The sequence below is a fragment of the Cynocephalus volans genome, chromosome 18 (genome assembly GCF_027409185.1).
Source record: "Cynocephalus volans isolate mCynVol1 chromosome 18, mCynVol1.pri, whole genome shotgun sequence".
Classification (NCBI taxonomy): domain Eukaryota; kingdom Metazoa; phylum Chordata; class Mammalia; order Dermoptera; family Cynocephalidae; genus Cynocephalus; species Cynocephalus volans.
Window position 1 is genome coordinate 16,838,039 of NC_084477.1, and position 72,089 is coordinate 16,910,127.

At 48.9% G+C, this 72,089-nt stretch overlaps 1 protein-coding gene across 1 annotated transcript; it reads right to left on the reverse strand.

Moving 5' to 3' along the window:
• Positions 1 to 5,946: 5,946 nt before the first annotated feature.
• DISC1 (DISC1 scaffold protein) lies at positions 5,947 to 29,762 on the reverse strand. The gene is given in 10 exon segments (XM_063082914.1): positions 5,947 to 5,993; positions 7,185 to 7,196; positions 7,199 to 7,309; positions 20,431 to 20,500; positions 28,599 to 28,687; positions 28,690 to 28,770; positions 28,773 to 28,853; positions 28,856 to 29,293; positions 29,296 to 29,487; positions 29,576 to 29,762. Coding segments are annotated over 10 exon segments (1,308 nt in total).
• Positions 29,763 to 72,089: the final 42,327 nt, after the last annotated feature.

The window sequence follows — 72,089 nt, forward strand, 5'->3', positions numbered from 1 at the left end:
CAGAAGGAACGCGTAACACGTGCTGGAATGTTGGTTCCTTGGAGCAAAGTAGAGTGAAGGTGTTTTCTTTTGGCTGAAGCACTGCAATACAAATTCAACAGTGACCTTCCATTCAGAGGCGATGCTAATAAAGGGAAACCACAAAACAGCAGAAGGTGATCAATAAAGAGCAGTGAATGCATCTGGCACCCGTGAGCCTGCACTTGCCCTGGCTTCAAGCAACATCTCTGCAAAGAGTAAACAGAGGCTCTGCCGGGCCGGCTTTAGAAGCACCTCCCCAGACTCCTCAGACATGCAGATTTTAGAAATAAAACTGAGTTCATGGGAAAGTTTTCCAGAGCAGAAAACGCAATAGCGACAGAACGCAGGAGCCAGGAACACCTCAGGTCCTCTGCAGAATCAAACAAATGCCCCATGTGGTTCCATATGACAAGAAGTCACAGTCCCTGGCCTTTAGGCCCTTTAGTGGTTACTCTAAAACCCCTGAGCTACAAAAATAAGAGTAATTGGCAGCTCAATGACTCTTTCTTTTGTTGAAGTCTGGCTCCCGGACCCAGATGGGAGCTCCCGGCAGGTGCCACTGTGCTCCTGAAGGTGGAGGGTGATTTTGCCTGTGGACACTGTCTCCAGGACCTGCCATACTGCGTGCCATAAAAGACACTTCATATCTGTGGAGTGAACGAGGAATGCTGTAGACACTCTCAAAAAATAAATCCTAGCTTTCTCGTGCTTAAAACTAGCATCTTAAGATAGACATCATTGATTATATGTTACCCTAAAGACAAGCATCTAAGGATGTATAAAATGAAGTGATCAAGTAAACACTGTCCCTGTAAAATCCTCTAACAATTTTTAAATGATTAATCTACTTAAGGGTCAGGAGACCCAGATCTTAGTCCTGGATTCATACCCACCGACTTTGTAATCTTAGGGTTATTTAACCTCTCTCAGACCCTGTTGACTCATCCCACACATGAGAATAATTGCACTAGACACTTGTGCCACCGAACGCTGTGAGTGGAGAAAAAAGATGCCTGCAAAGTGTCTGGAAAAATGCAGGTGGAAGGGTCATTGCACAAGTAAAAGTGATCAAAGAGGTGGCTGGGGTGGCCCCAGCTTATCCTCTCGGATTTAGTTCTACCCAAATGGCATCTCTCTGGAACTGAGCTCACATTCAGCGTGGCCCAACACCTGGGGGACTGTCACCCAGAGAGGAGCAGGAGGCCAGTTTCACTCAGGACTTACTGTTCCTGACATAAAAGGGGCAACTGCTCCTGTCCCTTCTCCTGCCCACGCAGCCCTCCGTTCCCACATGCAGGCAGCACAGGCCATCACGAGCGCCCAGGCACAGGGGTCAGAACCACCTGGAAGTCATGAAGCCCTTCGAGGAACGCCGTAATGCCATGACACGATGAGGTACTAACTTCCATCCCACGCACTAGTGGCAACATTAGCAGCAGAAACTAGGAGTTCATTACAGCCTTGCAGTAGAAAATTAAACGAGAAACACAGGTGTCCTGGAAGAAATGAGGGGGAATACACAGGGTAAGACTAGGCATGATCGGGAGCCTCTGCTTTCCCACTGATAAGCATTTGCTATGTGTTCATCTGTTTTATCATCTTGCAGACACCTGCAGACACCTGCAGACAAGGAGTCGCAGGCAGGGGCGTCCTGGTATTTTCAGAAAAAATGGTAACATTGTTGGTCACCAAGCACCCAGTGCATTATTATGCCAGCCGTTCTCCCAGTTGGATCCTATTCAGCACGGATGCCCTCTCTCAATTAACCATCCCGAATGGTCACACCAGATCCTTGCAGGGGAGGGCGAAAGCCCAGGGCTGCTCCTCGACCATCACAGGCTAGGAGAGAACATGCATGGGATGTTTCCAGAAAGATTACGCACGCCCAGCCATCTCTCTTCTGGTACTCTTAAAACACCTCCCGAATCAGTGTCACAACACAGGACCACATCATGTGGCCACACTGTGTGGCCCCCTGCAGAGCTGTTTCTGCCTAGATGTGCTCGAGAGTGACACTGCGGTCCCGTAAGAACTGGCCCCTGCTGTGTCGACTGCTTTTGTGCCGTTTGCGCTGTGCAGGGAGGAGACTCTTCTTCCCTCCTCCTCAGTGACCCGTGAGGAGGGACTTTTCCTGGGTTCCCACCTCCCACACCCGCCCGGGAGAGGGAGTGAGTTTCCCAGCTGGTGACTTGGGGAGCAGGACTGCGTGGGCAGAGCTCAGCGCTTCCTCCATGCTCCTTGCTGGGGGCCAGGTGACCAGGGCAGTGTTCATCCTGCTGAGCTCCAGGAACTCACATTGACGGGGGAGCCTCCCCCCAAAGAAAGGGGCACCACAGCACATCACTGCTGTGGCTGGGCAGGTCATTCTGACTCTGGGCCAGGCATCACAGGAGGCCCGTTGTCACACAGCTAAGCCACACTCTACAGCGCTAGCTGTATCAGCAGTAAAGCTGATTTCCAGCTCCCTGTCTGCGTGAGCCTGCACGCTGCCTCTCAATTGATCACAACGTGGAAAAGCAGCAGGTTATTCTGGGATGTGCTGCATTCAGCTAACGCCTCTCACCTCTGAACCTGGCCTTCTGTCTTCTGCTTGTCATGCTGGGGCTAGACCGCTGCAGACCAACCACACTTCTGACTTTGCCACCAGCCCCAGAGGGACTGCAAGGCTGTGGGGGGAAAGGAGACGTGTGCCCACCTGTCTGCCCCCTGCTTCCAGCCGGCCACGCCCTGGCAAGGCTGGGCTGCAGCACATCATTCAAGCAGCTGCAGTGGTCTCCCATGTGCAGTGTCCCCAGCACGTATTGAACAAGCCTCATCCCCTCAAAGACTCCACCCCTGATCGGCCAGTGCCATCCTCTCCAGGCTATGGATCCCGGCCCTGCAGGGCCCACAGCGGGCTCAGACGGTGCCTACTAAACTTATCCCAGCAGGCTGGGAGGACACCACTATTACTCTAGGGTGTGTCCTATGGGTGCAGAATATGAGAATTGCTGCAGTTGAGAGCCAGGAAGGTCTCCTGGGTTCCCCAGGAGGGACTGTGGTTGAGACAGAGGGGATGACTCGCCCCTCCACTTCTGCACCATGGTTGCACAGTAAGCATCAGTGTGGCAGGGCACCTGGAGCCAAACCAGGCCATCAGTGGCATGCCTCGCTGCTCCTAGAAACAGGCAGTGACCCCACAGGTGGCAGGAACTTCTCCTACAGTGAAGTGGACAATAAAACGCTTGGCAGATGGGGAACAAATTCTGTACAGAAAACCAAGCGTACCTGGTTAGATGGGAGTTGGCCTCCTGGTCTGTAAGAACAAAAGAGGCTAGACTCTTGGCACTCAGACTCACCAACAACTGTCCAACCTGCCAGAGCATAAAATACCCAGGGAGACCTTCTCTGGAAGAGGTGGGATCGTTCAGATCCATGCCAACATCTCGGTGGAGAGAGGCCACAGTAAGAATGAAAGACATGCTGCCCCGCGTCAAGTTGGACAGACAGGAGGTGGCGTCCTACTGCAGACTGCTATGACCGGGAATTCCAGGAAGAATCTGCCCCTGTGTCTATACTGGATGATTAAAGACAGGACAAAGGGGAGGAGCAGGGCTTGGAGACCTGCAAGGACCCTCCCCTCTCCTACAGGGCAGGGGTGACCGCACCCTGTCTCTCTCCCCAAGAAAGTCGCTTTGAAATGTGGGGGTGTCTGCAAGGAGGGTAAACTGGCACCTCATTTGGGGCCAAGTGTTTGCAGAGTTCAAGAACCCACAAGCCACTCCGCTGCCACCTCAAACATGGTAACAAGTCCTCAGGGAGAGAGCAGATGGAAGAGTCAGGACAGCGTCCAAAGAGGCGCATGTGTCTTCTAGAGCCCCACTGCTTCCCTGGCCAGAGGCTTCTGGGTTCCCAAGGACCCAGGTGGGGAGGCAGAGCACGGAGCAACTGAGCATGCGAAGCCGGCTGACACACCAGGGTGGTATTCCTCAACGTGCTGGCCCTACCCACCCATGGGTGGCCATGTCCACTTACAGGGTGGGGACCAGCAATCGTTGTTAAGGAACCAGAACAGAACAAACACAGCATCACAGTGGCTGCACTTCTGTTCCACGTGTGCAGAGGATCACGCAGTGTTTCGTCTGGGGTTCACTGCCACAAACTGCAAAAACCATGGACCTAGAGAATTCATGGTCCAGACATCGACACTGGGTACAACAAACTCACCACCGGGTGCTCGAGGTGGCACAGATAAGCGGATGTTGCCCACCTGCGACCACCCAACAAGAGGGAGGCTGGGGGGGGAGAGGATGAGACCCCAGGAGCCGCAGCATCAGCGGACGACCACCTGCCGCAGAAGGGGAGGCAGGGGAAGCCCGAGCTGGAGAATGACACTGAATGGGGACTGAGGGTGTAGTAACCCAATCCATGAGACGATTCACCAGAGCACTCTAAGCGATGACCCAGATGGAACCAGAAGTCTTACATAATAGACGGGTGTGATACTGTGAGGTCTATATTTGGTCTTCTTTACAGCCTCCCGGTACACGACTCCTAAATCCTTGGAATCTCCAAAGTGCTAAGTGTCTTTTGTATGCTCATGAGTTGGCTGGTGGCGGGCAGCCCCTGGGTGGCTTCAGGTTGGGGCTGGTCACCAGAAGACCAAGGTGGGATTAGAGGGTTGGGACTTTCAGCCCCACCCCCAGCCTCCAGGGAGGGGAGAAGGGTTGAAGGTTAAGGTCATCACCACACGACCCGTGATCTAGTCAATCATGCCTGTGCAATGAAGCTTCTATAAAAACCAAAAAGGACAGAATTCAGAGAACTTCCAAATAGTGTGGGGGTTCCAGAGGAGGTTCCTAGGGAGGGCGTGGAAGCTCCGTGCCCCTTCCCCACACCTCGTCCCATGCATCTCTCATCTGTAGCCTTTGTAATGTCCTTTATAGTAAACCAGTAAACTAAGTGTTTCTGGTTTCTGTGAGTCGTTCTAGCAAATTAATCGAACCAAGGATGGGGTTGTGGGAACCCCAATGTATAGCCAGTTGGTCAGAAGCACAGGCAAAGCAACCCAGGGTTGTGATCGGCATCGGGGGTGGCAGGCAGTCTTGGGGACTGAGCCCTGCACCTATGTTGGAACTGAGTTGCATTCGAGGACACCCAGCTGGTGTTTGCTGTGGAACTGATTGCTTGGTTGCTTGTGGGGAGAAAACCCCACAGATCTGGAGTCAGAAATGCGCTGTGAGAGTATAGTGGGAAAAACTGACTGCGATAGTTCCACTCAACATGCTATAAGAAATGTAACATTTCGTGTAACCGTGAGACTGCACAGAAGGAAGGACTGTCACTCACACTGGACCAGAAATAAGTTCTGTGAAGAGAGGAAGTCCACGGCAAGTGCATTTGACCTCCCAGCAACAATTCTAGAAGAGAGGGGAAAGACTGTCCTCCTGCTACAGACCTGAGTTTGCAGCACAGGCCACTTCCTGCCAGGGGCTCTGCCTACCTTGAGGACATACTGCCACCAAGGGGAGACTGATCCCTAGGTATGGTCCTAAAGGCCCCCAACTTTACTTCCGATAACTGACATTAATCATAGCATGTTTTTCCATTCACTTTTGGGTAGAAGTTTTTCCCCTACAAAAATCTGATTGTTCAAATACAGAACAACCGTGGCTTCTTATGCCCTGACAAAGGACTGGGAACGAGTGGGGAAAGCCACTGGGTGGGCAGAAATGCTCACTTGGCTTTTCTCAGGGCCAAAACAGCATCCAAACAGCTGCTGCCCCGGAAGGATAAGAGGGGAGAGAAACGAGGTGCCACCCTTTTCCTGCATGAGCAGAGCCTCTTTTCTTTTCGTGTTGCCTAAAGGAGTCACGGTTGACTATGTGGCTATTTATCTGTTCCATTTTATTTAGACTTGGGGAGTTTCATTAACAGGAGTTCAGCTCAGGGTGTTGGGGCTTGCATGGTGGATCCAAAGCAATTGGTTCCAGCTGCCAAGAAGAGAATGCATCCCTCAAAGTGGAAAGGGCACAGAATAACATCCTCGACTAGGACAGTGTCTGAGGCCCTCCGGTGCTTATGCTGGAAAACCTCCTGCCTGAGCTCATCGGAAGTGCATGTGCCCATGTGGACAACTAGGGGCACGTGTTTTACCACAGACACACCGGGCAGTGCCATCCTGGCCATGCAGGACCCCGTCAGGGTCAGAGACCACGGTCCCGCCAGGCTGAGCACTCCCAGCGTGCTGTGTTCTCCCACGCTCCAAAGTCAACTTCCATTCCCTACAAAAAAGACACCTGGATGTGGGCGGCACCTCTGCCTCCCTCTCTGTGCCATCTCAGAGTTTCTGAGCTGGCATTTTTGGCATTACTCCTGGCAGTGCTTTGCAAATATTTCTGCTTACTTCTTGGTTTTTGCTGCATTTGTTTTGCTTCGTTTCTTAGCAACGGAGCCCTCTTTGAGATGAAGTCTTACCAGACAACTGACAGATAGAAGCCAGGGTTCTCTGACCTCTCGATGGAGCCTCCCCTTGGCCTCTGCACAGGCACCTCTGGGACTGCTCAGAGCACAGTTTGAAAATTACCACCTTCCGGCCTTCTGAAGAACATACATGGATTCAAAAATGCTGACGAGCTGTGTGGCCTGCCCCACGTTGCCAAGTCCATATGACCTAAGTGAATAATGAAATATTGTATTAAGGTCTTCAAGAAAAATAAAAGATTTACATCTTCCTCTGCTGTTTCGGTATAGACAGACTCCTATTTCAAAGGTGCAAGTGGATTTCTGATGCCATACATATGCAAAAAATATCAATCGCAGCGGGATTTACTAACTGGGAGCCTGAAGCCAAATTCTTAGCTGTAGTACTGAGGGTTTTATTAGATTTCTAACTTTCCAAAGCATATTTCTGTATATTTCCTTCTATTTTTTTCTCTCATAATCTCATAAAAACTTTCTTCTTCATTGTACTGTGGAAAAGATTAAAAAGCACAAAACATTATCCATAGCTCCCCAACCAGAGACAACCCTAGTTGATATGCTGACATAGTTCTGATTAGCACAACTTTCTTCTCGGTTATCTCCAGCGTTTCTCACCTCAGCCCAGCGAGGTAGGGAGGGCAGAGGTTACTGTACCCATTTAGCAGACGAAGATGTGATTTCTCACATCACGACAGTCAGACCTGGCTCTGGCAATAGCTGGGAAAAGTGCAAAAATGACACGCCCACCTTCCATGTTTAATTCTTATGACTGGAACCAACACTTACTGTGCACCCCAGATGAAAAGGGAACCCTTCCGCTGGCTTCCTGAACAGGTGGTTATCAATGAGGTTAGTGTCCGGACAAGGGACAACCTGAGGTGACTGATTCTCAGTACCAGTTGAGTATCCCTTATCTGAAATGCCTGGGACCAGAAGTGTTTTGAATTTCAGATGTTTTAGGATTTTGAAACATTTGCAGAACACATACAAGTTGAGCATCCGTCATCCAAAAATCTGAAATACAAAATGCTCCAATGAGCATTTCCTTTGAGCATCACATCAGAGCTCAGAAAGTCTCGGGTCTTGGAGCATTTGGGGTTTCAGATTTTTTGATTAGGGACGCTCGACCTGCAGCAGTTTCCTCCACCACAACTGCAAGGCTCACCTGCGATGCATTTCCTACCTGCTGTGCACAACCACTCCGGCCCCGTGACTATCCGGAAGCAGAAGCAAACTTGCAAGGTGCACATTTTAGCTCTCATTTAGCAAAATCTCGAGGGAAAAATCACCCAGTGGCAGAAAACTAAAGGAAGGCAGCAAAGTTTAGAGAAAGGCAAAATGCAGCATTAGAACAGGTGAGAAGAAAACACCCTGTGATGGAGGCAAAAGGAGCCAGCAAAGACAAAAGAGTCTGCGGGCAGAGAAACCAAATCCTTGGCAATAAAAATTCATTATGAGCAAATCTCATCTAAGAATGAGCTCCCAGAGGAACTAATTACTCTAAATGTTCTGGCAGTGACTTAGGGAGTCGTCATGTCTAAGCCACCCTCGGGTACATGAAGTCACCGTGTTCCGCAGCCGGCGGGGGCTGCTTCTGTCTCCGTCCCAACGCCAAGCCCCCATCAGGGTAGCGTTCTATCAGGCCTGTCAATTGCAACTGACTTTGTGTTACGAGACAAGCTGCACATTGTATAAAGGTCAAGTGGAAAACTGTCCCTTCTGCTACATCACTGTCATCAGCTGGTAAAGGTCATTCCACCCAATCTATTGCCGTGACGGAAAATAACTTTGTCTACTGTGAAATATTTAAAAGTCCCTCTGCTGTGGGCTTCCTGGTTTCTCTTTACTCTCAAAAGGCATTCAACCAGGCACTCGAAGGTTATCTAAGACAATAACCCATTTGCAAACATCGGAACAGAGAAACACAAAGACAGGAGGTTAAAAAGAATATCTTTATAGAACCACGATATCCACATATTTTCCTAGTGAGCATAATTGTAGTAACTGACATTCATTTAGCGTGTTCTACAACGCAGACATTTAGCTTGCACCAACCCGTTTTATTCTCCAGACAACCCTATTGTCCATTTTCCAGATGGGAAAACTGAAGCTTGGGAAGATTAAGTAGTTTGCCCCAGCTTATACCACTAGTAAATGGCAGAACCTGAATTTGCTGTCAGGTTTTTAACTAGGTTGACCTGAAAGGCACTAATACTTTGTGCTGCTATTGTTAGCAGAATTATCGACTATTGAGAACGTGATAACAGTGCTAATAACCATCATTTGTAGATAAGATGTGTTTTGAACATTCATTTGTTCGTCCGACAACCATTTCTCGAGAGGCTACTTGACAGGCCCTAAGCTAGGCACTGGGGTGAAAGGGAAACCTGGACAGGGCCTTTCTCTTCCTGGGAAGCCTGGAGTCCAACCCAGGGGACAGCCAACAGTGACATTAAAGTCACCATGTGTGAGGACAGAGAATACACAGAGCACCCAAAAGAAGGGCCACTGGTACCAAGTCCTAGTGTCCTAGCAGGAGAAGGGGGTGGTCCGTCGGGCAGAGGTGCCAGACAGTATGGGACAAGGCACACAGGCTCCTGGAACTGCAGAGGGACGAAAGAGAAAGTTCTGGGTGGGAAGGACTGGCAAGAAATGGAGTTAGAGAGCTGGGCAGGGCCAGGGCCGGTGGTGTCACTGCAGGCCCCTTCAGCATTGAGGAAGCCAAAGCACATCGACAGGTGGTCGTGAGCGCGTCTCAGAAGGAAAACTGGCTGCAACGTGGAAGGTGAACGGAGGCAGGGAGAACGGAGGCCAGGGACCCACTAAGAGACACGTGCAAGAGTCCAGCAGAGCTGATGCGACTGGGGGCAGAAGGAAGAGATACTTAGCAGGCGAAATCTGAGCGATGTAGGGCGTCAGTGTCCAGAGCAGGGGCGTCCAGGACAACTCCCGGTTCTTCCTAGGGCAGGAGGAGCCAGGCCAAGCTGCAGCAACAATCGGGAACCGAGGGAGGGACGGTGGGAAAAACGTAGCTCTGGATCTCAGGCTGGACACCCTACACAAGGGTACTGGAAAATCAAGAGATGCCACATGGTCAGGTCCCCTTTCTTGCAACTGCACAGCGAAAGCAGCTCTTGGGCCAGGCGGGGCAGGCGCAGGAAGTGTCCACCTGGGTTACCTGTCCTTGCTGACAAGCAAGACCCCAGGGGCCAACGTGGGACCCATACTTACAGCTCAGCAAGGCAGAGTCTGCAGAGGAGGCAGGACACAGCTCCTCTGGTCAGCAAACTGGACCAAGGCTCCTGACCTCATGATCAGCTTAGAGCCCCAGCCCCCAGCACCAAAGCAGAGGAGAACAGACCCTCCCATAAATTCCCACCCACAGCCCACGAGATGCCCTGCGGTCCTGCCGAGAGTCCACCTCCCTGGGGCAACCAAAGACCTCGGTGAACCTTCATATACATAAAGGCTTTTATTTCTAAGTCTTGCAGGACACTTATTCAAATACCCCTCGACAACTTTAAAACGTGAGTCATGATTCATCTCCCCAAGACAGGGCCTTGAGAGCCGCCAATGCATTCACAGCGTGATTTGAGGCCTCGCTGACTTGGGAGCAGGAGCTGGGCCCAGCAAGAGGCGAGGGAGCGGTGAGGAGGAAATCCGCAGAGCCCAGGACATCTGGAGGGAAGGCTCCTCCAGCTTCCCTTCCGGTGTGCCTCTCTGCCATCCAGAACGTGTGGCTAGTGTCCTCGCTGTCGATGTTTTATTAGCCAGGATGCAATTTAATTAAGTGCCTGGGAAGTTTATAAAAACGTATTAGCTGTCCAGTGATGCATCACAGGTGCAAGGAGCTCCGCTAAGGAGCGGGGAACACCACAGCATCACCACGTGCAGAGGGGAAAGGGACTCCGTGTTTGGAAGTGACTGTCTTAAATGTGAAGATGGAGTAGTTATCTGGGAATTGCTCCTTAACCCTCTCTGCCTATGAAGGTGAAGGTCACAAAACAGAACAGGCCCACAGAAAAATGATCAGAAAACAGAAGGCTCTCAATCGGTCCTTCCTCAGTCTTGTCTTTAGTACTCCATACACGTCCTGTTTTCCCTCCATCTTTCCATTCTCTCCTCCCACCCTCAAAACCAGGGTCACCAGTTCTTTCAAAGCCCAAGCAGGGTTTCGATTTCATTTTCTCAGTGTCATCCAATGTCATGCCACGGAGCACCAGGCAGCAAATGAGAGACTCAAGGTGGTGACGTTCAGACAGCAGAGAAGAAACAGAGCCTGCCATAGGAAGACGGGAAGCTGTGTGGGCTTCGTTACCATTTGCATGTTTTAATATGTATTGCTTTACCTCATTTCCAAATTCTGTTGCAGCTTGAAAGAAACCAGGCCATGTGCAAATAAGCTTCTTATTGCCAAATAGAAACTAAGAAGCCAGATCATTCCGTCTTCCTTTCTGCGTGCTACTGATGCCAACTGCTGGCCGTGAGGTTTCTCAGAAGCACCCACACTTTACAGTGTTTTCTAGCAGGTACTACCCGAGGTGCGGGGAGGGGTGGGCAAAGAAAGAAAAGGAAACAGATGGCTCTTCAGGAGCTGCCCTCCAGGCTCTGCACAGGCATCTCACGGTCATCATCACTGCATTTAACCTTCCACCCCCTAGCAGGATAGGTCTTACTGTTCCCAGGAGCAAACTGGTACTCAAGGACAGACAACAGGACAAAGTGAGCTGACGCACCGACGCCAGGGTCTCCTTGCACAGTCCCAGGACCCTGCGCACTGCATGCTGAGCTGTCCCCACCCAAGGCGCAGAGACAGTCACCCAACACTCCACCGCTCATCTCATCACATGTAAATTACACCTCAGCGAAAAATACAAAAAAAACTAAAAGTAAATATATAAACAAATACTCGTTAAAAATTCGCAGCTCCAGGAACACATGAAGCCAGGTATACGAACTGTAAAACCCTTTTCAGGCTCTCGGAAGGATTTAAGGAAGAGCATCTTAGACCCTTTAAACAATCGCAGGCCCTTTGAGAATCTTAGGTTCCCCATGCCCACCCCAAAAGCCTCTCAGGGCCCCTGAGAAAGAGAGCCTTGGACCGAAGAGTTTGTCTAATTGGGATGGATTATAAGTTGATTCACATGAAACCCAAGAGGCATTTTTAAAAGTACATCAAATTCTGGAGGGGAGACCCTGAGGGCCTCAGCCACGCACCCCCCCAATGTCAGCATCCGACCCCAGTGACAACCAACCAACCTCCAGAAGCCCCCGACCCCTGAGCCAGGGTGGGGGAAGTCGAAGGCCCCAGCCACGCCCCTCCCCCTCCACAACCAGGCCACCCCACACCCCACCTCATCCCCCTACCCCCTCCCCTCCTACGCTCCACGACAATACCTTAGAATGTAAAATAAATAAATCAATAAATAATTTTTTTTTAAGTATACCAAATTGGAAAAAAAACAGGAAGGACAGAATGAAAAAGAGTATTTGGACCCACAAACTTGTATGGGAGGGAAACAGGCTAAAACCACTTGGCTGTGAACTCAGGCTACTTCCCGTGGAAAAGCCTCAGACTGTAGAACCAGAAGCCACAGGACAGAGCCAAGTGCCACGGAAAGTCACTCGCAGCAGCAGGGCTGATCTCACCAGGGAACCGTCAGGACGTGCCCAGCTGGATTTCAGAACTGCCATGGACCGGTGGCAGCCATGTGCCCCCTGACCCCCCTTTTTGAACAAGTCTCCGTAGCAATGATCCTACGGCCGTCCCACCCCCGTGCTGGGTCGTTCACAGGGGTTCAGACCATCAACAGGAACTGTGCTTGGGAAGCTGTGCTCAGGGAATCGCAGCCCAGGAGCCACCACTGCACCCGGACCTGAATCAGACGTGGAGATCCCGACACAAGCTTGAGCCTGCTGCCATCGCACAGGACACTTCTGAGGGGTCTTAGGAGGCAGGGAGCATATTTTGCATGTGGAAGGAATATAAAAACACCTGAGAATAGAGGGCTGTCTCTGGTGGTTGTGAAAGATGCCCACAAATTCTTTAGATTCTCCTCACGACGAAGATGGAGTCTGATCACCTTGCCCTTGAATATGGTCACCCTCAGGGACTTACTTCTAATGAACAGAATGCAGCCAAAGTGAGCCCACTGACTTCCAAGGTTAGTTCGTGGTAGGCGATAATTTCTGCGTGGTGCGCGCTATCTCTCCCTCTCTGTCTCTCCTCCTCTCTCTCAGTCCTGCCCTTGCAACCCATCATCACCACACTATGAGGAAGCCACATGCACAGGCTGCAGGTAAGTGCTCCAGCCCTGGCTCTGGACAGACCCCAGCACACAGTCAGCATGGAGCCCAGGTGTGTGAGCAGCACGGCACCTGAACCCAGCCTGCAGAGGTAAGCTGCGCCGCTTCCAGACTTCAGGCCAGAAGTCCAGCCCACCTTCCTGGGCTGGAATCAAGGTGTCGGCAGGGCTGTGCTCCCCAGAGGCTGGGGAACATCTGTTCCATGTCTCCCCTGGCTTCCAGTGGCTGCCGGCATCCCTTGCCTTCAGGCCCCTCAGTCCAATCTCTGCCTCTGTGGCACGTCACCTCCCCCTCTTTTGTCTGTCCAATGTCCTCTCTCACATACAGACACACGTGATGGCACATCGAGCCCACCCCCGGCGACCCAAGATATCTCCTTATCTCAAGAATCCTTAATTTAGTTGTATCTGCAAAGACTGTTTTCCAAATAAGGTAACATTTACAGGTTCCAGGGTGTAGGACGTGGATATATTTTGGGGGGTGGGGGTCGTTTTCCAGCCTACCACACGCAGCAATCAATAACTCAAATAAGGGGTTGTTAAAAATAAGCCACAATTTACAGAAAAGAGTGAAGGTTCTGCGAGCCTCGATCGTCCCTGCCCACCACTGCTCATGCCAAAGACTGAGTCCTCTTTTCTGCTGGTTCTGGTTTAAGTTGAGTCCCTGCCTCTAGAAAGAAGTCAGTCCTTACACAAAAATAAACATCAAAAAAAAAATAAAATAAAATAAATAAACATCAATTCTAACGACAGCTGAAATTTCACATTTGTATTATTTATATTTTGTTTCAACCAGGCTGCACAACGAGGTCATCTGTCACTCGTTATTTTTTTGTCCACCACAGCGTGGCAAATACTCAGTAAATAGTTCTTCATGGGAAGGGCTACCATGACATACTGGCCTGAGAGCTTTGGGCAAAACAGGATGCCAAAAACAGCGAGGCTCACCTGTGGGTCAACATACTTAGCAAAAATCTGACTTTTTTGGGTTAACTTTTCCATCAAATGTCTACATATGACCACAGAGTGGTCAAACCAAATTATTCAAACTTCTGTGGAAACACCTGGATGTGTTTATATTTAGTTCTTCCCCGGGCCCTTTACGACGCTTGCTGTGGGCTACGTTGTGTCGCCCAAAAACTCGTGTGTTGAAGTCCTAACCCACACCACCTCAGAATGCGGCTGGATTTAGAGATACTCGGGTCTTTAAAGAGGTAATTAAGTTTAAATGAGGTCCTATGGGTGGGCCCTACTCCAGCCTGACTGGTGTCATTATAAGACAAGGAGATGAGGACACAGGCACACCCAGAGGGACAACTGTGTGAGGACACAGGGAGAAGACGCTGTCTGCAAGCCAAGAAGAGAGGACTCACGAGGAACCAGCCCTGCCACGTCTGGATCTCAGACTTCCAGCCTCCAGGACTGTGAGAGAATAAATGTCTGTCGTTTAAGCCTCCCAGAGGAGAAAGACTGAACACCTTGGAGAAGAGAAGTGACGTTCCTGACGTTTCTGAAGCCCTAAGTGCCCTCACAGGGTGGTTGCTCAATACTGGGCACTGGCCCCGATGGTCGGAGTCACCACCTCTTCTTGTCTGGCCACCTTCTGCGGAGCAGCTGCATTCCTGGGGCCCAGGTGGAGCATCCCCTTGGGTGAGCGTGCCTGCCTGGGGTCCCAGCTGGCCTCTCAGCCACCCCAGGAGGGTGGCAGGAACACAGAAAACCAACGAGCATCTTCAAAACGGTCTTCCACGTGCAGGAGGGGCGTCCTGCCCGACATTCGGCTGCACAACCAGACAGCATGAGAAGCTGTCACCTGCAGATTCTCCCAGGCAGATACACAGAGAGTGAGCTGTGGTGTCCACCCCTAGCACGAGCGCCTGCTGCGGCTCAGCCAGCGGGAAGTGTGCCCAGCTCCATCTAAGCACTCATTAGGGAGAGGAGGGAGAGGACAGGAAAGGTGTGGTTTGGTCTGGCTTCGTGTGGCGCGTGCAGCCGCACGTCTAACCTTGGAGCTGTTGGGTTGCTTCATGAGTGACAACGCTCCATGCGATCCTTGCAGGAGACACCGATTTCCTCATGGTCGGGGAAGGCAAAGCAGCCTGGTCTCATTCCCAGGGAGGAACATACTAGGATGTGACTCTCAAGAAGGGGACGTCCACGCCACTGTGCGTCCTCCTCCAGAGCTGCAGAAGGTCTAAGAAATCCCACCAAGACCTAAAAGAAGCTCGGTGTGCCCAGAAGGGACACCCAAGAGGAAAGGCGGCCCGCTGGGACCACGTCTTGTGCTCAGAACGAGAAGGAAGTGTCGTGTGCAGGTAGCTCAAAGCTCAAATCTCGAGTAGGTGTCATGGGACCCACCGCTCCCTGAGCACCCGTGAAAAATGCTGACACACCTGCAAACACGGACGGGTGATGCGCACGCGGCCTTGGCTAAGGTCTTGGCCCTTAACCCACAGGATGGTAAATCCTCCCGTAAACAGTTAAATAAATGCCATTTTGTACGCATTCTCTGTCCACGTCGTGTGTGTCTTCATGGACAGCTCATCTACCAATTTTTAACTATTTACTTGAAATAGGAGATAGACACAAGCTCACACTATTCCGAGAATAATGCTGAAGATTAAAACGAAATAACACAAGTGCTGACTTCCTACGAGCCTCACTTTTTGGATAAAACCATGGAAAGTTTTTCTGGTGCATCCCGGTGCAGAGGGCTCATGTGCTCCTGTGCTGGCTGTCGTGTAAATGAGAGTTCGCAGAATTCGGAAACTTCCTAGCTACGTTTTGCCCTCAAACCTCCACAAAGCTTAGTCTTCCCCACTGGGATAAAAAATGCTCCAGGCCCAGCAGGGAAGGGAGGCGACGCGGGAGGCGGCTGGAACACACCACAGGTCCTCTCTGAGCAGCTCCGGTGGCCTCGCTGGAAACTGTGCAGTGACCATTCCTCCCACAGTGACAGTGGGACGTGATCCGATGATGCAGGGAAAGTGCCCAGCAGGGAGCAGACCTGCGACAGCTGCACAATAAAACCAACACTTTGTAGAAAGGGGACAGGTACAAAAGACCATTTACTTCCCCTGGTTGCTTCTTTTCCTGTTTACAGAATTTATGATTCTGTACATTAAGGGCGGAGATCTTTGTCCGCAGTGACTCTTAGCGTCACTCGTTTGTGTCTGCAGGCATACGTGTCGGCACTTTTCGTGGGTATGAAGGGTTCAGGAGTTAGACTGTTCTGGAACCCCGGAGTGCAGGGGGTGCAGGGTCACGTTCAAGGGAGCTGGAGGCAGGAACGTGCGTGTTCCCAGGCATGCCAGGGCCGCTCTTTTCTCTGCAGTTCTTGAGTGCTGGGGCTGCTGGACTGTGTGTCCGAGCAGATGCCAAGCCGGCCACTTTCTAACTCGGAAAGTGGAACGGTACAGGCTGCCTGGAGTAGCGTTCCTGCACCGAGGACGCTGAACTGGCACCCACTGCGCTCACTCGGGCAGTGCTGAGCATGCAAAGGTGGCCGGAGGTGGCTCCACCGTGCTCGCTCCACTCTGCACTCAAGAGGGACCTGCGGGTCTTCACAGGGCTCGGCCACAGGCATGGTTCCATGAAGAGAAGGCAGGGGACCTGGCTCTAACGGGAGGCTCCAGGACGCCTGGAGAACTTCCAGGGAGGGAGGGAGGGAGGAAGGAAGGAAGGAAGGGCGATCTTCAACACCATCACCAAGAGCAAGTACAGAGAGAGACACCTTGTGGGAGACAGAATTCAGAAAAGCTGCGATTATGGTCATTTCGACGGAAGCTGTTCTCACGCTGGTGTTTTTATGCCCGGCCTCTGCTGTGATCATGTTTCCTTCACTGCCTCAAGTGTGTGCCATTCTAGAATTCTGTCATGATACATATTGGTGAAGACAAGGGATGGAGAAACTCATTCGGGGCCGGCCTCTTTCCCTCCAGGAAGGAAACTCTAAACGCGCGGGGTGACGCTGGCAGTGCTCAAGGCCACATCTACGTGGCACACTGAAGTGCTGAGCCCTTCAGATGTCACTGCTTCCTCCCCACAACCCTTCCTCACTCACTTGGGACATGGGCAGACGGGGGACGACACGGGGTACAAACCAGTGCAGGAACCTCTGGATGAGTGACCTGGTGGGAGATCGTCACCCACACTGCCCTTTCCTCCTCCAGGCCATGACCCTGAGCCCCGTGCCCGTCTCCAGCGTCTGGGCCATGGCCTCTCCCCATAGGACCCCGAGGTCTCAGACCTGTCCCTCAGCTGACCACAAGCATGGGACATGCATTAATGCCATGGAACTGATAGAACCCCTTGGAAAAAGACCCCAAGCAAATAAGCCCTCCCAGCCTTATGTGAGAAGATAAGGAAATATTAGCTTTACTTCCCTAGTGAGGAGAGATGTAATCAGAGCCCCAGAAGGTTTCCCCACAGGGCATGAGCGAGTAAATCTGCCAGCACTTTGATGAGATAAAACATGGAGCTTTCTATTCCGTGCCAATTACTCTTTTCTCTGGAACACAGTTATTTTTATGAGTGCAACGAGAAAGAAAGAGAAAAACAACAAAAACCAAGGGAGACAAAGTCACACCCTAGCTTCTCCTGGAGAACTTCTGGGACTGGGCCAGATTCCTCCCGCAGGCAGAGCACGGTGGCACGGAAGCAAGTTCACATGAAGAGCACTAAAATCTCACCCATTCTCTGAACGTTTATTAGTAACCCTGGATAAACTGGACGGGAAAGGAAATCACACTCAAATCTTATTGCAACAAATCTCATGACCACAAATTCTCCACCTGAGCGATGTCCAAATGTTCTCAATGACGTGGGGATCAATTTACAAGAGTTTATCAATCACCTACTGGGTGCCCATCCAAGCACTGGACCCATGTGACCCATGTCCGAAAACATCCAGTTTCAATCTCATTTCGAGACGACCAGACTTCTGGATGGTGGCCAGTAGCGACGTGCCTTTCCACCTCCTTGCCTCTGCGGACATCCCTCCAGCGCCCCACACCCACTCCCAAAGGCCCATCTAAACCTCCACTCCCCATCGCTCTGACCCTTCGCCACCCCAACCTCTAGCAGAAATAACTTCTCCCTTTTCGGGACCCCTTAATCTGTCCTTATTTTAAGAGACATGTTATGTGCAGCTGCATTGTCACCACCGTGTACTGCACCACCTGCCCTCCTGGACTGCACACTCCTCAAGGTGAGAATACTGGGGATACGGTACTTGGCATATGTTTAGAAAAGAAACTGCTGATGCCCTTATCTCCCTGCACTTTTCGAAGGGTGGCCGCTGGCAGTGTGGGCATCATTTGGGAGCTTGTTAGAAAAAGAGTCTCCAGCCCCACCCCAATCTCCTTGATCGGACTCTGCATTTTAACCAGTTACCCACCCAGGTGATGCATGTCTGCATTGAAGTCTGAGAGGTGCTGTTACATGCATCGGATGCTCAGCAGATGTTTTTCACATGAGCCAACTTCTACACCAAAAACTCTCCCTGCCCGCCCTCCCCCCGCCCCACCATCCTGGGCACACGGGTGAGCTGGGAATGTCCCATCTCCAAGTGGCAGGATGCTGTCTCTTTGCTCCTTCTGGCTGGCCCCAGGCCTCTCTGCACTCAGGCAGCAAGTCACTTTTGAACACCCTCACGCACGTGCACTGAGCACCCGCCTGCCACGGGCCGGGCACCCTGCACATTTGCAGAAACATTCACCTTTCCACACGCTGAACCAGGCTTGTGGGTGTCGGGGATTCAAACAGAATGACGGTGGTTGTGACTCAGTGTGTTGGGAGCCTACCAGGGTGTTTCTCTACCCCACAACGCCTTCTGAATCAGGAGCGATGTGGCCCACAGACAAAACCCACCTCCGGGACCCAGCCGGCTGCAGCTCTGTGGACCTGGACCAGAACCTTCTGAAACATCCACCCCAGCCACCTGCAAGGCTGTGAAAACACCAGAACTGACTCAGTGGGCAGTGACAACAGACAAGAACAAAACCGGGCAGAAACACTAAATAAAGGTGCATGCGCTTCATTTTCTCTGCGGAGGTGGGCCCTATCTAACCTCGCTCCCTTGGGTGTTTCAGGGTTGTTTGGACAAAAGACTAAAGAAGCGAGGTCTTCGTTTAATGAAAACCCACGGAGAGAACCAAATCCAGAAGTTTCTGGTGCAGGGCTTTCCTCCACAGAGAGCCAGGCCCACAGAGCTGCAGCAGGCTGGGACCTGGAGGTGGGTTTTGTCTGTGGGCCACATCGCTCCTGATCCAGAAGGCGTAACACAAAGCTTAGGACACAGGTAGAAAACCAGGCCCACCGAGAGCTGCGTCATTAAAGGCAGAGGGGCCAGGACTCAGACAGGTAACAGAAGACTGACGAATGCAGTCACAGGGCACTGCAGAAGCACGTGTCGTTCGCAGTGCAGGGTACACCCCTCACCCAGACCCGCCTCCTCTCAGGCACCCCCCACCCACCGCCTCACTAGGAAATAAAGAGTGGGGGAGTCGAGAGTCCTGCCTCCATCCCCCGGTCCCTCGCCCCTCCTCCCACGCCCTGTCACTTTATAAACCCAACCTCTGTGGTGTGTGTCACGAGAACACAAGACAGCAGCAGCTCTGGACCTTCCTAGAACAGGATTTCCAACCTCCTTTGGAAATTGCACACCTCATTCCTACAGTCCCCTGATCCCAGTGGTCTGCGACGTATTCAGAACATGGGCCAGCAAGGTGGAAGGCTTGAGCCTTAAGGCTCACCAGTGTCCGGAGGAACCGTGACTCCACATCCCATGTCCAGCCCAGTCCTGGGGGTGCTGGCCTCGGTCATCTCCAGGAGCATCTGTCAAGTTTGCAGGTGTTGCGAGCACTCGAGAATCACTCTAAACGCTCGCTCTTCCCCACACCCAGCAGCAGCGGGTGTGAGGTCTTATTATCAGCATCTAAAGTCCTCATGAGTCTTCCCAGGCCAGCCACCCCTGAAAGCCCCCTCTGACTCGGTCTACCCTGTGCCGATTCAGCCCCTGCCAACCCTCACCTACTGCTGGCCCAGCTGCTATTTCAGCGCCTCCTTTTCAGTGTTTTCCTGGCCTCTGACCAACTCCTCTGTCTTCTGGCCTCATGTTGCAACTTCCCCTTTCTGTCTTGAGTATGTTGGGCCACGTATGTGGAAATCTGATGCCTGTGACCCCTTTGGCACAGGCTGACGTCTCTCGAATTCACCCCGTTTGCCCTCTCTGGTCCCAGAGAGTGTGAAGTCACAAAGCCTCATGAGGACCTACGTTGACCAGCATCACAAGGGCAGATACCATGTCTGCCTTACTTTCCTGTTGCCTGCCGTGCTACCTAGCACACAGTAGGTGCTCAACAAATATGTTTTGATGAATGAATGAATTATAGATGTATCGCACTACAGGCAGGCAGAAGAGGAGTTAATATCACTTTTGCAAGCGTTTCTGGGCAATCAATAAGGTCATACTTATAACCTGAAGGATTAATGCCTATAAAGATTTGAAATCCAAGACAGTCAGCTGTCTGCAGTGGAGACGATCAGAGGAACAGACCGCACGATTCATTTGGGGTCCAGAAGGAGGGAAAGAGAAGCGAAACATTACAGGAAAAAAAGAAATAAACAAACTAAAACTCACCTTTATCATAATTCTCCTTTTCGACTGCTGCTTCTTGAAGTTTCTGAAGCCTTAATCTCAAGGATTTGACCTATGTTGAAGGGGGAAAATGAAAACCAAATTACGATAGCATCTGAGCAGACTTATTTTATGAAAACTGAGAACACTTAGAAACTATTTCAAAACTGAACTTCTTTATTCTCCCTTAAAAAATTTTTTAAAAAGCAAAGAACCACAAATGTACATTTTTTCCCATGCCAGATGCATTAGTTTCTCAAAACAGGTTATATAAAGAAAAAGTGTAACTTGAGCATAATATCCACATAAAAAGTTAGAATGTTATTTTAAACGAAAACTTCACACTGGGCCCTCATCTGCATGAAGAAATGTGTAATGAGAAGGAATACGGATTTCCTGACCACATGGTCTCTGTTCTAAAAGTCACATTAAGATTATGAAGGTAAACACTCCAAAATTGGAAGAGAAACCCAGAGAAGAGGAGCACAAACGTAAGCTTAGCAGGGGGTCCTCAAGACTGGGGAGAATGCCAGGAAGGCCCTCACAGAACCTCCGAGAAGTCCCGAGGTTCAAGTACCCTCCAGTATAGAAAACCCACATATGGACTCAGGGGCCCAATCACACACCTGAGGATTATTAATAAGCTCACTCATAATTAATTTCCTTCTTAACAGGAGGCCCAGGGATTTCCTGACAATGGATTCACGGATGCCTGACGTCAGTGCGTGGATTTGCACTTCTTCCCTGAAATCTCTCCCCACACCTAGCTCAGTGTCCCTCCCCCAGTCTGTGCTGTGTCCTTTCTCTACACCGCCACTGTGACCTGTACTTACTAGTCATAGATACATTCAACAAATACTGACCGAGTGCCTCTTAGGTCTCAGGCACTGTTTGAGGTGCTGGGGATACAGCACAAAATTCCTAGCCCTCTAGACTTACATTCTAGACAGAATAAATAAATAAAGGTCATAAGTAAGTTCTGTGGCGCCTTAGAAAGTGATTAGTGCTGTGAAAAAAGAAAAATGTAGACCTACAGAAGGGAGATCGGGAACGCTGATTGAAGGTGGGCTTGCGATTTTAAATGCAACCTCACTGAGAAGGTGACATTCAAGCAGAGACATCAAAGTGTGAAGGGAGTGAACCATGAGCTGCCCGGAGGAAGAGTCGGTGCAGAGGCTCTGGGCTGAAGGCTCCTGGCACTGCACAGGGACAGCAGCAAGACCACCGGGCACGGGGCAGATGGAGGGAAGCTGTGGAAGCTGATGTCACAGGGGTCTTGAGGACTGCCTGGAGAAGAGACGTGAAGACCACCTACAAGTTCTGGTTTTACCCCGAGGAGGTCCCGGGGAGCCCCTGGAGGGTTTGGGGCAAAAGAGCATGTGATGCGGTTGATGTTTTACCAGGTTTGTTCTGGATGCCGTGGGCTAGGGCAGAGGGAGGCCAGGTGGGGGCCATGGGATAAGCCTGGCTGGAGACGAGGGAGTGGGGACTAGAGTGACTACAGAGGTAGCAGGGAGATGGCGAGAAGGGGTCTGATTCTGGGTGTATTCAGCAGGTGCAGGTTGAAGATCGAGCCAACAGGCTTTGCTAAGAAATCACAGGTGAGTGTCAAAGGTGTCAGACCGATGCCGAGGCTTTCGGTCAGAGCCACTGGAAGAATGAAGTTGCAAGAAATTGTCTTGGGAGGCATCACACCATGTTAGAGCCATCTTTCGTTTTGTTTTGTTTGCTTTGTCTGTGCCCTCCATTCGACCTTGAGTGTCCGCAGGGCAGGAGCTATTCTATATCTGTATAGAAGAGGCTGGTGGTCACCCTCCCTTGGAGTCTCCACTGCTCTAGCCACGTGGAACGATTACACCTGCCTCCCCCTTGTTCTGATTGGAAATGGGGGTGCGTGGAAGTGATGGGGTCACTTCTGTGCTGAAGCACTGAATTGCTCGTGTAGGACTCCCTCCCGTCCTTTTCACTGTCTCGGTGCCTAAGAGGGCACATGTTCTGATGGGGAAGGCTGGGTTCCTGAATGACCCCATAGAGCTGGGCCCCCAAAATCCTCTGTGGCACATGAAACATAAGCAAGAAACACAGTTTCGTTGTGTTGAGCCTCTGATGTAGGGTTGCAGTTTGCTACTAGCCCGTCCTAACCAAAACAATCTCCAAAGCCTGGTGGGAGGCTGTGTACTAGCGGTCCTCGGTGAGAAATGTCTGAGTGAATGAATGAGTGATCACAGTGGCCCCTCTGTCCTTGAATTGCTCCATATTACAACTGCGAACTTTACCAGTCATGTAGTCCTCTGTATTAGGGATAGAAGAAAGGCCATGTAGATGGTTTAGTTGCCATATAATGCTGCATCATTACCAACGCCACACCTAAATGGTGACACTGTTAAGCACTTACTAGAACTGAACTAGAAGAAATATAGGAAAGAAGGTCAAACAAGAATTCACTCACGGCCAGTGCCACTCTGCCCTGCCCCCTTATCCAGCGGTCTCTGTAATTCACTGTTCGGATGGCCCTGGGATACGTCTGAAAGTCCACCTTTGCCAGAAGCTCGTGTGTGTGTCCCACACGTGCCACACCCATGCCAGGCAGGCAGCTTCTTTACTTCCAGTTTCCACGACCTTGCAGGGGGTGGAGGGAGCTACCTTGCAGAGCTCGCCACACTTCCCTGCTCTGCTTGCCTGTTGGCATCTGGTCCAGTTGTGGTTTTCTCAATCCCATGTAACCCCCACAGTGTCCCCAGGCAGCTCATTACTCATGGTAGTTCTGGTGTATAAAGTCACCTCAAACACTGAATTAGGGAGTACGACAGCACTGCTCCTAGGGGAAATACAGGGTAGGTTCCTGCGAACCTCTGGTCACAGCATTTTCACCAACCCAGCAGTAGGTACCCATGTCCTATGTGTGTTTTTTCAAAGACACCTTATTTAATATCCATTCACACTGAACTCATGATCAGTGTCATATAACTCCCGCCTGAACGAAGCTCATCTCACACACGTGTTCTCTCCACGAGGCACATGCCGGCCTTCTTGCACTTAGGACACCAGACAGCACTTCAGCAGTGCACTTGGGGGCCATTTTACACAGCAAAATCACCCCCAAAATAAAGCACAAAAATGTGAAAAACACAGCACTCAACAGACCGTGAAAAGGACACTTGTTGGCAGTGCAGGAGCCAAAGTGAGACGGCAGAGCATTGCCCAAGCTGGGAACGTGCCCGTCAGGTGACCAATTTTTTGCCGCTCTGTGCATGTCCAAAAGTGACCATGAAAGTGCTGTGGGTATCGATTTTGGAGTTGCCAGTACACGTTAGCAAGTAGGCGAATTTGCAAATATAGATCCAGGAATCCTGAGGATCAACCATGTTTTAAAAGGAGCTGAAACTTAAATTCCTGAGATTTGCATTTTTATTTAAATAGAAGGAAGAGGAGGTTAAGGAATTAACATATAACATCAAAAAGGCCTGTAAAGCTACACAACTACACTAGTTGTAGGGTTATGGCCATAAGCTACACTAATTGTATGGCTAGGCATTTCATAACTAAACCAAAACATTTCATTATTTTGGTTACACTAAGTTTTCATTTGTATTGTCAGGGCTAAGGCTCAGACCCTTCAAACCCATTGTACAGACTGGGTCCCCAGACCCCTCATATGCAGGTCTACACTAGGTAATTGGGAAAGATCCTGGGAGCCATTGGCGGATGACACGAGCTCAGTCCTCAGCAGTAGCAGCAGCAGCAGTGGTGGTGGCCTCTCAGGGCATCCTGGGGACACTGGCAGCAACAGCCTCCAGCAGCAGTAGTGGCCTCTCCAAGCCCCCCCCCGGGGGGGCATCCTGGGGGCAGAGGACCCCATAGATCAGAGCCACTCATCCTTTATACTTAAATCCATAACACAGGACACCTGGGTGCACACAAGCCATTACAGTAGACAATAGCCAAAGAACACCTGAGCACAGGGGCATATTTATATCAAATGCTTGGCAAGATTCTGAACATCCGAGGGGCCCTGATCATTTTCCTATATTTTCCATACAAGGCCCCAGAACACTAGAATCCCAATCTTTCAAAGGATGTTTTGAAGATCCTTAACTCAGCCTTCTGCCCAGTCCTGAGAGCCTCACCCATATCCCCAGTGAGTAATCTTGGGCCTCTGCATAACCCCAATGGCAAAAGCTGCCTCCCCAAGCAGCCGCCTGCACTGTGGGCAACTCCCAGTCAGGAGGTTCTTTCTTCCTCCCGTTGAAAGAAAATCTGCTTCCTGTGAGTCCCACGCCCTGGACAAAGTTCCTCCTGTCATTTGCACTACTGTGAATGAAGTCAATTCTCTGCACACCACAGACATTCAAATAATTGCAGATAGCGTCATGCATCCCCTGTTGAGTTACCATAGACAATGACACTTAAACCACAGATAAATGTTGTCCATATCCTATCATTTGAGACAAGATGCAAGTGTAATTCAAGGTGTGGGCAGAAGGGAGAACTTAGTTTTCTTTCAGCTCAAATTCTTAGTGGGAGTTATTTCTCTAAAAATAATAATGGGCATGTCCTGGGTACGTGCTTGGTGAGCACTGTGCACATGTGAACACATTTAATCCTAATCTGATGAGGTAGGGACTGTTGTTATCCCCATGTTATACAGGAGCACCTTGAGCCCCAGAACCAAGTGAATTGCCTAAGGTCACACAGCTAGGAGCAAAAGCACCAGGCTACCCACGCAGGTTGTCCCACTAACCCCCCACACTGCAGAGCTCTGTGGAACAGCACATGCCCCAGCAGGAGCCCATGGGCCACAGGGCTCCCCCTCAAGCATCCCAGTGGCACAGGAAGTATGTGGCCAACATGGCACCCTGCATGCAAGCCTCACTGGGGATCCAGCAGCAACCACACATTTCCTCCCCAGGAATGACCTTCGAGTGGGTTATTGTGGAGTATGCATAAAACAAATGTACTTCATAGGGCCTGGTTTTCCAAAGCCTCGCAGTTTCAAATATTGACCTTGCAAAGGATGGGAAATTTTCCCCAGGCTATAGTCTCTGTTGTAAGATAAAGAATTGTAACACAGCAACGTTGCTGGCTCAAAGACAGACAGGGTACTGATGGATATGTGAAGATACTGGGAAATTGCTGTAAGAAGAAAATATTTGCTAAAATCAAGCTTTTGTTAGTGGATCGACTTAATTGCATTATAGAATGTCACCTTGCTTGTCTTACTGAATGTTACCAGCTTCTATTGTTAAACTTGTTAAACTGTACTTAGAAAAAACCCCACCTATGTTCTCTTCCTGTAACTTGCTGGTCTGGAGAATAAATGTGGGAAGAGAACCCCAATTCGTGGTTAATTTCCCAAATGGAAGGAATGCCTCACTCTTGAGGGTTCCAGGAGATTAACCCCTTTTCGGGGCTTCTGATTGCTCAGAAGAGATGGGCTTTGGGTAATCTTTGGTGACTCTGTCACCCAGGGGAAAAGGGGTAACAAATCTGTGGGAGACAAAGCAACAGGTTACGGCCAATGGTTTGCTTTTTAAAAGCTGAGTTTGGGTAACAAGAAAAGAGACAGGAAGGGAGGTGTTTAGGTTGGTTGAGTTTCTTGCTAAAACTAAAACTCATGAACTGCAAAAGGTGAGTCAAGCCACAGCCCCTGGAAGTTCAGCCCCCAGGCCCTCCAGGGAGCTGGTGGTTGAGAGAGGAGTGTGGTGAGCCCTGGGCACGGAGGCTTCCCAGGTCCAGCGTATCCAGAGCTCTGGGTTCTCAGGAGGATGTGATCTCTATATCTGGGTAAAAGGAGTCAAAAGGAGAAAAGAAATTATCGTAGCTACCAGAACCCAGAGGGCCACATCTTGCAGACAACAGGGGAACGGCTGCCAAGGTGAGTTTCTGTTGGTTTGGCTATCTGGGAGGGAGGGAGGCTGGACTTCGTAGCAGCCTTCTAACTTCTGCCTTGCCTCACTCAAAACTCAGATTTCTGAGATGGAGAAACGCAGACACGTTACTGAGATTGTTCTAAAGGTCTCTGAAGTGCCATGTTGAAAATCGACATCTGGAGTTGGAAAAGTGCGATAATGTCAACTCTACTTAGCGTTTTTGTCCTTTGTGTGTCTGCCTCTCAGACTCTCTTCTGCCTCGGATGCTCAACCCAAGAAGTCCGTCCATCAGCTATGTGTGGCCCGTCTTAACAAGATTAATTATTTCGAAGAGAAGTGACCTGTGGTTGGGGAGCTCGTGGTTGCATGGGGAACTTGGACGCACGAGCAAATTATTATTAGAAGGGCTGAGTGCTGTAACAGGCGTGTCCAACGTGCTACAGCAGCGAAAAGGGAGGAGAGATGCTCTTGTTCTAGAAGGGGTAGGAAGAGCCTCACTAAGAGGTGGCTTTGGAACTGTGCCAAAAGGGAGCTTGGCAGGTGGCGTGGGTGTAAGACATGGGCACGTGCTTCCAGCAAAGACGGACTTTCAGACTTATCCCAGGGGAGTCAGCACAGGGAATCCCAGAGACCACCGGATATGGGGGCAGGGTGGGGTGGCACTGGCTGTAGGAAGGGCACTCCGGGCAGAGGGAAAACGTGAGCGGAGGCCTGAGACACGGCTTTCCAGTGTCTTCAGCACCACATGGCTGCAGTCAGCAGGAGTAAGGTGCCGGGGCTGCTGGGGACAGGTTGGGAAAGGTCTTGAATGTCAGGAAAAGGAACCCAGATGCTATCCTGACAGCAGCAATGAGCCTCCAGAGGTGTTAAGCCAGGGAATAACACCAGTGTTGCAGGAAGATAATAACTCTGCTGGCCACACGGAGGGTAACTGGAGAAGACAGACCCCAGAGGAAGGCAGCTGCCTCAAGAATCTCTTCCAAAATCCAGGTGAAAGATAGCTCGGACATAAGCCAGGGCAGTGGCCATGGCCTTGAGAGGCAGGTTAGCGGTAGGACTGAGAGGGCTTGGAGACCGGCCAGCTGTGGGGATGAGGGAGAGAGAGGTGTAGGAGATGGTTGTAGTGCCTGCCCTGAGGGACTGACTGGATTCTACTCCTTCAAATCGGTAAATGTTTATCACTAATAAGGCCCTTTAGGACAGGTTTGTGGGGAAGATGACGGCATCGGTTTGGGACATGTCTAACCAAAGGATTCCATGCATTGCTGGGGTGCAGAGACCTGTATCTGCACTGGCTTCACTGTCTCCCTGAGTTGTACATCGCAGGGCTGGGCTGAGATCCCTGAGGGCCGGAACAGGGCAAACAGGGACGGGCCAGGAACATCAAGCTGCCCTAAAGAGCCGGCAGCACATGAGATGCGGTTGCAGGCAATGCCCGTGAACTTCGCATTTCCAGATGCTCCTACCACACGCCTGATGGGAGCGTGCTCAATTTCCCTACTCACATGCACATGAGCACTGGCACACGCATGTACACATGCACGTGCACACACATGCACACACACCAGAATCCAAACACAGCCTTTCAGTGGGATGAGCCACACGGCCCCATAGGTCAGCCACAGAGTATCTCAAACTGGGTTACTCTGGCATTTTGGGGGTAGAAAATGCCTGCCTGCTCCCAGCTATACCCACCTGTTGGGTAACTGGGTGGACAGCAACGTCACATGTACCCAGCTTGTCCTAATTTCCAAAGCCCCTCATTCGCATTTGAGCATCAGAATACTCCTACGTCATCTCTAAGAGAACCGAGGGCCTGGGAGGTTTACCGACCAGACACCAAGTCTCCTGAGTCTATGGAAGGGAGTGAGTGAAGGAAATGCAGGTGAAGATCAGGATCACCCCAAGGCAAGGCGTCCCCATTTTTACATCTGTCAACCCCTTCCAAACCTCAGCCAGCTAAGTCTCTCCGCCCCTGCTCGGTTTGCCATTTCAAAGTAGAGCTAGGCTGAGCGAGCCACATCTTGCCTAGGCCAGGGGCTGCAGAGGAGCCTGCAGCCCACCGGCGTGCAAATCTGAGCCCTTAAGTGACAGAGAGGATGAAAGGAGAGCAGATTTGTGTTCAAAGGGAAAGAGAGGAGACAGATGAACTCCAGTCTCTTTCTGCAGCCGGCCACAGAAGGAGCTGCCACAGCCTCCAGGGGGACATCGGCCCAGCCCAGCACCCCTGGCTCCCTGCCCTCTGCCCAGCGCTAATCTGAGCTCATGACAATCATGGGCTGAGGCGGAGGAGACACTGACCTCCAGCTGCCTCCAGCTGCTCAGCAGGCAGTCTCAAAGCATAAGCTCCCACATCCTGAGCAGGGTGTCCCAACAGTGGGCATCCCCGAGCCGCCACCCGGGTCACCACTGGAGCCAGTCAACGAGGGATCCGGGGAGCAGTAGGAGCCGGTGTCCATGTCCAGTATTGAAAGATCTCGCGCTCTGGCATGGAGCTGCTCCCTGCTGAGCCGCAAGTGGCCATGAGACTGAAGGACTCTCGATGGGTCCTCGGGGGGGCCTGTCCAAGCTGGCGGCTTCAGGTCGTGTTCCTGGGAGGCTCTGGAGGGGGGGCTCGACCTCTCTGGGGGGTGGGCAGCCTTCTGCTTCTCCACGTTCCCCAGCAGGACCAAGCGAGAGCTGCATGAAGCCGAAGCTTGAGGCAGAGGCATCCTGGGAGTCAGGAGGGGCCTCAGGACCGTCCATGGGAGAAAACTCCTCCCGACGCCCCACATCCCTGCAGCCACGCAGCCCGGTCAGCCCATCGGGCAGTCTGGTGCCAGCTCTGAGCTGAACCCCAAAGCGTGGGGTGGTTCCTCTCACAGGGATCACAGCAGGGGCCGTTGTGCTCCTGGAGACTGGGCTCCCCACCGAGGGGCCTCGCCACTGGCCTCCCGGGTCAAGGCTGCACCAGCGGGCCCGGGACTCGGAGCGGTGGGCCTCCTCTCCACACGCACTCCTGGGACCCAGAGCGGCATGCCCGCAGCCGGGGAGAGGAACCCGATCCTGGGCCCAGACACACTTCTCATGTAGCCCGGCCTCCATGCCAGCCGCCACCTCCAGGGGGCCGCTGCCAGTGGCAAGCAGTCCCGGCTGCCTAGGGGCAGAGAAGAGGGCACCATGAGCACACGGCCACCCTGGCTGGTGGGAGCTGCGATTGGAGGACAGCCCTAGGTCTAGAGGGCATCTCAGCATGCACCTGACAAAGACAGACGCTGGCTCAGTGGTGCCAGGCCAACCCAGTGTGAAAGTCCTGGTGATCCTTGGGAAGCATTTGCCATGATGGTACAGAAATCCGCAGGCTCTCAGCACCCCCATCCAGCAGGGCAGCTGGCACGGTGTGGTTGTGCCCTGATGCAAGTCGGCAGGAACCACAGGCACCACCATGGTGGCTCCTGGTCTTTCTTGGCACGTGGGCACTTCCATCGTGGAAAGCAAATGATCTGAAACTGGAATCCCACAGCGGGCCTCGAAATGAGATCCAATCACTCATTCCAGGGACTCACTGAACACAGGATTTTCATTGCCTGAGCTCTCCACGTCCCTGCGTGCCTAACCCGCTGCTGCAGACCATGGACAGCTGCCGTGGCACCATGTGGGCTGTCATTTCCCCCCAGCCAGTGGATTACAGGAGCCTGCGTGAGGTGTCCCCCACACCAGGCTCTGTGTTCCCCTCCCAGATGTGCTGGAGGAATAGGACCTAGGATGAATGCTGACACCTCACTGCCTGGCTCAAACCCTGACTGTACGTACCACTTGCTGGCTGTGTGACCTTCTGCAAGTTACTAAACCTCTCTGTGCCTCTGTTTCCTTATCAGTAAAATGGAGAAGGGTCTCATAGGGTTGCCATAATAGCATTAAACTAAACTACTCTATGTAGGCAGCTTAGAGCAGCCCCCCCGGCACACATAACAACTGTGATAAAAATGTTCAATATTATGTTACACTGCATACCCTTTTGCTACTCATGTGTTTTCATGTACATTAGTCTCATTTGTTCCCTACCAAAACCATGTGAGTCAACCAGACCAGGAATTATAACTTTCCTTTTATAGTTAAGGCAACTGAGATCCAGAGAAACCCCACTCCAGAAAGCCCTGCAAGAGGCCAAGTGACCAGGCCAGTGTCTCCTGACTCGGCAGGCCCACACAGTGCTCCCCCCCAGGCCCTGCCACATCGCAAACCAGAGAGACACAAGGCATCAGAGCAAAATCTGGAGGCACCAGACACAGCCGTGGTGCTGCCAGTACCCATGTGACAGGTGGAACTAAGCCTTGCCCAGGCCCACGTGTCCTGCTCTGCCTCCCAGAACATACACGGTCTGGGATCTTTGTCGTGTTAACAGAAAGCACAAGGCACTGAGGATCCCACTGAGCTACGATCATGGCACATGCCAGTCCCAGGAAACATTGATAATCCCCAGGGATATGAGCATGAAGACCCATGGCCACCTGTCCCCTGAGCATCTACAGACAATACAGCACAAGACATGCTCACCAGTGACCTGCTTGTGCCACCTGCAGGATGCCCAGCATGGCCAATGCCCCAGCATACCTAGGATTCCAAAATGAGCAGTGGGGGGGAGGGGGATGGAAGCCAGGGTCACGAGGGAGGGGAGAGGATGCCAGGGTAAGGGGAGGAGGGAAGCCTTCAACTCTACGGCCTGCAGGTTTGGTGCCAGTCGCATCTTATAAATGACAAAATTAAAACTAAGAAAGCTTTAACTTGCCCCGAACTCCCAGACCGGGGTCTCCCAAAGCCCAGATGGGACCTGAGGCTTGTCTGATTGTAACCCACGTGCTCTCTCTACTCCCTTTGCCTCCAAGTGTATCAGTCGGGCTGCCAGCGTGAAATGACAGGAAGGCAGAAGAAAGCTTTACTTCTCTGTCCTCTTCATGACAGAGGCCATGCAAAGTTAGAATCAGTAGAAAAGGACATGATGAAAACGTACAGACGGAATCCTACACTGGCCAAATGGGGTCACCGTGTGCTCTGGCCCGACAGAGACCCCAACCAGCAGCGGAGCCGTCAGAACGGGGCAGCCGGGGCACAGGAGGGCACAGACAGAGGCCCAAAGAGGGACCAATGCTCGTGCCCCCTGTGAAATGGGCAAAGCGTTCTCTACAGAACAAGGGACCTAAAAAGAAGTCAGAGAGAACACGGAATTCTGGCTTCAGTTACCAAAGAAAAACAATTCAACGATTTTGTGTCTTGAAAAATGAGTCCAGTGAAATCTATATTGTTTTTTGGCTTAACAAAACTTTATTATTTTATCAAAGGACCAGTCGTCTAAATAACCCTTCTGAAGTTAAAGGATCAATGCTTAGTGGGAAATAATTAGTTTGAAGCGTCATTTCTTTTCCAGAGCCTGAAGGCACTTTGGCCTGAGTAGACTCTTCTAAAACCACTCAGCCAAGGGTTCTGGAATCCCCCCAAACCAGGTCTATAACTTTTATTGTTAACACCCGGCACCACCGGTTACCTTCTTTCTATGAATTGCTCCAACTCATGCTATGTCTAAGCTTCCTGAGGTCTTCATAATTCCAAAATAATCCTAGTACCAGGGTATTCCTAGTACAAGGGTACATTTTTCACAGAAAAATGAAATTAAAAGATAGTAAAAATCTTTCCATGACCTTTTTGAAGACCCCACGTATACAGTATATGGAGAAGGAATTAAAATATGCCTTGGCCAGATAATATTCTTTTCCAAACATGCAGTTTAAGAAAATATGATACTCATGAATTGACTTAGAAGATCTTCAAGCCAAGGCCCAAAGGTAAAATGTACACAAAAGGCCCGTGGGTGTAGGCAGGTCAGCTGGCTGCCCTGTGCCTCACTGATCCTGAGGCTCTGAAGGGAAAGAACATGGACCTCCTGGAGGGGAAGTACTCGGACTTAGAGGTGCTGCCGAGAATGCATGGAATAGTGAGAGACAAATAAGGATACACAGATCTTACAAGCACGACTCAGGTGCAAATGTATAGCAGAAGCACATGTGAATATGTTCTTTCATGCAAGGAATTTTCATTCTATCTGGTGTGGTTGGGGTGTAAGATCTTTATAGGACATTCGGGTTAACCAAAGATTCAGAACCATAAAGAGACCATACATTCCTGTGGATTAACTTGCTTCCAAAAAATCCAGATCCAACAATGTGCACTAAGCACTAACTACAGAGCACAAGTTCATCTTTCTTGGATAATTCAGAAAGCACTTGAAGATCCTGCCGTGCCTTAGGGTCACTGTCACAGGGAGCAGGTGCAGTCCTGGTGTGGAATAAATCAACCCTATTGTGTTCCCATGTTAATCGTGCATCCATTTCAGCAACACAATTCCCAGATGCTGTGTGGGGATGCAGACATGAGCAAGACCCACCCCGCCTCCACCTGCTTGTGATATAGTGGGGGCGTCGGTCACACATACAAAAACTGTTTCAGGAAAGGAACATGCTACTTCAACCACAGGGGAATTCAATTTGAAGTTAAATGAATGGACTGATGTGGTGAGCTCTGATGGTTAATCTGATGGTCCTCAGGCCTTCAGCAAGGCATCTCCAGGAGCTGCAGAGCACTCCTCAACTTATGTGCCACCCCAAAAACCACCTGTGGGACTAGACGGAAGAATGTTGCTGCGTTTGCTAAGAAAGAAGCGAGGGCTGTCACAAATACATCTTTAACTTCTACCAGAAACAAAAGGCTCGTGTTGCCTTTTGAGAAAATCAATGCCATGGGTCAGCCCCGACTTAATCACATCTTGTGAGTTACTCAGTTTGAGTCCAGAAGCACTAAGGAAGGTCAGGGTCACAGCCCAAGGTACGGTCCTACAACTCACCTATTCATAAGGTAGCACAGAGATACCAGAAGTAGAAGAGCGAGCTGCCAGCCACAGTCATGTTTGCAAGCACACACACGTGCACACTCTGCCATACGTGTATGAGCACTAGGGCTGTAACAGAGAGAAGGTCTGGAACTGAGGTAGAAGTGGAATTATCCCACTCTTCTCTCTTTATCCCCAGAAATGTCCACCAAAATATATAAAAGTAAAATCGAACCAATCCCTACTCTGCTAATTCGTAGTTCATGACATCTTGGAATGCACGTGAGTTTGGAACTCCCCTAGGTTTCCACTTATTCTCCACATGACTTTTTTACTTTTTTTAAATCATGTTAACATATACATAAAATTTACCATTTTTTGCCATGTCTAAGGGCACAGTTCTGTGGCATCAGGTACATTCACAGAGTTGAACAAACATCACCAGCGTCCACCTCCAGAACCTTTCATCTTCCCAAACTGAAACACGGTACCCATTAAACACGAACCCCTGCTCTTCCTCCCCCAGACCCTGGCAACCACCTGTCCGCAATCTGTCACTATGAATTCATTAATTAATTCAACCTCATAAGCCGAAGTCTGGCCTAAAATTGGAAGTCCCACAGAAAATACATTCTCATGTACATGAAGAAACCATTGCGTGTGTGTGTGCACATGTGAAAAATACAAACAGAAATATAGGTGTGTATGTCTGCATATAAACATGTACAGGGAACAGACGTACATAGATAGACAGAAAGTTATAGACATGCAGATGGAGAGAGAGACTCCTACACGAGTGGAAAAATCCGTCTTCCTTTCAAATCTGCCCGCCGGGCAAGTGCATCAAGCAGTTGCCACACATCGGGCACTGGGCTTCTGACATCTCGCATCACAAACCAATAAGGTTTGTCCCCTGAAAGGCAGACTGTTCCCCTGCATGTGATGTGTCCCCAGCTGCCCTTGCAGAGCAGAGTCACGATGCCCCGCTCCAGCCTGTCTGTGATCTTCAAAGCTGAGCAGCCTGCGGTGTAAACTCCCCAGGCTTGCAGGCCATTGGCAGTGCAGCACCCTGTCTGTTCCCCACCAGCCTCCGGGTCACCCAAATGCTAGAGCTCCGAAGTCCAGGCTGCAGACACAGCTTCCTTCTAACCATCAGGAGGGCTAGTCCCACACTGAATTGTGACTGAACTGGCTACAGCGTCAGCCTGAGTCAGTGAAACTGGAGAGACTGTTGTGCTTGGAACACGGGAGACAGCGATGTGCGCTAAAAACATAAAGAAAAGCAGAAGAATGACAGTGTAAACCGGTCTTAACGTGACGTGCGGGGGACCTCGGGGCAGCGTTCCATGTTCTGGCCGGTGGATCTCTGCCCCGGTGCACGCAGCCTTACCTCCAACAGCACATGGGAAGGACGTGCGTCATTACACGGGCACTCGAGGGCCACGTTCCACTTGTTAAGCCAAGTGGTGGTTACACGGGTGCTGATTGCATGGTCCTCAAACAGTACATGTAAAACCTATGTATAAATATCTAGCAGACCTGTAATTACATAAATATAATTTTTATAGCTGGGAACAGTCGGCAATAATGTTGCAAACTCACAGTCCCTGCCATCGAGGACCGCACGGCTCCAGCAGAAGACAGGCCAGGCTGCAGCAGCTCCACCTCCCACCCCAGCCGGGAGGAGACCTGGGGGGGGACTGAAGGAGGGGAGGTGACTGTGGTGGAGGGAAAGTGAGCACGGGGAACGGAGGCGGGAGACGGGGGCTGAGTGCGCCAGCTCAAGGAGGTTCAGGACGGCCGGGCTCAGGCACAGCGAGGCCCAGGGCAGGTGGGGGCAGGACAGGGTGGCCCACATGCAGGGGCCGGGGCCCAGGGATGGGGCAAAGTGGACCCTGCGCTGCAGAGAAGAGCACTGGAGCCACGCGGCAGGCCAGTCAGCGATGAAGCCAGAGGACTCAATAATGCCACCTAAGAAGGCGAGACCCTGCAAGAAGAGGGTCTGTGGAAGAAGCGACAGCACCGGCTGAGGAAGCTGTGCGGTGGTTCCAAGAAGCGTGGGTCGCAGATGCCAGGCTGGTTCCATGCATCCCGCACATCGAGCACCACTCCTTGCAGAGTATGGACCTGGTCACCCGCCATCCACAGCTGAAGTTCTTCAGCTGACACATTGAGACTTCGGGCAGTGCATTAGAATTACCGGGGTATCTTAAAATTTCCAAAATCCAGGCCACACCCAAGACCGATGCAATCACAAGCTCAGGGGGTGGGTCTTCTCGAAGCTCCCCTGGGGACTCCAGTGAGCAGCCAGGCCTGGAACCTCCATTTTAAGGGAAAATCCTGTTTGACATCCTACTACACTTGCAATTCAAATGCATCATACATTTAAAGCTCACAGCACTGCAGAGGTTGTTTCTTTGGAGAATCTTCTCTTGCCGCCAACCTTTTTCTGATTGTTGAAATGTGGCTTTGGCTGCTAACTGCTCCATGTGGACAACGTGTGATCTGTATTTAAAATTTGTCTCCACACGTCTGTTCTAAATCTTCTACCCCAAATAGGATTTCCGTTTTCATCAGACAATGGGGGTCTGGGCTCCCCCAGGAGGAAGGAGCCGAAGGCCTGAGCTGCTGCTTGATCACACTTCCCGAATCTGTAGGGATCAAGGGAGGGGCGCCGGGCCAGCCAGTGGTTTTTTAAGGGTCAAAACCCACACAGGAGACGTGCAGCGTGGGGCCCTAGATTAGATCCTGGAAGAGGAAGAATGTATTGGTGGAAAAACTGGTGAAGCCCCAATAAGATCTGTTTAGTTCCTTGTACCAGTGCTAATTTCTGAGTCTTAATCAATGTGCCGAGATTATACATGGTGCTAGCAGTACAGGAAGTGGGGAAGGGAACTTGGTACTGTCCTCACCACCTTTCTATGAAGCTATAACTATCCCAAAATGAAACGTTTATCTAAAAAACATGTACACACACACACATGGCTTATGGACCTGTACTTTGCAGTCATACGGGGTACAGACTCTGTACACAGGTTGCCTGAGCTTAAAATTTAGCTCTGCCATTTGTGGGTGGTGCGGGCAGGTGACTGTCCCCCTGTTACTTTCATTACCTCATCTGTAAAGTGGGACTCCACGTCACAGAATTGCTGGTAGGGTGAGATTATGGTTTTAACTGCACTATACCGTGCCTGGTGCAGAGTTCCTGGAGGAAACCAAAATATGTCACCCCAAAATATGTGGCTTTGGCATTAATACATTGATTCTTGTGAGCTGAAGGCATTTGAAACACAGCAAATGCAGCAGCGGCTTTCTCTGAACTCCCCTTATCTGCCTGAAGACAGATGCTCCAAAGGAATCCCCTCACCTGGAGTCTCAGCCACCAGGAGAATGGTCTCGTATCACAGGAGAGGAGACCAGGAGCCGACACCACACCCAGACAGCCTTTGTCACCAACTCTCTCCTCTCCCGTCTATTCTTCTAACAGCCTGTTCCTAAAAATCACTTACTCTCCCCTAAGTGGCCTACGCCCCCCTCCCCTTCTCCTGCGCATTCGCTCTTGGCTGATCGTTATCTTTTCATCTGATGCTCCTGTGCATATATTAAAAAATTAATAAACGAGTGTGCCTTTCCTCCTGTTAATCTGGCTGTTGTCGATTTCATAGGCCATCTGGGGAGCCTAGCAGGAGAGAGCGAACGTCTCCTCTCCCACATCCCCATTCCATAACTGCTGTTATTCACAGTTCAAGACAGGAACACCCTCCTGAAGCAAAGGCAGCAGGACGTGACCCCCACAGAGGCGAAGGTAAAGCACAGCAGCCGCGGCCCTGACCACAGCCTTTTCTGTACTAACGAGCTCCAGAGGCCAACACAATCTGCACACCAGCGAGTGCCCAGCGCAGGCCACGTGGTCACTCCACTGACCAATTCATTCCCAACTCTCTGATCCAATTTTCTACGTTCTCTTTTCTCTCCTTTTTACGCCTTCCTTTTTATCTCCTCCCAGCTGAAACAGGTGGTTGAAAAATTCACCAGCAAGAGATTCATAAACCACGTGGAAGGCTATGCTCTGAAATGCATGGAGCAGCCTCTCCCCACTGTGCTATCAATCCTTATAAACGATTGTCTTTTTCTTTCTGTGTAAAGTGTGACTCAAAAATCTGATTGCCATCTGAACCACCCCAAGGGTGCTGCTAGCTACAGATGGGTGTCTCTAATGAATTTTTTAACTGCTGCTCTAATAAAATATGGATGAACTAGAAGGAGCCCTCTCTGTAGCTGTTATTTCAAAACAACTAAACAACTTAAGTTTCTGCTCTTATTTTTTGCAGCAAAGAGCTGCAAGCTCTCACATCCACCCTCACAAAAGAAGCTTTTTCCACACTAGTCCCTCTGTAAAGTTCACAGTTACCTTTTTAATGTCATATTTTATGCATAGGCTTATTTTCCTGGCTTTCTAAATGCCCCACTTTGCTTGCTAGCTTTGAGATGTGTTTATTAAAGAAATGATCCCAAATCATCAGCACTTCACACATAAGAAGTACCCTGGAGACTAGAGTGTCTTTGAAGCAAGTCCCTACTTTGTACTAAATTTTTATAATACTCAGAACTTAAGCCCACATCAAAGGTTTGTGCCACTTTAAATGCCTGACCTTAAAAGTGATAGGTTTATAGCACTGCAAATGTCCTGCTCTGTGGTCCTGCTAGAAAACACGGGGAAATTCAGTATTTTAGCCCACATGTCAGTATTGGAACTTGATGCATTGTGATGAGGAAATAAGAAAGAAACGAGCCTTATGTGACTCCTGTGTTCTAACAATCTGCACTCCACGTAGTCCTGTGTTACCACGATCTGCTACCATAGGCACAGGCGTGGCTGCTGAGCATGACCTATAACTCACCTGAGTCTGAGGTGGAAGGACACACTGACAGTCATGTGCCAGGTTGTTACGTCTCAGATAATGACAGACTGCATATACGACGGTGGTCCCTAAGATGGTAATGTCCATACCGTAGAGCCTAAGTGTGCAGTCGGCTGCACCATGCAGGTGTGTGTAAGTGCACTCTGTGATGCGCACGCAACGACGAAATCGCCTAACAACACGTTTCTCAGAATGTATCCCCATCATTAGGCGATGAATATAATTATCTTTTATTTACACTTGAGGGTGATTCTTTTATAAAATCTCTCTAGTCTCACTTCATATTGAGACACTATAAGGCTTCCAAGTTTTAAGAGCCCACGACTACACACAGAAAGCTCAATTCTGTCTGATTAGTTCAAACACCATCAGCATTTGGAGTTGATGAAAACTGGGCAGGAGCTGGACTGTAGTTAACCTTTGCACTAGCTAAGAAAAAAGAGTTTGTTTAAACAGATTCACACCTCACGGAAGATCACAGTGGGGAATACTTAGGATGTTTAGAAAGCCAACCATTTTCAAGGATTCATTTACATTCAAAGAGTGCACATTAATTATAAATAATTCTTGTCTCTTCTTGCCTTTATAATGCCTCTTCACTGTGGAATCATCTTGAACAAAGCAATACATTTTGCTGTTAAGAATGAGTCTCCAGGGATGCTTTGATGCTTAAATATGTGTATGAAGTGTGCTTTGGTTAAATCAATATGTTCTGCATTGTGGAAAGCAACTACACAGCTTCACCATACTCCTTATGGAAGCCTTTGTACCCAAAGTGGCATATTTTATGATTTGTTTAATTATTAAAATGAGATGCTAGTGTCTCTCCTCATCATGACTATCAGATAGCTACCACATAAACTCTCAGATCACGGCCATCTGCCAGAGAAAGCAAGAAACCGGAGGTGCTGGCAGCTCCCCTGAGGGCTGGAATTCAGAATATGGCAGTGGCTCCTTTCAGATATCACAGCTGGGCACAGATCAGCCCAGAGCCAAGTCATCCAATCAGTCAGAAACTAGCCTGGGGAAAACCACTAGCAGAGTCGAAGGCAGTGCTTACTGGGGCTGTGAGTGTGCCTCGGGGGATTGGTGCCACTGGGTGTCAAAGAGGGGGTCCCCCAGCAGGCACACACTGGTCAGTAAGCTGTGACATTGCCTAGCTGCATGGAACTCAAGTAGCCCACATGAGCCGGTCTCCACAATCCACTCTCCATTAGAAAGAAAAACGAAGACTTCTAGGAGACAGAAGGTGCAGTCGAGAGAGTCCTGGATTTACACTGAGTTTAAACCTGCCTCTACCTGTCTTTGACCAAAGTAGAACTTCTCTGAGCCTGGCCTTTCTCCTCTGGGGAAAGTTCTTGATAAAATCGTCATTGCAAGGTGGCTGTAGAGATCAGAGATGGTGAGCTCGTGTTCCCCTGGACAGCCTGTGTTCTGAGCCACTTGGCCTACACCGCCTTCCCCCAGCATGTCGACGTCACGCATAACAGCAGGAGCAAACATGTCCACCACGTAAACCACACTGGTCCTCTCCGCCCTCCTGTTTACAGCTCTGTGCTGAGCAGCCCTCTCTGCCAGCAGCTTCTCCAGAAGAAACCAGTAAGATGTACTCCATGTCAGTTTTCTTATTTACAATCTCATTCCAGTCCTACCCTCTCGAGATTACACCAAAATCACCCTGGAGTGTAGGACATTCACAGACAAGCCCTGAATTGCTTCTGTAAAAGACTAGAGTAGTCCCCATTATCCCCGGGAGACACATTCTAAGACCCCCAGTGGACGCCTGACACCGCAGATAGTGTCAACCCCGACATACACCATGTCTTTCCTATACGTACATAACTGGGATAAAGTCTAATTTACAAACTAGGCACAGTCAGAGATTAACAACAATAACCAATAATACAATAGAACAGTTATGACAACATGCCAGCATCACCACTCTTGCACTTTGGGGCCATTATGAGTTAAAACAAGGGTGAGCCAAACACAAGCACCCACGACAGTGGATCTGATAACAGAGAAGGCCACCAAGTGACTCACGGGTGGGTGGTGTAGACGGCGTGGACACACTGGACCAAGGAAGGATTCTTGTCCTAGGCGGTAAGGAGCAGGGTGGTGCAAAAGTTCATCACGCTGCTCAGAACGGGGTGTCATCAAAAACCTATGACTTGCTTATTTCTGGAATTTTCCACGTAATATTTTTGGACCACGGTTGACTTAGGTAACTGAAACCATGGAAAGTGAAGCCATGCATAAGGGGGACTGCGTAATCTCATCTGCACATTTGAGGTTTACCAGCTTAATGTTCAGACAGAGGGTCTTGTGGCAGATCGCAGGGCCGGATCTCAGGTCTGTCAATTCCCACCTGGGTGATCCTGCACAAGTTACTCGGCCTGACCGTGCCCTAGTTTGCTCATGTGTAAAATGGGGATAATTCCCAAACCTTGAAAGACTGTTGTGAGAATACAATAAAATCAGAAAATTTTATTTTTTCAGCACCGCACTCTACCGAGTGAGCCACGAGCCGGCCTAGAAAATTTTATTTTTTAAAAAAATCAGAGCTCGTGGCAGGTGATAATACATGCTCAATAAATTTTAGTTTCTTTCCCCAAGTTCTTCTGGACACCCAAGGTCATCCCTGTATTCTGACAACACCTTGGAGTTTTCCTAGATGGCCTTTAAGAAGAGGGAACAGCTGTTAATTTTCTCTCTTTTTCCTCCTTTGTGGGGGAAATCTTTCAATCAGTTAAAGAAACTGATTAACAGTCTGCTTCGACAGTCTGCTTCAGACTTAGTTTGGGGGGGTTGGTCTTGCTTTGTTTCGTCTTATCTTCCTAAGGGGATAAAATGCAGCAAAAAGAAAATAAATGGATGAATTTAAAGACATAGAAGTCAGCGGAAATTTGCAAACTATCAGGAAAATATCAGATAACCTGTAAGCAATTTCTGATAATACAAGAAACTCATGAAAATTTTAATAGATCTATATTTTCCCTAGAGTTACAGAAATCCTCCCACGTGTGTGCCCTGGTCTGGCACATCTTTAAAAATCTGCTCATTTTCCTTAGGGGAGCGGTCTAAACACTCACAACCTGTTTCTTTCCCCTGTCTCTTCATACACCTTTTCAGTCTTTGAGCTATTTTTCTCACCCTCCGGCAACATCTAAAGGCCTTTTTCTTTTCTGAATAAGGCCTTTAATAGCTAAAATAAACTAGATAAGTCTATTTTTGTCTAGAATGAGCTTTAAAACTTGAGTTAGCTCTGGCTGAGGGAGTAGAGCTTCTTTTGTGCACAACTGATTTTGAAATAAAAGAGGCAGCCCTGGGTGATAAATTGGCTTTAGTTCTCTTACTGTCCTGAAGGAACACGAGAACGTGGTTGGTGAACTGCTGCAGTGGTCTTCGAGGAATCTGGGAGAATAGGAGACACGTCAACAGGCTGGAAAGACCCAAATGTCCTCCCGTGTTCTGAACGGGGAAACATAGTCGTTTCTGCAAATTGAAGTCCAGTGACTTGCAAACCAATGAGCAGACATGGATACCAAATAAGGTTCTGAAGATTAATAACAGGGTGATTTGTGAGCACTTGCAAATGGAAAGAGGGTTATTGGGAATAAAACAGGTAAAACTTTGTTTTATTTAAACAGGAAATAAGAACGGGTTAGAGACATTAGCATTTCTCAAGAACACTACCATGCGTCAGGCATGGTGAACAGGGGAAAGGCGCAGTTGTAAACGTCTGGACCTCACCAAGTGATTTGAGTGACCTCTGCTGATTTCCATGTGTACGAGCAGAGGCTGGAGGCATGGACAGGTGGGACAGGCAGGTGGACTCATTGCTGGTGAACGACAGGTCCAGGCCAAAGGGCTCTAACCCCTGAAAGGATGCAGGGAGGGTCCCAGCTCCCTGACACAAGGCTCTTTCCTTTCGCCCCGTCTTCTTCAACAAGACAGATGATAGCATCCAGACTTAAAAGTGTTCCCAAAGGGACGAGGCTGATATACAACCGCTACCTACATTATGACAAAGTAGAAATAATTCAAGTAAATCAAGGGAGAGAGTACACCACACCTGCGGAATCCAACCACCAGGACTAGGAAACCCCAGCTCTTAGGGGAAAGACATCACACGTCGGACAAAGAAAAGGCCCTTAGGGACAGAAGGCAGCACAAAGATGGAGACAGCCCCCACCCAGAGAGCCTCTGAGCACCCCTTTCAGGACGCAGGCCGGCGGGACACAGGTACCTTCCAGGAACTCCCAGCCACCTCGAGACCCACTAACTCAGAGACCTACTAACTCAGAGACCTACTAGCTTATTTATTGAGAGAAAATGTACGTGTGTGACAGAAAAAGGTACAAATAGCATGTCTATGTGACTATAAAGTAAACTATGTTCATGGGATCACAAATCAGCTTCCAATTGGTATGGCATGAAATCCTCCTTCTTGCCGAGATCTCTGTCTCTGAAGATGAGTATGAACAGCCCCCGGGGCACCAGGCAGGGCCACATGAGAGGTGTGACAGGGTAGGGCTGGGGAAGAGGCAGTAAGAAAAGCCCCAGGCCCAGCGATCCTCCTGAGGGAGCACAGAGGCGTCCTTCTGGCAAGATTCTCCAAGACGGGGCCACACTGTGGGCAGCAGGAGCCTCGGGGCCAGCAAGCAGGACACACTCTGGGGCGCAGGCATCTACATACAGCCCACATCCACCATGCGCAGAGTGTCGAGGCTCCTGGCTCCTCGATTTCAAATCTCTTTGACAGGGATTTCCCTTTGCACACTTACAGTTGCAAGTCTCTAATCAGCTTTGTTTTAAATGCACCAATTCAGAGATTATGCTTGTGGGCACACTTGCAATTATACAGCTAATCTTCGGAGAGGGCCAGACAGGATTAAAATCTTTTGCAGCCTCCAAAAGATCCCCCAGTGACAGCAAAGGATAAGTTTGGGTGGCGGAGGGATGGGGGATAGAAACAAAGCTACATTGGGCACACAAACCCTTCTCCATTGAGAAGGTGAGTTGCAAGGGTATTTTTGGAATGTTTTCTGTCGTCATGTTGGCTACAAGTTCATTGAGCTGTGTTCTTAAGCAGAACTATATACACATGGCCACAAAGGCACAAAACTGTCTTTCCTACAACCTCTTATGACGCTTAGCACAGGGCTAGGTGCTCTGTGTTCCAGCAAGTGCTCCAGTGCATGCAGAGAACTGGCCTGATGGCGTCAGAGACCACTGATATACCTGGGTCACACCCAGTCTGGTGATGAGATGTAAAGAAAATCAGCTGTTTCTATGCACCTCAGTTCTTCTTTGTGCTTAAATGAGACAGGACATGTGAAAACACATTGTAAACTGTAAAGTGCCATAAAATAAAAAGGTTAACTAACGCCACTTTCTAAGAGTGACAGCCCAGTCTTAACCCAATCGTTTATGGGTCAAATATTGCTACAGTAACACCCTAGTTACTGTCCACATTATTCAGTCCCCACTACCTTGCCCCAAAATTATAAGGCTTTGTGATACACATAACAGATTTGATCTAGAAGAACACTCAGAATGGGAAAGTTTTGAAAATAAACACCAAAAACTAGCTTGGCATATTCTGATGTCCATTCACTCGTCAGACATTCACTGAGCACCTACTAAGTGCCAGGCACATTCTAAGCTCTTAAACTATTTTATGTCATTTAACTCTCACCAAAACCAAAGGAGGTAAGGACTATGACCACCTGATGTTTAAAATAAGATCACTGAGGCTTTTAGGAGAGAAGTAACTCTTCCAAAGTGCTAGATTGTTCTGGCTAGTACTAGAGCCAGGACTAGATCCCAGGAAGTTTGGCCTCCCGCCCAGCCTCAATCCTATCCCGCACACAACAGGAGCTGACCTTGTACATGAGAGTCTGGGATCAATACACATCTCCTAGAGCATGGGACTAGACTCCTGAGCCTACAGTTGACCAACAGGGGGGAAAGGAGTTAGGGACACCAGCCCCCCGCACAGTCAAAAATCCGTATATAACTTTTGACTCCCCCAAAACTTAACTACTAATCGCCTACTGTTAAATGGGAGCCTTACGCACAACATAGTCGATTAACACACATGCTGTATGTTATATGTAATACATACAGTATTCTTACAATAAAGTAAGCTAGAGAAAAGACAACGTTATTAAGAAAACCGTGAGGAAGAGAGCATACATTTACAGCACTGTGCAGTGTTTATCCCTGCTGTCCAGGGCTCCACTGGGTATAGCCTGTTTTCACATCAGCCGATACTCAGATGGGATCCCCAAGAGTGATGTTTGCTGACTATCGCTGAATTATTCCAACCTCTCAAAATAAGCAGATTCCTAAGAGCTCTAAGAGAAACACGAGGCGGAGTAGCCTCCAAGTGCAACTACTTTGCATGATGGACAACATTCTTTACAGAAAAGGTTTCCAAGCTGAAAATGTGCTGAAGTCAATTTCATGGCAAGCGGAGGCTCTTAAAGAAAGACCCTCCCCAGTGAATGGGATAAGATTTCATCGGATAGCCACACAGAATCTGTGGGTGATGTGGGAGGCAGGAAACCTCTAGAAAAAGTGAGCAGGCCACGCTGGAGTGAGAAACAGCTGAAAGGGGACTCTGGGTGAGTCGGGTCCTTGCCTCCCGGGGACAGCACACCAGCAGTGGGCAGGTGTGCTGGGGACACTAATCGGGCACTAATAGTGTGAGGTTTAACACTGTAAGGACAGTATCACCCTCACTGGGTCGTACTCAGTTATCCGTCCTACGAGAGAAAAGAAGACACAGAATCAAAGCTTGTTACAAGAAAGAGCGACCTCACCTGACCTCAGGTAAGCCCAGGGGGTCCCCCACATGCACCAGAGCCCTCATCATGAGGGTGGACACAGGGAGGAGGTAAGGAGCTTGTGCTCCAGACTAGTTGGCCTTGAGTGTGGTCTGGGGATCACCCCATCAACATCACCTTAGGGCCTGTCAAAATGCAGGTTTCTGGGTCTCTCCCCAGCTCTCCCAAAACAGAATTTCTCGAGTGGAAAGTCAAGGAGCAAGGTGTGTTTTTTCACTAGTGCCTCGAGGCATTAATTCGCACCATAATCTCAAGGCAGGCAAAGTGGAAAAGGCATCCACAAGTACATCTGAGACTGCAGAGAGGCTGCCTGAACAGGAGAAATTTTCACAGGGCACGTGCAGAGACCAACAGAAGGGAAGTAACCAGGAGTAAGTGCAAAGGGGTCCCGAAGCAGTAAGGAAAATGTCACAAAGACCAAAGGCCAGAATGAGTTGCACCATCTGTAAATATGCTAATAGCAAAAAAAAGCATATATATATGCTAAGCTTATAAACACAAACAGACCAGGGCAAGAGAGCCAACCAGGCAGGGACGGGCCTCTCTTGCTCGGGCAATGGTAACAGACAAGACAGAAGATGGGGCAGAATTACACAACCCAGCTCTCAGCCTGCATCTCTGTTAAAGAGAATGATCTTCAGATTGAAAAGGATAGTGGAAGCATAATTGCAGAGGAATTGAAGCTCAAAAGCGGTAGAAAAGATGGTAAGAGAATACCTAATCATTTCAAATTAGTTCACATTCTCAGATGCAGCCAGATCAATCTTGCTCTATTCCTAAAAGAACTTGCAGACGTGATCACAGAAGTATACCCAGCAGGCTTTGAGAAATCACAAACTTTCCAAGACTACAGATTGACAAGTGTTCCGGTTTCAAGAAGGAAAAAAGTATATATCCTGAACTCAATGAATGTTTAGACACACATGCTCTGGGGCACAATAACAGAATACAGACAAGTTAACAGCACTTCTGTGAAGCACACAGAAATGGGCAAGCAAAGGAGAAATTGGGGAGTAGAGTATGTTGGCAGTGCATGATCACATGATCCCTCCAAAGCACCATCTTTGTGCCAGGCACGGCTGTGAGCATCTTACAACTACTAATTCATTTCATCCTCGTAATAGCACTCCTACTACCCCTTTGTACAGATGAGGAAAACTGGGGAATTGAGAGGTTAAGTAACTTGCCCAACCTCACACAGCCAGTAGATTAGTCCATTTCTGTCCCTTATAACAGAATTCCTGAGACTGGGTAATTTATAAAGAAATGAAATATATTGCTTACAGTTTTGGAGGCTGGGAAGTCCACAGTCCAGGGCTCACATCTGGTGAGGGGTCTTCTTCAACACAGGGTGTCACATGGCACAAACAGGCTGAGCAAGAGAGACGAACATCCTCACAAGCTCTCCTTCTAAAGCCATCAGAAACATGCTCATCACTCCATGCATGGGTCGATCCATTCAAAGGCCACAGTCCTCACAATCTAATCACCTCTTTAAGGCCCCACCATTCAATTACTATAATCAAATTTCCCACCCTTCTAATACTACTACAGTGGGGGTCAAGTTTCCAACACATGAACTTTCGAGGGACACATTCAGCCCATAGTAGCTAGTAAGCAGCAAAGCCGGAATTAAAATCCAGGCAGTTTGTTCTAGAACCATGCTCTTAACACCATGTTGCTTCTCAAAACTATGAGGAATATCTGGCGATACTGTCAAATTTGGGTGAGATTCATGGAAAACAAAAAACCAGTCCCTCTCTGGTTCTTGAGGAGCAAAGAAGAGTTTTCCAAGACCCTTCACTCAGAAGAATGAAGAATTCAGGCATGAGTGGGGCCATGGAGAAGAAGGCAGCTGCAGACAACCATTGATTTAAGATATACTAGCGTTAATTTTTTTTAATGATAACCTAAAAACGTTTACCATAGGCCAGCTGATGCTTGCCTGGGTATTCAGTTCAGTTCATTCCTGGAATGAAGCCATCTCAGAAGCAGCAAGAGGAAGAAGCAACAGATGAAAACAGAGTCAATGACATAAAATATCAACTTGAGAGAATGACAAAATGCAAAGGAAAAGGTAAAGAAAAATAATTAAAGGGAAGATAATACACAAAAAGAGCAAACAAAAATATGGATGGTAGGTATCCCTCAAGAAGAAAAAAGAAATAGGGAACGAAACCTACACCTACAATTAAAAGGTACACACAGCACCCATGAAAACAACTGAAATATTATGAACACCAAGATGTCCTGGTAAAATCACTGAACTCCAAAGAAAAAGAATGAATCCTAATTGAATCTCAGAGAAAACCCAAGTCATGTATAAGGCGCAAAATTCAAGCTGGCTTCCAAGGCAATGTTCAGTGCCGAGTGACACTGTGTATATAACTTGTGGGTAGTGGTGTGTACACTCAAGAATTTTATACACAGCCAAGCTGTCAAACATTATAGAGACAACAGAAAGTCATTATTTAACATGCATGGATTTGGATACTATAACAACCATGGCTTTCTTGATAGAAACTCCAGATGGTGAAATCCGGATAACCAAGCAAGAAATCAAGGGAATGGACGCAGGAATGTCTGGGTCCTCCTGTGAAAGGACTGCGGGAAGCACAGATCCTTTTACGTAAAGCACTAAGGCTAAACAACTGTGAAAAGTGCGAATACAGAACAGAATGTCAAGGTTCTGATGGTGGTGACATGAATAACAGTATAACTAATGAAGAAAACACAATTTTCAATATTTGTATAGTACCTCCTGGTTCACCAAAGCCTTTTACGTACAATACCCCACTTAATCAACCAAACCATTTTAGAGGTGAGAAGCGCTAAGTCTCCAAGAAGTGAGCTGCAAAGCCACTCCGCAGACTGTCCTGCGATCTGAGCAGTCTTCACAGGTTTGCCACCTGGCAGGAGCATTTCCTGCTCATCACAGTCCCAATTTTGTGCACTGACATGAAGACATTTGAGGACATAAATATCGCTCCCAAATCTCTGTCTGTCTCCTGCTAACAATTCCTAGCATCCCCTTGCTGCAATTCTTTTGTGTCACCCGATGAGGCTTTTGGCTCCTGACTTCCCTTTCTCAACTAAGGTGAGGAACTGCTCCCTGATGTCAGGACAAGAGCTGTTTCCATAAACATGATGAACAGGGAGCCACCCCATGAGAGTCCCCAGGGCTGGTGGCATCATACGAAGAACATGTAAGGAAGCTAGAAGGTGGGGCCTGAACAAGGGCACATGTGAGGGGCACATGAGAGCTGTCTTCAGACATAAGGAGGCTGCCATGTGACACAGACTAACACGTGCGCTGTCTGCTACGAAGGCCAGCGCTCTCCTCAGCGGCCCATGTCTCAGGGGCCATGGAGAGCCATGTCCCAAACATCAGCAGGTCCCACCCACCTCACAGTTCAGAACACCCCCTGTAATAATATTTTCTTTATTCTTGCTTTTAAATTGGCCCATTCCTTTCACTTATATAAATATATTTTAAAGAATATTTTTATGTTATTACTACCATCAGTGGGATGTGACAATCACTTGCCATAATTAGAAGATAACCATACAAATAAAGACAATGACAACAGCATTTTTTGGTTGTCAGCCAAAAACTTTGGGACAGAAGCCCGTTCTGCTCTGTCTTTATTACAAGGAAAATTAGCGTTAGAGGAGGTTGAAGATGCACTAGCAGTGAATTGAGACTTTCTCCTCAGCAAAAGAAGAATGTGAAAACATGAGCCAATTGTGTCCCATGTCACGTTCTTGTGACGCTCAAGATCATCTCTTGTTCCACTGGGGAACACATCCCACACCTGTGCAGGGATGACTGCTTGAGGTGAAACACTTTGCCAGATTACCTATAAAGTTACTCTAACCTGTACTCACAAGAAGCAAGATAGGAGCTGCTACAGCTTAAAAATGTTCCCCAAGTTTCATGTGTTGGAAACTTAATCCCCAAATTGGTATGCTGATTGAAGGTGGTGCTTTTAGGAAGCAATTAGGATGAGATGAGGTCATCAGGGTGGGGCCCCCATGATGGGACTGGTGGCTTTGTAAGAAGAGGAAGGAGACCTGAGCTGGCACGCTCCTGCCTCCTCACCATGTGACGTCCTCTGCCATGTTCTGATGCAGCCAGAAGGCCCTCACCAGGTGCCGGCACCTGCTCCTGGACTTCCCAGCCTCCAGAACTGCAAGGAATAAATTCCTTTTCTTTATAAATTACCCAGTCTCAGGTATTCTGTTATAGCAACAGAAAATGAACTAAGACAGGAATTCAATATGAAAACATGTTTTAATACGTAAGTTTTATAAGCTAATAAGTATACTGTATTATACAGCATAATGCCTGTAGTGGATTGAATTATGTCCCCCTAAAACTCATAGAAGCTTGAATTGTGCCCCCCAAGTTTTATGTATTAAAAACTTAGCCCCCACTGTGACTGTTAAGAGGGTTGGGAGATCCTTTTACAGTCATTGAAAGGTGGGGCCTTGAAGAGGTGATTGGATTGTAGGACCATGCAGTAGTGAATGGATTAATAATGGTGGTCAGGGGCGTGGTTCTGAGGACTTTAAAAGAAGACACGAGAGGTTCATCTCTCTCTGCTCCACCATTTCTACCAGAGACTCCTGGGTCACTGTTGCTACCACCAGATGGACTTTGGACTTCCTAGCTTCAGAAACTGTCAGCAATAAATTTCGTTTTCTTTGTAAGTCATCCAGTTTTGAGTATGTTATAAACAACAGGAATAGGTTAATACAATGCCTATAGCTAGCAATACTGTATGGTATACTTAAAATTTGCTAAGAGAGTAGATTTTATGGTAAGTGCTCTTTCCAAAAAATAAAACTAATAATAACAATAAAGGGGCAGGAGAAACTTTGGGAGGTGATGGGTATGTTTTAGCTTTGATGGTGGTGATGCTTTCACAGGTGTATCCTTATCCCCAGGCTCATCAGGGGATAAGCTTTCTGTATGTCAATCACACCTCAATAAAGCGGTTTAGAAAAATAAGTGATGTTGGCAACAATGGAAAAAGCATTTAATTTTTTTAGTGTTCTACAGTTTACCAAGCACTTTCATCTACATCATCACACCTATTCCATCCCTGGAAGAATTCAACAGAAGCATCACTCAGGACAGATGACAGCTAAGGCCCCTTCCAACACCAATAGTCTCAGAATCCAGGCTGCTTTACCACCTTGCAATTTGAATTGCTGATTTTTAAAAGAAAGGGGATTTTGAATTAAAACTTTAACCTGTGTCAGTGAGAAGCCTGAATTGGATTTACCAAAGCAGAAAGCAATTTGATCTTGACGAAGTTGAAGCACATCCGTGGGAAACTAAAGCAGCGATCACTCCACGTGTGTGTGCGCGTGTGCGTGTGTGTCTTTATACGACAACATATCATGCATAACTTCCCTGCAGCTTATCAGGGACAGGAGGGCTGAGGAAAGGTCACTGATGCTAAGCAAGTATTTAGGCCCTGATTCTACAGTTTAAAAAGAGGTAAACTCCAAAGGAGTCAGACAGACAGCAACGCTCATGTGTGCAAATTAAAATTTTCTTCCTGCAGCTTCTGGCAGCCTTCGGACTGCCCCGGGTTTATCCCATCTGGAGAGAGTGAGACCTGTGTGGTACTGCTGGGGACCTGAAAGCTAATGGAAGTCATCTCCCCAGTTCCTCCTTCTTGGAGGGGCAGCAGATCTGAGTTATTCAGCAGGGACTTCCTTCAGGATGTGGGCTCCTGTCTTGCCGTGGCCAAGCCGTGCAAGGCGACCGTGGCACGGGAGCCTGCTGGTCCACCCACTTGGAAGGTTTGCATCTTAGCCACATTGTTTGAAATATGTGCCTGGGAATACATAAACCTTTAAATACAGATCCCAGGCAGCCCAGAGAGCTCGGGGCACAGCTGTTTTGAATGTAATGAGAAAGAACTGTGGCATCTCTGAGAATCCTCAAGAACCTCAGCAGCCTCCTCCTCTGAAGCTAGCCCTGAACTTCCCTCTCCGGACTCTCCAGGGTCCCCGTCCTTCTCAAAGCCCACGATGACCAGGCAGGGATGGATGCCTGTTCCTTTCCCTATGAGCCTTTCATTCTATTCTTCAAGCTGGCAGATCACAGAAGGGAGACCCCGTGCCATCTGGGGAGTGTGCTGGGAGGGGTGGGCAGAGAGGGCAAGGGGACACCTGCCCTGCGTCTCTCGGCCGCCCTCGGCTTCATTTGCATTGTACTGCTACTGTTAAAAGATAACATTTCTACGTGTTGCTAAATAAAGTAATGAGATCCACTGTTTGCTGAGTGATGCTCAGCTGGCACTGATTGTCATATTTTATTTATGAACCATTGAAAAGTTCTCATGGTCCTTTAATGAGATTAGCTCTAGAAGTTGCCGTCCTTCAGAATTCCATCTGTCTCTCCTTATTAGCCTGGTCTTTCAAGCTCTCCCTGGAGAGATTAATTCAGTACATTCTGTTCCTCTTTGAGACAAAAGCTACTTGATACAAGATAGCAGACACTCTGCAGGACACAAGAACTACTCATGACGTCTTTTGCTTCACCATGACATGAAAAGCTTAGGGACTGTATTAGTCTGTTTTTATGTCACTATAACAGAATACCTGTGACCAGGTAATTTATAAAGAACAGAGGTTCATTTGGCTCATGATTCTGGGACAGCTGCATCTGGTGTGGGCCTCAGGCTCTTCTACTCATGGCGGAAAGCGGCAGACTATGGGTACAAGCAGATCACATGGCGAGTGGAAGCCAGAGAGAGAGAGGGGAGGTGTCAGGGTCTTTTAAACAACCAGCTCTTGTGGGAACTAATAGAGCGAGATCTCACTCACTACCCACTCCCCTAGGGAGAGCATTAATCCATTCATGAGGGATCCACCCCCATGACTCAAACAGCTCCCAACACTGCCACAGTGGGGGTCAGATTTGCACATGAGTTTTGGAGGGGACAACACATCCAAACTCCATTAGTGCTTTTTAACAGTACACAGCCTGAGTGAGCGGTGTGTGCGACATGGGCACTAAAAAATAAGCATCGTCTTGGCTTGCGCTGGAGAGACTCAGCACCCAGATTAAGGGAGCAAAGAGACCGATGGCCCCCTGTCCACCTAAGACCCCGTGTGGACTGTGCTTCTTCTTTCTGGGTACCAGCTTTTAGGAAAACGCAGCCAGGAAGACAATTAGCATGGCATGGCCTAAGGCGGAAGCGGGACCCTTCCCACACCCACAGAGGCGTTGACGCAGCTGGTGACGTAGAGCCCGGGAGGATGACCTGGGATGGTGGCAGGAGGAGGGAGGGATGTGAAAAAGAGGGGATTTTAGAGAACTAGCTCAGAAATCATCACGAGGAAACTACTGTACTGGTTTCCTGCCGTTGCCATAACAAACTACCACACACTCGTTGGCTTAAAGAAACACAGATTTGTTATTCTACAGTTCTGGAAGGCAGAGGACCATCTCACTGGGCTGAAATCAAGGTGTCAGCAGGGCTGCTTTCCTTTGAGACTCCAGGGGAGAATCGGTTTCCTCGACTTTTCCAGCTTCGAGAAGCTTCCTTGGCTTTGGCCTCTTCCTTCATATTCAAAACCAGCAGCTCAGCATCTTCGAGTCTCTCTCTGCCTCTGACTCCCATCTCCCTCCTTCCCAGGTAAGCTCCCTGTGCTCACACTGGGTAATGAAAACACTTGAACTCACATCACAGGCAAGAGGAAGTCGAAAGACTGAAAAGCAAGTATCTGTGGATCTTTCCCATCCAGGGAGATCTACATTCAAATCCCATCTCTTCCCTCATGAGCTGTGTGACTTTGGTAAGTTACTTAGTGTTTCTGGGTCTCGGTTCATCATCTGAGAAATGGGATTATAACAGCACCCCTCTCCTTAGGCTGACACACATACACACGTGTGGCCTCAGCACATGGCCTGACTCACATAATTATGCACAATAAACAGCCCCAAATCTAAAAATAAGAAAACTGAGGCTCACAAAAATTAAGTAGGTTGGCCAAATCTGTCCAAATTAATGTCTACAATGCTTCTCTTAGCTAATCCTGTATCCAGCACAGACATCCTCTGCAAACACGGGAGCCACCGCACCAACAAAGCTGGCTGATTCAGGATTTAGATCAGTGTTTGGGCCTAGTCTAAGGAGACATCTGTTGATTCGATAGAAAAAGGAGATTCTATATCCAGGTCACAGTGCTGAGTGCCAGGAACTTAAGGAGCATTAGCCCCCATGGAACTGAAGATCTGGTTGGAGAGACCAGACAAACAGACAAAACATAAATAAATAAGCATCAACTGTGATGAGCCAAATGAACAGTACAGAAAACACATACAACAGGTGGAAGGTGAGTGACGCATGCCATTAATCTCGGCCATGGGGAGGCCGCTACTGCTACTGGAAGCTGTTGCTGCTGCTTCCAGTGTCCCGGGGACCCTCCGAGAAGCCACCACCACTGCTGCTGGATGCTGCTGTAAGCTGCTGCTGCTGCTGAGGACTGAGCTCGTGTCATCTGCCAACGGCTCCTGGGATCTTTCCCAGTTACCTAGCGTGGACCTGCATGTGAGGGGCCTGGTGACCCAGCCTGGCATGTGAGGGGTCAGGTGACCCCGTATGTACAATGGGTTTGAAGGGTCTGAGCCCTAGCCCTGAGAATACAAATGGAAACTTAGAATAACTAAAATAAGGAAACACTTTGGCTTTAGTTATGATTTGCCTTACTCGACAACTGGAGTAGCCGTGCAGCTTTACACCATGTTTTATATTTTACTTTTACCGGTTTTTTTATTTTTATTTTTTTATTAGTATATTCATTGTTACATCATACTTATTCTTTACACCCCTTATCCAATCTCTCCCCTCCCCCTCCCCTCTCCTCCCCACTTTCTACTTTTTTGTTTTAACTGTGTTCTATCCTCTCAGTCTCCAGTCATGAATAAGGTTGCAGGCCCTGAGGCCTGGATTCAGATTCTGTCTCCACCTCTCAGTCTCGTGACCTTGAACCAGTTGTTTAACCTCCCAGCGCCTCAATTCCCCATCCACAAAACAAGGATGACAGCAGTCTCTCCCTCATAGAACTAAAGGAGTTCATATGTGCAAGGGATCGCTGTTCACCAGCCCATTTCCCTTTCTCCTGGACACGCGGTTGGACTACATCTTCCAGCTTCCTTTGCAATTACATGTGGCCACGTGACAGAGTCCTGCACAGAAATGATGTCCACCACTTCCAGGCCTGGCCTGCAAAAATCTCCGTCGCAGCCACCCTCCTCTATTCCTCTGTCCAGTGAGATTAGATACTGATGCCCTGGGAGACTCTGGAAGCCACATGCTGGACAGTGGAGGACTCTGGTCCATCCAAATCCCTGAGTAGCTTGATAGAATAGATCTTCTCCCCCACCACCACCACCAACCCTGCCTCAAATGTAAATTCTATGAGCAGGAAACAAACTTTGAAAGTGATAAGCCACTGAGAATTGGGGCTTTTTACATTACAAAAACAGATGACAGCTAATACAGACACCGGTGCCTTTTCCTGAGTGCTACCTAAAAGAGGCACTGGCTCAGCCATCAGGCAGTGGACGGCACAGAGACCAGCATTGGAGGCTGGAAAGATGAAGACCCACGATGTGCAGAGGGAAATGCTTGGTAAAACCGTTGCCTACAACAACTAGAAAGGCAGGCCTACTGCCTACCAAGTTTGTAGCTCTGGGGGAAAATGGTAGAAAGTAAAAAATTAGTAACAAAATGAAAGAAATGTAAAGAAAATATGAAAGTAATATGAAAGAAAGAGATGTGCTCAGTCAAGACTTTGTTGGTTTGCAAGCATCAATGAAAATGGGAATAGAGGCCAGAAATGTGTGTGCTCAGATGGTTGGGAAAGCTGACTGTTTCTAAATCCCAAACAGTAAGAGATGGACTGAGAAAGCTTTGGAGTGACAAAGACCCAAGGAGTGACAAAGACTCAAAGCCTCAGCCCTGCGGCAAAAAGTGTAAGAAGAGTGTTGCCCTCCCTGGGGGCCTCAAGGTAGTCACCACCCCACATAAGGTGAGAAAGTAATACCATATGTCAAACTTGAGAATAACGTTTAGGGAAAAACTTTGGGATTAGCCATTGGCATAGAGAATTTACTGGAAGAAAACAGCAGAATCAACTAAGCCAGGCACAGAAAGAAAAATACTGCATGATCTCGCTTATACGTGAAATCTAAAAAGTCTCCAGCTAATAAAAATGGAGAATAGAACAGTGGTTACCAGGGGCTGTGTCGGGGGTGGAGTAGGGATGGGAAGATGTTGGTCACAGTATACAAAATTTCCAGTAGACAGAACAAATAACTTTGTGACATCTATTGCACAGCATGGTGACTATAGTTAATAATAATGTAATAAATATTTCAAACTTGCTAAGAGAATTTCATACCACACACACAAAAAAGTATACGAGGTGACAGATATGTTAATTAGCTTGATTTAATCATTCCGTAATGAATACATATATCAAAACATCACATTGGGCCGAGCCCGTGGCGCACTTGGTAGAGTGCTGCGCTGGGAGCGTGGCGACGCTCCCACCGCGGGTTCGGATCCTATATAGGACTGACCGGTGCACTCACTGGCTGAGTGCCGGTCACGAAAAAAAAAAAAAAAAAAATCACATCGTACCCTATAAATATATATAGAATCATTATTTGTAAAGAATAAAATAAAAAATAATTACTTTTTTTAAAAAAAGAACACAGCGCTATTAAATTTTTGCTGTACCCCATTCTAGGACAGTGGACCCCTGGCAACTGCTTCAAACGCTGCCCTGGAGAGTAAAGAACAAGGACGCACTGACCAGGACAGAGCCAGGGCCCTGGGGCTGATGGACAAATCCTTACAGAGAGCAGAGTCAAGGTCTACTGCAGACAGCCCCCTGCCCCTGGTTGGAGACCTTCCCCTTGCCCGCCCAGCTGGCTCCCACGGCTGCTCTGAACCTGTGACGACTGTGCACCTGTTGCTTCACCCTGTTCTGACCCCACTGAGAACTGGGAGGGGCCGGGGCAGAAGCAAGTCACTTTCTCTCTTTCAGTTCATAAGCCCCCGAACCACAAGGATCCTCACGTCACGGTGACAGAGCAGACGGCACATCCCCCAGAGGTTCTGGACAGACAACCCGGTGCTGTGGCTGAATTGGGCTGGGACACCTCCTTCCAAGAGGGGTGAGTGTGTTCCACGTGTGAGAGGACACACGAGACAGGAACTTGGGGACCCGTATGGGGACCTCTGGAAGAGAATGGCTAGTGTTCACCACACCTATGCCCCCTTCCTCCAGCACATGCAGCAAAGGGACATCTCCCAGCCTCCCTTGAAGTTGTGAGCGGCCAAGTGACTGATCCTGGCAGGGGAACATGGGCAGAGCAGCACCGCCACTTGCAGTCTGACCCGTGACAACCTCCCAGGACATCTTCTGCTCTCCCTTTTCCACTCACTGCTGCCTTGGTGGCAATGGCCGGGGAAACCTTGGAAGCCACATGCTGAAGGACGAGGGGTGTCTGTCCCGAGTCCCTGCATGCCACTGATATTTCAGAACATCTGCTTTAGCCCTAGCAGCACCTCAAATACAAGAACTTAATAAATATTAGCATGTTCAAAAGGGCAGTGATGATGAACATTTCAGTTGAATGTGACTGGACAGTAGACTATGGGGCAAACATGGAATCCTGTGCAACCATTAGAAATAACGACGTAAAGCAGCACTGGGTAACATGCTATACCAATAAGTGGGAAAAACTAAGTTAGAAAACAAGATGCTTTGGGCCCTCGTACCTGCCAGCCACCAAAAAAAAAGAAAAAGAAAACAAGATGCAAAATATTCCCATTTCTGTAAAATTTGATGTGTATGGAACCTAGGCTCTGAGAACCTTCTAGAAGGATGTTCCCTAAATTATTAACAGTGGGGAATGCAGGGCTTCTACTGTGTATTTTTCAGGCTTGTCGATTTTTTTACAATGTTTTGTTTTCTTAATATAAAAATACAATAAAGCTAAACTTGAACATTAACAGTATTATTTTTCCTCCAGTTGACCCTGTACTGTCTCTTCCATGTCCTTTAAGAGAGTCTTCCCATCCCCTTCAATACTGAATTTCCTGAAAACATTACTTCAAGCAAGTCAGGAGACCTGTGGCTGAGAAGCCCCACTCCTGAGACAACAGCGATCTGATCTTGGCTTGCAGCTCTTCGTACTCTTCACTTATTCTTCCAGGGTGAAAGAATGACCCTCTTGCAGCACAGACCTCTCCGTTACCAGGACCACAGAAAAGGTGGCTGTGGTTATGATTCTCACCATTGGTTTTAGGTCATAGGTGGCTATACCTTTGCTAAATGGCTGCCATCAAAATAGAGTTTTGATCAGAAATGTGGACCAGGCAAACTAGAGATCCAGGAAAATTAAACTGACAATAATGTCCACAGGGATTAGAAAGAGGCTGGAGGCTGAAAACCTATTTTAAAGGCCATGGCAGTAATCCTGACAGGTGCAGTGAGGATGCAAACAGAAAGGAAGGATTCACGCCCAAGATCCTAGGGAGTGTACCCAGCCCCAAAGTACCCCAGAGTTGAACAGAGTCCACCTGCAAGTGCAGGAAAACAGCGACCACTCCAGGTACGTCAGAGGGAATTTAATACAGGAAACTGGTTATAAAAGAATGGAAAGAACTGGAAAAGAACATGGTGAAGGGAAGGCAGGAGCAGACAGCAGACGTTAGTGCTTCTGAGCTGCGTCCCTGGGCCTGCTCAGTCCCCTGCACTGCTGAAGAGGTCATACCGGTTGGTTCTGTAACCACCAAGGAAGTGCTACATCAGCGAGGACTGGTGCCTCAAAAAGGGGTTACCTGTCAGGGCTGCTGGAGTCCCAAAGCACCCCATCCTCACCATCGCTGCAGCAACTGCTGGCAACGGCCCCACTGGAGAACCCAGCATCAGGCTTTCTCTTCCCGCTACCTCTGGTCTCCCACCAGCACCTCCTACTGGCAGAATTTAACAGGAATGGAGCTGGTGGGAGAGCCAGGGATATGAGGCTCTGAGACTCTCAGCCCCAGCAGTCAGGAGCAAAGCACAGAAGGGTGGACGAGGGGCCAAGAGACCGCAGGTCAATAACCAGCCCCCAGCCCGCTCTTGCCCATTGCTGTCCAACCTGTGTTCACAAATGTCCATCCTGGTGAGAAAGGGAGCTGGTGGAGAGGAGGATGACAGCCCTTGGCCTCGAGGAACATCCTGGAGAAAATTTAGTGTTGGGGAAATAGGAAGGCTTCTCCTCTGGCTCTGCGGTGGTCGTACATTGGGATTAATGTGAAATGACCATGTTGGGGACAGACATGTGCATGCACTCCCTCCAGAACACGCTATCTACTGCTCTGACGACATCCTTCTTTGTTGACAGCGCCACTGCTGGCACATAGGGCACCCCCTCTGGGGGGACGAAATATAAAAAGATGTCCCCTCAGGGAGGGTAAATTAAAACAAGGTGGCCCCTCTGAGCCGATGAATTAGAAAAAACAGGGCTTCCTCAGAGCCAGCCCGCTCAGCCCGGACCAGCACCACTGCGTGGGATGTCGCTGTGCACACCTTTGATCTGCTGCTGTGTTCTAAACCCCTCCATGTATTTTTTAAATTTTTAATTGACACATATAGTGGTGCATATTTGTGAAGTACGCTGTGATATTTGGGTACAGGTATACAATGCGTGATGATCAAATCTGGGCAATTAGCATATCCATCAAACAGTCATCGTATCTCTGTGCTGGGAACTTCCAAACTCCTCTCTCCCAGCTATATGAAATTACACAACCGGATGCTGTTAACTAGTCACCCTGCAGTGCTACAGAACACCGTGACTGCTGTAACAGAGGCTGGGAAGGGATCGGGGAGGGATCTAGGGAGGGGCTCGTCAAGGCTACAGAATTCACTACAGCCCTTTCATTTATGAGCTCAAGGAACCTTTGCAACAGTCCTACAGCATAAGCATCATCAGTGCCCAGCTTCCGGCGGAGTTAAACGGCCTGTTCCCAGTCCCGTGCCTGGTGAGTGACAGGGCTGGTAGAGACCCCTAACAGGGAGCGCCTGCCATGAGGCAGACACTGCACTGGGGACTTCACACATGTGACCACGGTCCATTCCCATAAAGGCATGAGGTGGCTAGTATTCTCTTTATTTCAGGAGCCACGTCCTGACTGCTGGCAGAACACGGGCACCGGGGTCCTGGGGAAGCCCCCGGCCTGCACACTCATGCCCACTGCGTGTGCGCTCAGCCCTGGAGCCACCATGAGTGCACCCTGTCACTGACTTATTTTCTGTACCAGTTATTGCCTCCCTCAAAGGAGTTCTGAACAAGTCAGATCTGGAGGGACACGGGACTGAATAGGAAGATATGAAGCTGGGACTCCTGCGGGCGCTTCTCCCGGTGAAACAAAAGCCCCTCTGACGGTGGCTCCTTCGGGGTCCCGAGAACGAACGGGCTGGTGTAATCTCATGCTGAGGGCCTTTGACTCCCAGGCTCGCTGCAGACAAGGCTGAAAGAGCAGCCAGAGGATTAGCCGACTGGTCTGCACGTCCCCAACTTCACAGATGCGGTCCCTCAGTGGAAACAGCTCACAGGGACAGCTCCAAACATGGAGAGGGAGTCAGCGAGGTTCGCTGGAAAGGCAGTAAGCCGCGTCCCAACATTCCAGCGTGTACTCACAGTGGGTGCAGTTTCATAACAGTTTTATTAAATAAATCTGAACCGAGACTATTCCCTGCCTGGAGCCAAAACACCTGAGAAGCCAAGGGAGAGAGAGCAAGGCAACGGCGGGCACGCTGCTGAGCTGAACTTCTTTTAAGGTTAGAATGCCCTCTTCGGGTGTGAAACTGTACCAGCACGAGCGGTGTTTCCTGAGACAGGAGAGGCAGACTCTCAGAGGGATTCAGAGGCACCAAACCACGAACAATGTCCTGACGGAGAATTTTACAGAACTGACATTTCATATACGTGAAAAATTTTAAAGGAAATACCAAAATTAAACCACATGGTGAAAAGACAAAGACTGATGGGGTCTAGAACTAGAACCCCTCTAGCAGAGCCACCCCAGACATGCTGTTACGTGGCCTACAGTGTTCACGATGCACCTGTTCCCACCCTCCACATGACGCCTTCTCAGCACAGGGCCCAGGACACTGTCCTGCGTGCCAGAGGGCTCGCTCACCCTGGCTGTCCTTGCCGGTTGGTGGTTAAAGGTGCAGCCTGATGGTTCCAACCCTTCCCTTCAGGCCCATTGTATTAGTCTGTTTCTTATAACAAAATACCTGGAAGTGGGTAATTTATAAGAAAATGAAATTTATTGCTTACAGTTTCAGAGACTGGGAAGTCCACAGTCCAGGGAACACATCTGGTGAGGGTCTTTTTGGTGGTGGCTTTACAGAAATGCAGGGGTCTCACATGGCAGAAAATGGTGGAGCAGAGAGAGAGAGAGAGACTCTCATGTGCTCTTTTTTAAAGCTCTCAGAACCACGCCCATGACCACCATTATTAATCCATTCACTACTGCACAGTCCTACAGTCCAATCACCTCTTCAAGGCTCCACCTTTCAATTATCAAAATAGGACTTCCCACCTTCTTTACACTGTCATGGTGGGGACTAAGTTATACGGGGACATCAATCTACAGCAATTAGATCAATGACAGCAGCTGTCCAGTTCACCCTCCAAGACCAGCAAGGTCTCCTGGAGCACGGGCAGAATGCCGGGTCGGGTGTCATCTGCCCTCAGGCTGCAAAATGTGGCGTCGAGATTCATCCAAGAGGCAACGTCAAGAGAAGAATCAAGCCCGACGAAAGGGGTGAACAGTGCACCCTCCATGAGGTCCCACATTCATCTTTCCCAAGACCCTGTGTCCCTTTGCTCACCAGATGTGGTGGCACTGTGCTCGGTGTTTCAGGGCCACCAGCAGCACACCAGCAGTGAGAGGGGAAACACACTCAGCCACCCACTGCACTCACAGCGCACTTCAGACACCAGATGTGCAGGGGTGCTCCCACCTGCAAGCAGGCCAGCAATCCGCAGCAGACACCAGTTGGCTCAATTCCAACACTATCCACCCAGAGACAGCATCAGGTCACACAGGTTGAGGGCTCAGTCCCCAAGACTGCCAGCCCCCCCCCCCGCTTCCTATGCTGATCACAAACTGCAGGTTGCTTTGCCTGTGCTTCTGACCAACTGGCTAGAAATTGGGGTTCTATGACTCCCTCCTTGGGTTCGATTAATTTGCTAGATCTACCCACAGAACTCAGGGAAATGCTTACTTACATTTACCAGTTTACTACACAGGACATTACAAAGAATACAGATAAAGAGAAGCACCAGGCGAGGTGTGGGGAAGGGGCACAGAGATTCCATGCCCACCCCAGCACCACTGTCCAGGAACCTTCATGGTGTTCAGCTATCCGGAAGCTCCCCAAACCCTGTCCCTCTGGGTTTTTTATGGAAGCTGCATTACACAGGAGTGACTAATTAAATCAGTGGCCATTGGTGATGACCTTAACCTTCAGCCCTTCTCCCCTCCCTGGAGGTTGGGGGTGGGGCTGAAAGTCCCAACCCCCTAATGCTGCCTTGGTCTTTTGGTGACCAGCCCCCATCCTGAAGCTATGCAGGGGAAGCCAGCCACCAGCCAACTCATTAGCATACAAAAGACACTTATCACCTTGGAGATTCCCAGGATGTTAGGAGTTGTCTGCCAAGAAACGAGGACAAAGACCCAATATATATTTCACAAGATCACGAGTGGCCGATCTCAAGAAGCAGTAGTGCAATAGTGATTGAGGATAACAATTGGAAATGCAGGAGGAGAAAGGGACAAAGGGCTAGTTGGATCTGGGGGTGCAGGGGCCAAGTGGTGGCCGTCAATCAGCAAAGGCAAGATGGTGGGGGGAGCAGGTTCCCGTGTGGACAGCAGAGTCACCAGCAATCAGAAGAGTCTGGTTTGCAGCGACCTCGTTGTGGGCTAATTGATCATGGTACTCATAATGGCGAAATAGATGGGCAGTGTACTAAATTCTTACTTGATCTGCACAAGCAGAAACCTTCTAAGTCAAGGGAACAACCGTCTAGCTTGAACTACCAAATTGAAGTAATGCCCTCTTTTCTAAGAGCAGGACCGAGGCCACTTAAGATAGCCCCTCCATTGTGTGAAAGTTAGGCGGGAAAGTGGGGGTGGGACGGAGGAGCTCCGCTAACTGCAAAATTAGCTCATGTACTGTTGGCTTGCTTGCATTGGCTAATACCTCTTGGCATGGTGATCAGTCGACCGAGTTGCCGCACTTGCAGCTTTAAAAACCGAGAACAAAGACGGTTCAGGGCCTCACCTTGAATGGGCTGGTGCGGTCCAGCTGCTGGAAATAAAAATCTTTTTCTCTTTTTCTATATCGGTCTCCAAGTGTGTTTTTTTCTCCCGACGCCTATAACAATCAATCGATTCCCACACCTCAGTCAGTTTGCAGACCCAGAACTCCTTGAATGAAGAGGAGGCTGGTCTCCTTGAGGAAGGTCTCTGCTACACTGGCAAAAATGTGTACTGTTAACCTTCCTCTCTGCCTTCCCCAAAGGGACATATGACCTTTTACCAGGGTGACTGTGCATTGGAGAAAAGGAAATAGTCAGACGTTTCAAGAATTACTGTACGCTGGCTCTGAACTGGCACTAATTCCAAAAGACCAAAATGTCACTATGGACCACCCTAACCCTAACCAGTCAGAGGAGGGGCTTATGGGGGTCAAGTGATCAACAGAGTTTTAGCTCAGGTCCAACTCACAGTGCATCTAGCAGGTTGCTGCACCTTTCCTGTGGTTATTTCCCCACCTCCAGAATGCATAATTGGAACAGACATTCTCAGCAGCTGGCAGAATCCGCACATTGGCTCCGTGACCTGTGGAGTGAGGGCTATTTTGGTAGGAAGTACCAAATGCAAGCCACTGCAACTGCCTGTACCTAGGAAAACAGTAACTCAAAAACAATCCCATATTCCAAAAGGACTGAAGAGATTAACGCCACCATCAAGGACTAGAAGGATGCAGGTGGTAGTTCCTGCCACATTCCTATTCGACGCAGCTATTTGGCCTGTGCAGGAAACAGGCGAATCTTTGTGTATGACAGTGGACTATGATAAGCTTAACCGAGTGATGACTTCAACTGCATCTGTGGTCCCAGAGGTGGCTTCATTGCTGAGCTAATTAACACTTCCCCTGTTACTTGGTTCACGGCTATTGATCTGGCAAATGCTTTTCCTCCATGCCTGCTAGTAAAGTCCACCAGAAGCAGTTTGCTTTCAGCTGGCAAGGCCAGTGATACACCTTCACTATCCTACCTCAGGGGCACATCACCTCTCCAGAACTGTTTTATAATTTAGCTCTCAGGGATCGTGATCACCTTTCCCTTCCACAAGACATCACACTGGTCCACTATATTGATGACATTATGCTGATTGGACCTAATGAACATGAAGTAGCCACTACTCTGGACTTACTGGTAAGACATTTGCATGTCAGAGGGTGGGGAAAAAATCTGACAAAGACTCAGGAGCCTTCCATCTCAGTGAATTTTCTAGATATCCAGTGATGTGGGCATGTTGAGATATTGCTTCTAAGGTAAAGGATAAGTTGTTGTATCTGACCCCTCCTACAACCAAAAAAAAAAAAAGGTACAACACCTAGTGGGCCTCTTTGGATTTTGGAATTAACATATTCTCCATCTGGTGTTTTACTCCAGCCCGTTTACCAAACGACCTAAAAAGTGTGGGTCCCAGAACAGGAGAAGTTTCTGCAGCAGGTCCAGGTTGCTGTGCGAGCTGCTCTGCTCCTTGGGCCATATGAGCCAGAAGACCCAATGGTCCTTGAGGTGTCAGTGGCAGATAGGGATGCTGTTTGGAGCCTTTGGCACAGGCACTTAGGATTTTGGAGTAAAGCCTTGTCATCCTCTGCAGAGAACTACTATCCTTTTGAGAAACAGCTTCAGACTTACTACCAGGCCTTAGTAGAGACTGAACACTTGCCCTCGGACCACCAACTGACCATGTGACCTGAGCTGTCCACGATGAACTGGGTGATCTGACCCACCACGCCATAAAGTTGGGCATGCACAAAACACTCTATCCAGCAGCGGTGTCTATGAGATCAGGCCTGAGTGGGGCCTGAAAGCACACGTAATCTCCATAAGAAAGTGCCCAAATGCCCATTGTCCTGCCGCGACGACACTGCCTTCTCTCTCCCAGCCTGCAGATGTGGCCTCATGGGGATTTCCCTATGGTCAGTTGACAGAGGAAGAGAAAACTCAGGCCTGGCTTACAGATAGTTCTGCATCATATTCAGGTGCTACTATCCAAAAGCCAACAGCTGCAGCATGACCCTCTCTAGGACATTCTTGAAAGACAGTAGTGAAGGGAAATCTTCCCAGTGGGCAGACCTGTGGGCACTGCTCCTGGTTGTGCACTTTGCTTGGAAGGAGAAATGCCCAGATGGGCGATTAGACACCGATTCATGGGCTGTGGCTAATGGTTTGGCTGGATGGTCAGGGACTTCAAAGGAACATGATTGGAAAATTGGTGACAAGGAGATCTGAGGAAGAGGTATGTGGACAGACCTCTGTGAATAGACCAAACAAAGTGAAGATGCATGAGCTCCATGTGAATGCTCCCCAAGGGTGACCTCAGCAGAGGAGGCTCGTAACAAACAGGTGGATAGGTGACCCTCTGTGGACCACAGTCAGCCTCTTTCCCCAGCCACCCCTGTCACCTCCCAGTGGGCTCACGAACAAATGGCCATGGTGGCAGAGATGGAGGTCATGCATGGGCTCAGCAACATGGACTTCCACTCACCAAGGCCAACCTGGCCACGGCCACCGCTGAGTGCCCAATCTGCCAGCAGCAGAGACCAACACTGAGCCCCCCATGTGGCACCATCTCCCAGGGTGACCTGCCAGCTACACTGGACCGCTTCCATCGTGGGTGGCATAGCGTTCTGTTCTTACTGGAACAGACACTTACTCTGGACATGGATTTGGAGAGGATACGGGGGAGTTTCATGGAGTCTGAGGACATAATGAAGCTGGTCTGGAAAGCCCAGAGCCAGCTCCTGGAAAGCCCACAGGACCCAGCAATCTCCCTCATTCTGCTTCTTTCCGCACGTCTGCTTCCCATTGCTCTTGACTCTCTCTGGGTCAATTCCAAATCTCTAAGAATGAGATTCCAGTTGGCCTAGAGTAGGTCGGGAGCCCAACCCTCAGGCCATCAGGAACAGCCAAGAGAGTGGGGACACATAGGAACATGGGGCAAGCACAGTGCCTGGGAAACCACCCCTGAACACAGGGGTGACGGGCAGGCGGGGACCACCGTGAACTGGCAGCCATCCCAAAATGTGTCTACTTTAAGTGTCATGGTGAGGATCAGGCACCGTGACTCCTGCTGCTTGTGAGCAAACAAATAACGCCTCCTGTTTCCCTGGGCTTTTGATTCAGGTGCCGGATACTGAGACATGTAAAGGGTGTCTACAGGAAGGACAACAGAGCAAGTGATGACGGGTAATTGTCCCATCGATATTGCTTCAGCGTAAATTATTGGGAAGCTTGTCCTTGTTCCTGGGAGCAGAAATGGAGTGACGTCATACATGCCGTTACAACCTGAGGCCAGAGCCAGGAATCTGCATCACCAGCACAGTCAGCAGAAGCTCTGCTATACTGAAACTATGCATATCTATGGATTACATTTACATAACCAATGAACACTAAATATGAGAAGCGTGAATTGGCAAAAATCCAGAAGCTCAAAGGAAATAAAATGTATAACCTTTTGCCAAGTCAGAGAATTTCAAAAATTGTGTTTGACAATATTAAGCGTCTCTTAGAAGAAACCATGAGTTATTATTAAACTCATATTTACTGGGCTCTTACTGCATGTCAGACACTGTCGTACACAATTTACACATGTTACATTTTTTTTTTTTTAAATAAGATGACCAGTAAGGGGATCCTAACCCTTGACTTGGTGTTGTCAGCACCACGCTCTCCCAAGTGAGCCACAGGCCGGCCCTTACACTTGTTACATTTATTTCACGTTTACAACCACCTGATTTGACACCCATCTTCAGACTGGGTAACTGAGGCACAGAAGGTTAGAACTTCACCTTGAACACAATAAGTGGCAGAGAGGGAACTTGAACCCTCTGTTCAAGGCACTCTGGCTGTAGGGTCCACATTCCTAACCACAATGATACAGTGTCTCTCACTAGACAAAGTGGCGTTTTCTGCTGCCTGAGTACAAACTCTGGCTCTCCCTTCATGCCTCTGCTGAGGCATGTGCGTAGGCACTAAGTCATCAGCGTGGCTGTGTTTCCACGCACACTGTGCCCTTGCCTTCTTTCATTCCAGAAGGAAGGCTACGGCAATGCTGCCTCACATGGCATCAACGCTCCTTTTCACCCCCCTTGTAAACCGTAAGCTCTGCAAGGGCAGCGGGTATGCTGTCCATCCTTGCACATTCTGGCCAGAGACATATTGAAATGAACGTTGCAAATTGGGATTCTGCCTCTTGACAGGCAGGTTGACTTATCTCTCGGGTGTCCCGCAGATTCTCTGACCATGGCAATGATAGACCTTCAGGAGAATTCCCGTCAAGTTACACAACTAGAGTTAAATAGGAAATCTTCTCATGGAGAACAATAACAATGCTTAAACAATTCTGGGAAATTTAATTGTCTAAAGGAGATCTTTTCTTAAAAAAAAAAACTTGAATGAATTGGAGAAAAGAAATCTGTCTTAAATGCAGGAAATAACATTAGACAACATGAAGACTCTCATTTGTCAATGCCTGGAAATAGGAAGTTGGTTCAGTTTCAAATACCATCAGATAATGGCCATGCCAAAGGATGTTATCATAGTTTTAGGCTAAATATATTATATAAATAACCTTCCTTTTGCAGTGCATAATTGTCTTAAAGCCACAAGAGTGAAATAAAGCATGGAAAAGTGGAGGCGAGGCTGAGGGCTCCCATTCTACACCTGCGATCCCAAGACCCCCTAGCTAGGAGCACACCTTTCTCCCCAGGGATGGGCCTCTGCTGGAGATCTGTTACTCAAAATGGGTTTATATGATCACAGGGCTGAAGCCAGTAAGGTAGGGCGCCTGAACCTTATTCTGCACAAAGATCCCGCACTCATTTTTTTAAACTTGCTTTTGCCTCAGTTTACCACATGCAAGGTAGGGACAGCAACTCCCACTAAGAATCTCTCCAATCAGAGATTCATTCGCAGTTGAACAGCTCATTGCGGGAGGGTGGTTCCTCCCTAGCCACTCTCTGCTTTGAAGAAATAGATCGTGTTCTCTACTAGAACGTCACTGTCCACACTTACTCCAGCTTCCACCAAGAGAGACACTCACCACCCCCTCAGCCATGTCACCTGCATTCCACAATGTGGGCATCACCCCCATCTCCCTGCCACCTTTCATGTCGACTGTTGCATGTTACCCTTTGCATTGGTCCATTTGTGTTGCTTATAACAAAATACCTGATACTGGGTGATTTATAAAGAAAATGAAACTTATTGCTTACAGTTTCTGAGGCTGGGAAGTCCAATGTCCATCTGGTGGTGGTGACAGTGATCCAGGGGTCTCACATTGCAAGATGGTGGAAGCAGAGAGAGCAGAGAGAAAAGCAGACTCTCTCCTTGTAAAGCCCTCAGAACCGCGCCCCTGACCACCATTTTTAATCCATGCACTGCTGCAGGTCCTACAATCCAACCACCTCTTCAGGGCTCCACCTTTCAATAATAGGATTTCTCACTCTCTTAACAGTCACAGTGGGGGCCAAGTTTCTAATACTTAAAACGTGGGGGATACATTCCAAGCTTCAATGAGTTTTGGGGGGACATAATTCAACCCACTACACCCTTGACAGTCAACACTTTGTTGCTCTCGAAGTTCTCCGACACAAGGACAACGTCAATCACACGGCAACCTTACTGCCCCTAGAAAGCTCAGCGACCTCAAGCCTCCTCTCCCCATTTCCCACCTTTGGCCAGCCCTCTTCATTGCTTTACTGATCCAATCCTCTCACAGCTGACTTCCATGTTGTCTTATTGGCATGAATTCCTGCCTCACCTTTTCTTAATGGAACAAAGGGGACCTCCCCCCACAAAACAGATTCATGCTACACCCATCAGGAGCTTGTAAATGTCCCAATTCAACAAGGTCGGCTTCACAGAGAACGCAGCTGGACCAGCCTCAGGAATCCATGGGGCTCCATAGACAGGGTCTCCAAGTGGGCCAGAGCCCAGAATCGTGAGTCAGGCTCATTAACAAAGTGCCTGAAGCTTAGCCACTCCCAGAACGGTGCCCAGCTAGCCCTCTACCATGCGTTTCACGGAGAGTAAAGAAAACACATTCCTCATCTCTGGTAAATACTGTTCGTGGGCAGGTCTCTATAAGGCTATTCCAGGGAAAGAAAGATTCATGCTATTTAGCCAATTTGAAATTTGAATCCGAAACTCCGTTGAGGAATCTTTCTCCAATTAAATGTGTGTGTTTGGGGGTAAATGGCTTTATTTTCTCATTTCCTTCCTTGCAAATAAAGAGGAAACCAGACGGGTGGCTTTTAGACTGTCAGATTTCATGACTGGTTAGAAAAAATTTAAAATAAGAAGGTCAGATATATAATGTCATTACGTTTTATTATGCCAAGTACGTTTATTTTAAAAAGCAAACAAAAAAAACCTTTCACCAACTACCACCATCACCATTTCATGAAGAAAAGGCTTTCGGGCCGGCCCATGGCTCACTCGGTAGAGTGCGGTGCTGATAACACCAAGGCCACGGGTTCGGATCCTATATAGGGATGGCCGGTTTGCTCACTGGCTGAGTGTGGTGCTGACAACACCAAGCCAAGGGTTGAGATCCCCTTACCGGTCATCTTTTAAAAAAAAAAAAAAGAAAAGGCTTTCTAACCTCAACTGTTTTATGGGACTTTAAGGAAATCTCCTTAAAAGGGAAGGGGAGACTTCTGTCTTTCATCCATCCTGCATCCTGGATTATGGATGTGATGCTGGAGCTCTAGAAGCCACCCTGGACCATGAAGACAAGAGCCACAGCCTAGGAACAGCAAAGCGGGAACTGCAGTTGGTCTGGCTCCCTGATGACTTTGTGAAACTGCCATATGCTACAGTTTGAATGTCACCTCCAAAATTCATATTGAAATTTAATTGCCATGGTGATATTGGGAGGTGCGGCCTTTAACGGGTGATTAGGTCATGAGGATGGAATGATTAGTGCCGTTATCTCAGGAGTGGGTCAGTGAACACAGGAGTGGGCTCCTGATAAAAGGATACATTTGGCCCATTTCTTCCTCTGTCTCAGGTGCTCACTCGCCATGTGATGCCTCCGGTCGTGGGATGACCCTCGCCAGATGCTGGCACCTGCTCGGATTTCCCAGCCTCCAGAACGTGAGCCGAATAAATTTCTGTTCTTCTTAAATTACCCAGTCTGTGGTATTCTGTTATAGCAGCAGAAAACAGACTAAGACACCCCATCACCCCTGGATTGCCTTCCTTTATGTTTCCTTTATGTGACTGAGAAAACTGTTCCCCTGTTTGTGCCGCTGTTTGTTTTTTCTCATATGGAGCCAAACATGAATCGATTATATACCGTAAGGGTTTTTAATTATTTCAAAAATACTATGTATCTTACTCTTTTAAAATTTTTGGGTTTTGGACTTTTGTATTTTTTTTAAATGTTTATAATTTATTTTAAAAGAAATATGATTTTATTAAGAAGGAGTATCCTTGTTATTAACGGGTGAGTAGTCAGAGCTTGGGGCCCGCTGATGTAGGGGATGGAGTGTGAGGAGCCACCTAGATTCCAGATTGTTCTCCTGCAGGTGTCAGGGCCCCGCTCTCTGATGCGCAGGTTGGGGAGGGTGGCTGGGAAGCTTGGGCCGTGATCATCTGGGTGGGGTTTGCAGACTTTTGTTACCTGACCCTCTCTTCTTACTGAGCTGGCATCTCAAACTCTCTGGCTTGAAGCCTCTGAGGATGTGCTTACCATTTCCCGTCTCCCAGCACAGGGTGAGAAAAAAACAGCCTTTGCTTCTTTCCCCCTGAATCAGTCCGGTTTTTGTGCTTTCTGAAAAACTGATGAGTCATTACAGCACAACCAGCCTTCCAGACGTGTAGGGTTTGAACCAAAGTGTGTGTATATATAGCACATTAGGAAACGTACACGTCTGAAACTATCCCATGTTAAACCAATAACACCGTCAGGCAATAGCAAGCAACTTCCCGTTTTAACCTCTTGGAATCTATTTAGAATCTGGGCTCTAACCCTTCAAGATATAATCTGACTGGTAGTTAACCCTTCCTGAGGGCCCCGGAGGTGAGGACGCGTCTGGCAGAGAGGATGGGAAAAGCCAAGGCCGTGATGCCATGCGACAGCGTGTGAGGACAGAGACTGAAGCCCAGCAATGACCATCCCACCAAGATCTCCCCTGCCACCAGGTCAGCGTCCACCACCCATCTCTGGGCTTTGCTTAGGGACTGACAGCCGACTTCTCCACCAGCCTACTTCCCGAGGAACTGGAGGGCCCATCTGCAAATGCCCACCCCCCTCCAAAAACAACTGAATGTAAGTTCTAAAGCCAAGTAGACACTGGAAAGGACGATCTGTGTGAAGGAGTCCTTCGACTCAGGCGTATGTGCAAGAACTGACTCTAAGGACGTGTTTATGTGAAGTACTCAGCACACAGTAGCCTCGATCCCTGCCCACCTCACCTTCCCTGTCCCTGTTCTGCCGTTCTTTTCACTACCCTCACCGAGAAAGAAGACGGTTCAGTCCAGGTCCTCATGAGTATGATAACAAGACTTAACCATCTTGTCAGGAAGACAGTTAAAGAAAATGAAAACGGAAAACTTAAAGAAAACGGAAAGCCATTCATTCTGCAAAGGAAGTCATTCTCCGTAACAATGAAAATCATCCGTCTTCTTTAACTGTCTTCCAGGAAATGACACTGAACGAGCTGGGGCTATTGGGGCGCTCTTGCTAGACATCACTGCTGCTTCAGAAACAGGCCTCCTTTCACTCCTGTAGCATCTGCCAGGAGCCCCCCAAGGGCCCTGAGGACTTGCGAGAGCCCTCATGCACTCATGCACTGTGGTCCCAGCTGCTCCTCCTGGCCCTGGCCCTGGCCCGTGCCAGGAGCTCATCTGCCTGGTTGAGACAGCAAAGCAGCACACCGTGGTCAAACCACAGCCCTTCCCAGGAGACGCTGGCTAAAGCACTTCACTCATCGAGGAGACTTTGTCCTAATCCAGAGGCTTTCCATCTTCCTGCTTTTGTGAAAAGCTGATAGACTCTCCCACGATTTGCCAGAGACTGGGGTTCCAGGAGCAGTGCCTGCACACAGCAGGACTGTGTATTGATATCCCTGCAGACGTTAAATAAGGGGTTTCGTCTCTTTGGTTACTGTTGCCATCAACCAGCCAATATGCATGTAATTAGCACCTCCTGGGTACAATAACCCAATGCCAGGCGCTGTGGAGGATACAAAAATTAACAGGCTGCCAGGGGTGAGGGGGAGGGAATGGGATGAATAGGTGGAGCACAGGGGATTATCAGGGCAGGGGAACCATTCTGTACCACACTGTAATGGTGGGTACCTGGCATTGTGCATCTGGCAAAATCCACAGAACATGCAACACAAAAAGTGAACCCTGATGTAAACTATGGCCCTGAGTTTAAAATAAGCGTATCGATATTGGTTCATCAGTTGTAACAAATGTGCCATACCAACACAAGATATTAATAATAGGGGAAACTGGGGCTGGGGGTGAGGAGTGTATGCAAACTCTGTATTTTCTGTTCAATTTTTCTGCAAGCCTAAAACCACTCTAAAAAATAAAGTCTATTAATTCTAAAAAGTACATAGCAGGCTGCTTGAATAGACGAGATTGGCCCACGTGAGACAGAGGATGTGTGACAGCCAACAGGCAGGTAGGCCTGCAGAGACCTGGTTCAGGATCCAGGCGTACTGACTATTTCTCTTTTTTTATTTTAACATATACTTATACCCATGTGTGGGGTGCAGTGTGCTGTCTCAATAC